At 42.3% G+C, this 72,089-nt stretch overlaps 1 long non-coding RNA gene and 1 pseudogene across 1 annotated transcript; both read right to left on the bottom strand.

Moving 5' to 3' along the window:
• Positions 1–493, bottom strand: part of LOC115194026 (Kv channel-interacting protein 2-like) — a 43,616-nt pseudogene extending 43,123 nt beyond the window's left edge.
• A 35,936-nt stretch (positions 494–36,429) lies between these two features.
• Positions 36,430–52,575, bottom strand: LOC115194027 (uncharacterized). Its single transcript, XR_003878271.1, has 3 exons — positions 52,440–52,575; positions 36,836–36,970; positions 36,430–36,741 (listed from the first exon to the last, which is right to left on the bottom strand). It is a non-coding gene; the product is annotated as an uncharacterized LOC115194027 (long non-coding RNA).
• Positions 52,576–72,089: the final 19,514 nt, after the last annotated feature.

Here is a 72,089-nt window from a genome sequence, read left to right on the forward strand (position 1 = left end):
CAGAACACTCAGCCACTCTCTCCATAGTGCTATTGATTAAGGGGTAAAAGCTCATATCAGCAGAGGAGGGGAGAGAGGGATGAGGGGAAAAGAGAATATTAGAGAGTCTCTCACACACAGTTATAGTTACATATGGCATGGTTTGTGTGTGCGTGCGTGCGTGTGTGTGTGTGACAGAGCCAACAGTTCCGTCAGTAACCCAACTCCTTAGCCAAAGAGGCCACCTCAGGACAGAAGCAATGCGGAGAACAGAGGCACACACACACACACACACACACACACCGTCCATTACCTTCCCATCTTACAACTTCAAAGAGTCCAAACTGCTCCAGAACTTTGACGAACAGTCCCATCAGCACCAGGACAGCTATCATCTCCAGCCCATCCAAACTCAACATCCTGGGGACACGATCTCATCAAACTAGGCCCAGGCCCAGCCAGACCCAGTCCTTATGCCGGAATAGACCTATATCTTGTGCCTCTTTCCCCAGACAGAGCAGTTCCTCAGAACCAAGCTGGGTCAACCAGATTCAACCACTTCCAATGTAACCCCCCCCCCCCCCCGAGATAAAGGCAGTGAGAGAGCGCGAGAGAGAGAGTGAGAGAATACTGGATCAGTCCTGGACTACAATTCGGAAAAGCCCCCCCCCCTGCCTCCTCCAACATTCCCTTCTTCCTTTCCTTTTTGCTCTCTTTCCTGTCCTCCAATCCCTGTTCGAGTAAAGGAATCCAGGGAAAAGTGCTGTCTCCTAATCCTTTGGCTGTGTGTGTGTGAAGGAGAGTTAGAGTGACAGAGTGAGGGAGATGCAGGAGACAGAGGGAGAAAGAGGGAAGGAAGGGAGAGATAGAGTAGGTGGGAGGCAGGAGAGTAAGAGAAAGAGAAAGAGAGAGGGAGAGGGAGAGAGAGCGAGAGGGAGAGAGAGAGACATATGCCCAGTGAATTTACCTTCATTGATTGTAACTGGCTGAGAATGTTTTGGAGAACCGAACTCCAGAACAGGCGTGGCAACAGAACTAAATCTGTCTTGTAAAAAATAGCTGTTTAACTGTTTTTATGAATGTATAATTAACAAGTTAATGTATTTAACTTATACGATAATTTGGGGGGAAAAAGCAGTACCGTACCGTATCTTTGGAGAGCCAAAACCTTTTAACCACTAGTGGGTGCATGCTGATTCTTATACTGTAAGTAATGCAAGATAGACTACAGCCTGTCATTTCCAATGGGAGCTAATTAATGATAGTGGGCAGAACAAGCAAGGAGTTGGGCAGGTCCAAGCATGCTCTAGCGATTTCCTATTGGCGTGTTCTAGCATGTATTTGCATATTTCCGATACGGAACGTTTGCTCTGTGAAGTGTGCGTGTGCAATAACTCAATTCACCTTGCAGTCCTAAACAACACCATTTTGAGAAACTTTGGCAAAGGGTTAAGTCAACCAAACACTGTTCGAAACAGATTGTAGTTTGGGGAACAGAAAACTGTATTGAGATCAAGTGTTTCATCAATGACAAAATGTGCAGAATGTCGGCTAAAATCCATCTCTTCATCTTCTCCCACTGCCGGCCACTGGCTTCCTCTCATCACATTATTTGGTGGTGAGTGGAAATGCCAACCGGATGCTTCAGAGTTATACATCAGGTGAAACATCTGGCTCATTGTTCTATCTGTGTTATTGTTGTTTCTGGCTTATCGACATATTTTGAAGCGTGCCTTGTAAGAGGCTATTTGTGTTGCACCCATGAGTGAAAATGCTTTACTGCTCTGTGGTTATAGTGCCCCATCAATTTAACATGTACTATATACATGTACTATATATGCTTTGATACCGTATTTACAGTATATTACAATTTTACTTCAGACTGAGCTAGCCTGTAAATTACAATGAAATTCACGGAAACCTATTTACAGTGTCTTCAGTAAACTTCTACCCACTTAATGAATGCAATATTTCATTAGGCTACGTACACACCAACACAGAATCCCTTCAGTAGTAGCTTTAGGAGAAACAGAAAGAGATGGATCTGAGCAGAGGATGGGCAGAGGAAACAATTAGATGGAGGAACACTGGTAAAAAACAAATGGCTTAGACTCTGATGTTTAACCAAAACAATGGATCACAAAGATGGACCCAATCACAGGGAGGTAGAGAAAGACCAAAACCCAGTTCATTTAAAAACAGAGTACTATTTCACTACATGACAGAGGGAGAGAGGAATGAAGGGAGACACTGCAGGATAACAAAGATTTGAACGAAAGAAAAGAAGAAGAGAGAACGAGAAATGAAAGGGTTAGTCCTCCCCACTTGTGAGTGTCACTCTAGTTTAACTATGTCTGTTGTCTCTCTCCTAGATAGACACGGCTGCTTTCTGTATTCACAAAGCATGGGGAAAGAGCTCTGTGTTCCACACTGATAATTTGGTACCATCCCTTTTCCCATGCTTTTCAACGCAAGGCTAACTGATACAATCGGTTTCCACTAGCAATGCTACGATGTCCAAAAAAAGCTATCCAGGAGATTCTGAACTTTGTTAAATATGATGTGTTGATGTGTTTGATACCATTCCATTTATTCCATTCCTACCATTATAATGAGCCCATCCTCCTATAGCTCCTCCCACCAGCCTCCTCTGACACACACACATAGACACGCACATTAAGCTTGGCTACCTCGCTCGGGCAATGAACAGACACTTAACCATTAGTAGGAGTGATGACTGGTCAGGGTCAGACTGCAACGCCATCGTTACCCTGATGAGATGTGGATGTAGTAGACATTACCACTGCAGTACCATTAATCTAATCTCCATTTCGACTTTGAATCATATCAGAATAAGCCAGGACTCCCTTACTCTTTTGATAAGTGCCATGGGATCTTCAGTGACCACAGAGAGTCAGCACCTCACCTTCATTTTGCGAAGAATGGTACCATCTACAGGGCAGTGTCCCAGTCAAAGCCCTGGGGTATTGAGGTGTACTTCAAACCAGAAGAAGATTTCCCCCTACTGGCCCTCCAACACCACTTACAGCAGCATCTGGTCTCCCATCGAAGGATCGACCAGGCCCTGCTTAACATGGAGTTGAGGGCCAGCAGTGGGAGGCAGGGTGGAAAGGCTCAAAGTCCTGTCCCAATGAAGATATCACATATCTCTGTACTACAGAAACAACAACACTCTTAAAGCATTCTCTCTCTCACTCACTCTCACTCTCACTCTCAATGCCTTTCTCCTTCCCTTTCAATCTGTTTATTAGTCATGTCTGTGCTGTTTGTTTACTAGAGTCTCTGCACTAGACATCTCATTACTGTTGCTGTCTCAGCAGTACACAACACCAGGGATCACCCTGGCATGGCATGTCATTATTCTCATAACCCCAGTTTAGCCTGTCCTTGGTTGACCCTACAGGGAGACACACACTATGACAGGGAACACAATCAGACATACTGTAACATGCTGATATTGACAACAAAACAAACACCATGCTGTAACCTGTTCCTCCAACGATGTTGACAGTAATGCATATGTCTGTATTGAGCACAGGCTATTTTCAGAAACATAGTACCCTCCTGTCAACACACACGCACAAATGCTAGAATTGTCATCGGCCTGAAAATTAGAGCCCGGTCCGACCTAGCCCGACCATAACCTAGCCCGACCATAACCTGAATCCGAAATTTGATCAGCCTGAAGAAAAGAAAAAAATACGGATTTCTCGAAAACGGTCGGGGCTTTACCCAGACCATGTTGCCATTGCGCATAACAGCATATTTCACCAGTGGGATATATTGACCGGTGAGAACAATGTGGCGGAGGCATCAGTGGAGTGAGGAGAAGAGCAATCATGTTTTCTAAGAAAAGTGAGTAGAGGAAAACTCACTTTAATTATGATCAACAACTGTTGAATGTGTCAGGCTTTGTAAAACATCCATATCTTCCGAAGTTAGACATCTGGCTGCTGTTGCCTGTTTTAGAGTGTTTGTTTAAAGGGATACTTTGTGATTTTGGCAATGAAGCCCTTTATCTAATTCCAGATGAACTCACAGATAAAAAAATGTATGTCTCTGCAACCAGTATGAAGGAACTTAGAGGTAGTTTCGGGAACTAATGCTGACTAGCGTTATCGCAATGACTGGAAGTCTATGGTATCTACTAGCATGCTAGCAGATACTAGCAGATTTCATTGCGCTAATGGCAGTTAGCAATTGCGCTAACGCTAGTCAGCAACTTACTTCAAATTGCACACAGAGACATAAAAATGGTATCCACGAGATCATCTGACTCTGAGAAAATAGGTAAATGGCTTCATTGCCAAAATCCTGAAGTATCCCTTTAAAACAGATTCCGTAATCCAATCCGCTACCAATTGCGCTCCAAGCCTCACGCAACTGCAACATGTTGGACAAAGCAATTTATTTTCATGAATGTTTTTAGTTTTTTTTGTCTCTGCTGTAACAAAGGCTTTACAGCTTGAAGTTGTTCGAAAAAAACTCTGTGATTTCTTAAAATGTGTTTACCTTTGTTTACATTGTTCCAAATGGTCAAAGAAATCAACGTTCTAATATAATACCTGTTTGGCACACAAAATATCACGCAGCGCTCGCTCCTCTTCCTCCTCCTTCTTCTTGATGTTGTTCTTTTTTTGTTGTTGCTGTTATTTGTATTATTATTATTAATTAGGCCTAGTAGGCTAGTAGCTGTGTATAATCTATCTATCCAACATCGAGCTGTGAGTGTGTCCTCTTATAGCTATCATTAACGTCACTTAGTCCATTTTATTTACACTGTGAAACTATGCAATACATAAACTAAAGCACAAAACAACAAACCGTGACGCAGAGGTGCCACATACACTACTCAAAAACATCTCCCACAAAATCTCCCACAAACCCTGGTAGAAAAAACACCTACTTAAGTATGATCTCCAATTAGAGACAACGAGGACCAGCTGCCTCTAATTGGAGATCATCCCAAACAAAACCAACATAGAAATACAAAACTAGAACATGACAACATAGAAAAACTAAACTAGAAAAAAAACCTGTCACGCCCTGACCTACTCTACCATAGAAAATAACAGCTTACTATGGTCAGGACGTGACATGAATGCATTTTTCATTCCGAAATAATCGTGTACATTGTCATCCATTTCATATGATGCAAAAAATAACAAATAAAAATAATATATATTTTTTCTGCAGTTCGTATGATACGTTATGACTTTTTCAATTAGCTAAATATGGAACGAATTTGTAAGTGCTTAAGATCCCGTTCAGTGAATATTGGAATCCTGGTGCCTCTAGTGGTTGCAGCTGCTGCTGAGAGAGAGAGAAAGCACTAGTAAAAGGTGCGCAGACACACACACACACACACACACACATTATTCTCTGTTGAAAATACACAGAGCACAGGAGGCATGTTTGTTAAAGATTATTCTTCTCATGGATGTATTGATGAGGTGTCATAATGTATATAGGGAAGGAGAAATAGAAAACAAGGGAAGGAACAACAGAGAATGCGAGAGAAATAGAGACAGATAAAGAGAAATGACCCATGTCGAGTGACTAAGGCCTGATGACATTGTGTCAGCGAGAGAACGACAGAACGAGAGGAGAGGAAAAACAATCCCTACTGTATTATCTCCAGCATCTCTTTTCTCCTGCAGTATTCTTCACCTCATTATAGCTGTCAGCAGGTAAATTGGCCTCGTAGATGTGTTATCTAGTTGTATTATCACCTCTCCTCCCTCCTCCTCCTCCTCCCTCTCTCCTCTCCTCTCTTCCTCACTCCTCTCCTTTGCTCCCCTCTACTCCTCTCTACTCCTCTGCTCTCCTCTCCTCCTCCCCTTCTCCTCTCCTCTCCACCCCTCCTCTTTAGCTCTCAATATACCTCCTCCCTAAACCCCCACGCACTCACACAGGCGCACACAAACACACACACCCACACACACACACACAGTTGATATTTAATTCTCCGTCCCGGCAAGTAAGACGAGGAGGAGAGACACATTAGTCTCAGTGCCCTCATAAAAATGACCTCAGAGAGATCATCTAACTAGTGCTAAACAACACACAGCTTTCATTTAGCCCTATCACGTACCCTCCATACAGTAATGCTGCTAACAAATACACTCACTAATCTGTCAGGATGAGGTCCGACTGCAGAGTGGAGTGGGAGGCAGAGAGAAGAGGACACACAGACACAACTAACACACACACGAAGACATCTTTGGGATATCTTAAACCAATGAGCTCCATTCCATACTCACTCCACTCCATATCCTTTTAGACATATTTCCAACCTCTTTCTCTCTTTCTCGCTCTCTCAGTGTCTCTCTCACACCCGCAGACGCACTCACACGCACGCACGCACTCAATGCCCTTCCTCCCTATCCATTCATTCTCGCGGTGACCATACATCTACATCATACATCTACTGAGTTATTCATCGAGCTGGTTGTTTATCATTTATCACGTTAAACAGGCCTCATTTCTTCTGTAGAGACAAAGACAGTCTCTATAGTCTTCATGATCTGTGCTGCAGATAAGGGCTAACTAAAAATGTAATCTTTCAGCTAAAATAGGACACCTAGTGGGTGGAGAGACTAACAACAACACCCAAAGACAATTGTTGAATATGGAATAGGACTATTCTTCAAAATAATATTTAGGGTATACTTGTGCGCGCACACACACATGGTGGAGCTAGACTCACCCTTTCCAAACAGCAGATAAGATAGAGGGAATAGAGATATGATGATTACAGCGTAGAGACCTCCCATCCCCTCCTCTGGGAGGCTTGGAAACTTTAATGACTTGACAAGCATAGCCAACATAGTATGTGTGTGAGAGAACAAGTGTGTGTTTGAATGTGTGTGTGAGGAGGTACATTCTGACCTACTGCCACACCCAAGTGTCCACTCCCTTCTAAACAAGAACACACAAACACAAACAGAAACACACCCATCCCTGTACCATCACCTGTGTTCATTATGTGTGACCTAATTTCAGTTATAGAAATGGTTTACCAGAACCTAGCCAGTGTTTACAGCTATACTGTAGGTGTGATGGATGCTATTGTCATGTACTGTATGTGTGGCAAGGGACATCAGGTGTGGACAAACACAGTCTCTCTCTCACTCCCTATGCTTGTTCTCTCTCTCTCTCTCTCTCTCTCTCTCTCTCTCTCTCTCTTTTTCTCTCTCCCCCCCCCGTGTGTGTCTGTGTTAATAACCCTAGTAGATATGATCAAACACACTTGCATACAGTGTGACACGGTCTGAAAATGTCCATTCCCAAATTTCCTAACACCCCCCCCCCCCACACACACACACACACCAACTCGAAAGCCAAATCTATACACGGTTGAGTAGAGAAGAAATTGCAGAAATGGGAGCTCTCTATAAAACTGCGAGTGAATGCATACACCTGGGAACCTGGAGTGAGACAGAATAAACATAATTGGGAAATAATGATAAAAGTAAAGAAAGACAGACAGTGAGAGAGAAATAAAAGAGCAGAGAGAGAAGAAATTGAAAGAGAAAGAGAGAGATAGAGGGTGAGAGAAAGAGAGAGAGAGAGAGAGAGAGAGAGAGAGGGAGAGAAACCGTTAATCTTACCGTTAATCTGGGCTCTGACCATTAATTAAAAAAATATATATATATAATGAAATTACAAAAAATGTCTGGAAAGGATGACACTATTTGGACACAGTTCAATAAGAAAACATAAAAAACTACACATATCTAGGACTAAATGTCAGCAACACAGGTAACTTTCGCTTGACTGTGAATGAGCTGAGAGACAAAGCAAGAAGAGCATTCTATGCCATTAAAAGGAACATTAAAATCGAAATTCCAATTAGAATCTGGCACAGAATTTTCCAATCAGTTATAGAACCAATTGCTCTATATGGATGCAAAGTATGGGGTCCGCTGTCTAATAATGAATTTACCAAATGGGACAAACATCCAATCGAAATACTGCATGCAGAGTTTTGCTAGACTGTATTGCAAGTGCAAAGAAAAACTCAAAATAACACATGTAGAGAAGAATTGGGCCAATACTCCCTCCTTATTCAAATAGAAAAAAGAGACATCACATTCTACAACCATCTAAAAACAAGTGACCCCAAAACATTGCATCATACAGCTCTACAATGTCAAGAGATGAAACAAGAGAAGAGTCCCCTCAGCCAGCTGGTTCTGAGGCTCAGTTCACTAACCCAAACCAACCCCATAGAGCCTCAAGACATCACTCAGAAAATCTGGCCCTACCAAATCATCACAAAGCAAAAAGAAAAATATATCACCTAGTGGAAAGACACCATAAAAATCTAAGTAAACTTCAATGCTATTTGGCTCTAAACAGACAGTACATGGTGGCAGACTATCTGACCACTGTGACTGATATAAAACTGAGGAAAACACTGACTAGCTATGAACTCAGTGAGCACAGTCTGGCTAAAGAGACCGGTCGTCACAGGCAAACCTGGCTGCCCAGAGAGGACAGGTTGTGCTCACTCTGCTCCAAGGGAGAGGTAGAGACAGAGCTGCATTTCCTATTACACTGTGACAGATACTCAGACCTAAGAGACTAATTATTTCCCCAAATTATCATCCAGTACAACGAATTTGAAACTATAAAAGATTAATAAAAAATCTAATATTTATTGGGTGAAAAGCCAAAATGTGCAGTTTTGGAAGCCAAATATGTGTCCTCCTGCCACAACCTGAGGGACAGCCAGCGAAAAGTGCAATGTAATGTCAATAATATGTCACATTTAGTTTTGTTTTGGCTTTCATACCATGTCATGTGTCTTCTCAGTCATGTTGAGACTGGTCTACTACTATTGCTTTAATGTATTGTTATTCTCATTAATATTGTTGTTGTAGTTGCTGTTAATGGTAATCCCATTTCCACTAATACTATTATTGTTATTGCTGTTGGTCCCACCCTTCTAGCTATATGTATACTTTGACAATGTAAGTCATTTAACTTGCCATGTCAATAGTCTATTGAATTGAATTGAATTGAGAGAGAGGGAGAGAGAGAAAGAAAGAACAAGAGAATGAGTTAGAGAGAGAGAGAGAGAATACTAGGGAATGCACAAAGATAGAGAGGGAAAGAGAAAAGCGAAAGATAATCTGAATGAAAGACAGAGGGAGAGAGCAGTAAATGAAAGCAATAGTCAGGGAATAGAGCAGAGACACCTCATATATTAGTGATGTTGGTACTCTCCTCAGCAAGAGGAAGACCTAGGTCACACACACACACACACACACACACACACACACACACACACACACACACACACACACACACACACACACACACACACACACACACACACACACACACACACACCACTCAAAACTGACTTTGTGAGCTGTTCCCTACTGGCTTGCAACTCGCTCACTATCTCACTGATCCCTCTTTCTGTCTTTCTCATTGACAGGTACTCATTAATATATGTACAAAAAGGTTTATTTCGTTTTAAAAAACGTGCAAACTCACATACTCCCTACCAGCACATCCTGGATGCATGTGCGTTCAATATACAAACACTAGCGGGCAGTGTAGTCGGTAGTAGAATAATATGCAGACACACTTGGGGGAGGGGGGCGTGCGTGTGTGCGTGCGTGCCTATGTTCCTGAGTGCGTGCATGTGTGTGTATGTGTGCGTAGACGGCAGTGCTGCATTTATATGTGTGATTGATGATACAGCGTTTTGTCTAAAAATAATCCTATAACATCAACAAGAGGACAAAACAACCTATCCACAAACGCCTGAATACACAATAGGGCTCTCAGTCTTTCAGATAAGATTGGATTAAATCAGAAAGTCAGAAAATTCAGAAAAGATGGAACAGTTCACACACGCAGGCACACATACAAACACACAAGCACGCACACACGTTAGTATTCCATAGGAGTGTTTCAAACAGCTCTCAGAAGACGTCAAGTGTATAATCACCAGAAAATTGTTCCTCCTCCCTCCTCCTGCCCCTCCTTCACCACTGAGGTACTCTGGGACTGGTTAAATGTAAACGTGTCAGTTTCTCAGTTTAGGATGAGAACAGATAAATAAGAACCCATAAGAACAAATTAAGTATTTCAATAATAAAATTTTTGTTGTTTTTCACGCACCCACATACATTGTGTAAACCGGCCTGTTTCCGAGTGATTTTCTGTTTTCTGTGCAACTAGAACCAAAAACTCTAGATCGCCCTTACTTCACACACAAAGGTGCATACAAAGCGCTCATTCGCCCTCCATTTGTCAAATCTGACCATAACTCTATCCTCCTGATTCCTTCTTACAAGTAAAAACTCAAACAGGAAGTACCAGTGGCACGCTCAACACGGAAGTGGTACGATGAAGCAGATGCTAAGCTACAGGACTGTTTGGCTAGCACAGACTGGAATATGTTCATCCGATGGCATTGAGGAGTTTAGCACATCAGTCACCGGCTTCATTTATAAGTGCATCAATGACGTCGTCCTCACAGTGACCGTACGTACATATCCCAACCAGTAGCCATGGATTACAGGCAACATCCACACTGAGCTAAAGGCTAGAGCTGCCGCTTTCAAGGAGCAGGACACTAATCCGAACGCTTACAAGAAATCCCGCTACGCCCTCCAATGAACCATCAAACAGGTAAAGCGTCAATACACCAGCTCTGATGCTCATCAGATGTGGCAGGGCTTGCAAACTATTGTGGATTACAAAGGGAATCCCAGCCGCGAGCTGCCCAGTGAGGCGAGCCTACCAGATGAACTAAATGCCTTTTATGCTCGCTTTGAGACTAGCAACACTGACCCATGCATGAGAGCACCAGCTCTTCCAAACAACTTTGTGATCACGCTCTCCGTAGCCGATGTGAGTTAACAGGTTAACATTCACAAGGCCGCAGGGCCAGACGGATTACCAGGACGTGTACTCAGAGCATGCGCTGACCAGCTGGCAAGTGTCTTCACTGCCATTTTCAACCCCTCCCTGACCCAGCCTGTAATACCTACATGTTTCAAGCAGACCACCATAGCCCCTGTGCCCAAGAACGCCAAGGTAACCTGTCTAAATGACTGTAGCCATGAAATGTTTTGAAAGGCTGGTCATGGCTCAAATCAACTCCATCATCCCAGATTCCCTGGACTCACTCCAATTTGCATACCGCCCCATTAGATCCACAAATGATGCAATCTCTATTGGACTCCACATTGCCCTTTCCCACCTGGACAAAAGGAACACCTACATGAGAATGCTGTTCATTGACTACAGTTCAGCATTCAACACCATAGTGCCCTCCAAGCTCATCACTAAGCTAAGGACCCTGTGACTGAACACCTCCCTCTGCAACTGAATCCTTAACTTCCTGACAGGCCACCCCCAGGTGGTTAACGTAGGAAACAACACATCCTCCATTCTGATCCTCAACACAGGGGCCCCTTAGGAGTGTGTGCTTTGTCCCCTCCTGTACTCCCTGTTCACCCACGACTGAGTGGCTGCACATGACTCCAACACCATCATTCAATTTGCTGATGAAACAACGGTGGTAGGTCTGATCACCGACGATAATGAGAGAGCCTATAGGGAGGAGGTCAGAGACCTGGCAGTGTGGTGCCAGGACAACAACCTCTCCCTCAACATCAGCAAGACAAAGCAGCTGATCGTGAACTACAGGAAATAGAGTGCTGTGCATGCCCCCATTCACATCGGCAGGGCTGTAGTGGAGTGGGTTTAGAGCTTCAAGTTTCTAGGTGTCCACATCACTAAGGATCTATCATGGTCCAAACATACCAATACAGTCGTGAAGAGGGCATGACAACGTCTCTTCCACCGCTGAAAAGATTTGGCATGGGCCCTCAGGCCCTCAGATCCTCAAAAAGTTATACTGAAAGCATCTTGACTGGCTGGATCACCACTTGGTATGGCAACTGCTTGGCATCCGAACCATAAGGCACTACAGAGGGTAGACGCTACAGAGGGTAATGCCATCCAGGACCTCTATACCAGGTGGTGTCAGAGGAAGGCCCTAAAAATTGTCAAAGTCTCCAGCCACCCAAGTCATAGACTGTTCTCTCTGCTACCACGTAGCAAGTGGTACCGGAGCACAAAGTCTGGGACCAAAAGGCTCCTGAACAGCTTCGACCCCAAGCCATAAGACTGCTGAACATTTATTCACATGGCTACCCTTAATATTTGCATTGACCCCCTTTTTATTTGCATTTATCTTGCACCGCCTCTATGCCCACTCCATGTCCACTCACTGGACTCTACCCATACACTCACACATACTACACTGATTTATTTCAGTTTTGTCAATGATCTACACAAAATACTCCACAATGTAAAAGTTGAAGAACAATTATAATATTTGTGAAAAATTAATGAAACATAAAACACTAATATCTTGATTAGATAAGTATTCAATCCACTAATCTCTCCATTAGATAAGTATTCAATACATGTTAGGATCACCTTTGATACAGAGGTGAGTCTTTCTGGGTAAGTCTCTAAGAGCTTTCCACACCTGGATTGTGCAACATTTGCCCATTATTCTTTTCAAAATTCTTCAAGCTCTGTCAAATCAGTTGTTGATCACTGCTAGACAACCATTTTCAGGTCTTGCCATACAATTGTCTTGCTGAAAGGTGAATTCATCTCACAGTGTCTGGTGGAAAGCAGACTGATCCACGTTTTCCTCTAGCATTTTGCCTCCATTCCGGGTTTTTTCTCCTGAAAAACAGCCTAGTCCTAAACAATTACAATCATACACATGATGTAGCCACCATTATGCTTGAAAATATGGAGAGTGGTACTCAGTAATGTGTTGTATTGGATTTGGCCCAAACATAACACTTTGTATTCAGGACAAAAAGTGAATTGCTTTGCCAATTATTTTGCAGCATTACTTAAAAGCCTCTTTGCAAACTGGATGCATGTTTTGGAATAGCTTCATTCTGTATAAGCTTCCTTCTTTTCACTCTGTCCATTATATTAGTATTGTGAAGTAACTACAATGTTGTTGATCAATCCTCAGTTTTCTCCTATCACAGCCAATAAACTCTGTAATTGTTTTAAAGTCACCACTGGCCTCATGGTGAAATCCCTAAATGGTTTCCTTCCTCTCCGGCAAATGAGTTAGGAAGGACGCCTGTATCTTTGTAGTAACTGGATGTATTGATACACCATCCAAAGTGTAACTTCACCATGCTTTACCCATCTACCAATAGGTGCCCTTCTTTGAGAGGAATTGGAAAACCTCCCTCGACTTGAGAACCTTAGAGATAATTGTATGTGCGGGGTACAGTTTTGCATGGACTCACTCTGTGTTTAGTCATGTTAAACACTATGCAACTTATTATGTGACTTGTTAAGCAAATTTGTGACCCGTTTCAGGAAACTAGGTGTATGTCATTGGTCACTACTTCACAGGAGAGCCATTTGAACATTAAAAAACAATTGGGATCAAATGCATTTTTTTGGCAGAAATGCCTTCTCAAACATGTGAACTTTCATGTGACTTAATAACAAACTTGTATGCCATCTGTAAATACAAATAAAACTGTTAAATTACCAGCCTAGTTGGTTTAGCCACATAAAAAGCGGGCAACCTTCCCGCTAGCCATTATTGGCTGAGATAATGAGTGGGCTGGACATGCTGAGAGATGCGTTGGGATTGGTGATATAGCACACTTCTGTCTACTGAAGCTGGTCAGTATGTGTAGATAATCCTGTCTAACGCGGCTTTAAATAAAATGTATTGTGTATTAAAACTGCATAAGTGTTGCTCTCCACTTTCTGGAGGACTGAGTTTTGAAATCACTGGAATTCGAGTATGGTAGCTAAGGAGATTGAGGAAACACCTGTCTCCAGATTACATCTTCAAACTAAGGGCAACCATGGCATCCGACAAGAGACACGTCCAACCATGAATGATGTATACGGGTAAGATAGTCTAGCTAGCTACATTTTCAGATATTACACATTTCTAATTTTGATAGAAAAAACATTTGCTTGGCTAGCTATAGCCTAATGTTAGCTAGCTAATATTGAACCTGGTTGGTTAGTCCACCTGCAGATTCATGCAGGGTAGTAACGTAATTAGTTGTGATTATGTTTCATTGTTTACCTAGTTAGCTAGCTACATGTCTTAACTCTCGTCTGAGGGTGCCAGAGATCACAGAATAACTGATGAATTTACAAACGCTAAACACCCGTTGAATATGGCCAGTGTCAGCAATTGTCGGCAAAAAAGTGGAATTAAATTGTTGCCAACAGCCCAGTTGCAGTCACCGACGCTCTGGATAACATAACAGCCTAACCCCCTCTGCTAGGGTGTGTAAATTGGTCAGAGTGAGGTGTTCTCTCATTATGTGTCTGGAAGTTGCTATCAAGCTAGCCAATGTTAAACAGTTAGCTTGGGTGCTTGACTGCTGTTGTTAGGGCAGAACGTTCGGATCAACCCTATTAATCGGCTAGAGCGTCAGGTGTGCGCTCTGAACACGAAACACTCTTAATTTATGAATGGACAATCTGACAGCACAGTTGCAGTCACCAACGCTCTGGATAACATAACAGCCTAACCAACTCTGCTAGGGCGAGTAAATTGGTTAGAGTGGGGTGTTCTCTCATTATGTATCTGGAAGTAGCTAGCAAGCTAGCCAATGTTAGCCAATTAGCTTGCATGCTTGACTGCCGTTGTGAGGTCAGAACGTTCAGATCAACCCTACTAATCGGCCAGAGACCGGCGGTGTGCACTCTGAACGCGAAATGCTCTGAATTTTCGAACGGACAATCTGGCAACACAGTTGCAGTCACCAACACTCTGGATAACATAACAGCCTAACCGGTTCTGCAAGGGTGAATAATGATCCGTGAGCTGTTCTCTCTCACTTAGATGTCTGGAAGTAGCTAGCAAGTTAGCTTGGGTGCTTGACTGCTGTTATTAGTGCATTCGGATCAACCCTTAAAGAGACGGGTGGGGCTAAAACTTAAGAGGGTGTGAACAATGCTGACCAGGAATAGACAAAGAAGGGCTCTCCAATAGTAGTACCAAAACATTCAAAGGCCATTTTCTCAAAAGTGAGTTTACAAGTTTATCAACTGTCAAAGCAGAATTACATTATAATTGTTCCTCAACTGTACTGTATGATATACCACATTGTAGCTCTGTGTCTCTACTTTTATCCAATGTAAAAAACGCAATTCAAATTTTGCAAAATAAGACCGATTTGAGCCGGTTGGTCACATTTTGTACTCCTGAACGTATTTAGGCTTGCCATAAAAAAGTGAGTTGAATACTTATTGACACAAGTTCAGCTTTTCATTTTTTATTTTAAAAAATGGGGTGTTGTGTGTAGGCCAGTGAAAAAAAATCTAAATGTAATCCATTTTAAATTCAGGATGTAACACAACAAAATGTGGAATACGTCAAGGGGTGTGAATACTTTCTTAAGGCACTGTAGTTGTGGAGGGTCACACAGGCCTTCACAATGGTCTCATCTTTCTCTGGGGCAACCACAAGGGCTCGTCCTAGGATCCTCCATCTCGCAGCAAGGATGCCAAAGCTGTTCTCTAAAATTCTTCTGCCTTTTGAGTGACAGTAATTGCAGATCTTTTTGGCATCATCAAGGCCAGAAGAACCTTTGAATAAAAGAAGAATGTCAGTGTTGAAAAGTAACATGAAGGCTATTAAATATGTACAGTAACTAGTGCTTGACTTGGGCAGGAGCTCACCGGAGCTGAATACCGGCACCTCACATCTACAACTGCTTGAGCTCCTGTTCCTCTTATTGAATATTAGCTCAAAAGCATTGTGGATTTCTTGCACCTAAATATAAACAGTACCCGCACCCAAAATGAGTACCAGAACCTATTTTAAGTCCAGCACTGACTGTAACAACTGTGTAGTCTATACTTTGGACTGCACTTTTATGTGAGGCATATCATTACAACATTACAAATCATTTTCACATAATTTACAATATCTTACCTGGTTATGGTTCACATCATGTTGACCTTTAGAGGGAATGCCTCGTCTCCGTGAAGACATATGGGCTCGGTGTTTGGCCTTGTAAGGGGCAGCTGGCCGGTAATGAGTTCGGAGCCGAACTTGCTTCGTAAGAAGATTCCCTTTATCTCCCTCCCGACCAAATGCGCCCACGTCGACCATGGCGAAGTGGTACTTTTCATCGCAGACTGCCATCAGAACCATTGAGAGATAGCCCTTGAGTTGTAGTAGTTGTAGTACTCGCTGCCCGGGTTTGCCGGAACTCAGATCCGAATACGTTTCCTCCCACAAAAAAACAGATATTTAGCCAAAAACCGAATGGTCACAGTCAACCTTTCATCAGCACTTACAGGCAAGATGTGATTTATCCTGTGTGAGACGTGAGGGGCAAGCCGCTGAAGCAAGTTGTCAAATCTTGCAGCCGACATCTGAAAGTATTGAAAATGTCTTTCCTTGTCAATGCATCGCATTGGTCGGACAAGAGACATATTCTCCGCTAGTCTTGCAGTGTTCAGTGGACGAACATGCCATTTTCTTCCTCGTTTGTTTTTATTTCTCACAAGCAGTAAGAGTTCTTCCAGTTTGGAGGCAGACATGTTTGCTTCTGCTTCTGAAGCTAGTTAAATACTTAGAGTAGAGTTGAAAGCATAGAACAGCAGACGAGTAGCTAGTTAGATAGTATTTTTAAACAGGCATATAACACTGGATCCGGAAGTTCAAATGACATTGCTAGCTAGAGTCAAAAAGAGTGCCTTGCTCGGAAAGCTACTCTGGCACCCCAAGACCCCTAGTGGATAGACACTAAACAACGCGGACTTCCTCTAGCTAAGTTAGCTAGTTAAATTGCTAATGTCACAGCCAATGACAATTTTGCCAATAACAACTAGCTACTTAGCGGACCTGTTATGTGGATTTCACATAAGTTGTAGTAGTAAGAAATTGCATCTTGCTGTTTTGACTAAAGCAAGCTAATGTTAGCTGGTAAGCAAAGGAGGACAAAAATTTAAGACGCACGAAAGGTGAGGACAAATTTCTATCAGACTTTATATCTGACAACATTGTTTATTTTGAAAAAATAAGGTTTGATTGATTTATGATTGTTATACATTCCCAAATATGTTGCATGACCGTTGTGTGAATATCACGCAAAAACTTAATTTAATAATTGAATGTCTCAGTAAGACCAGTCTGCAACACCCGTATACTGGAGAGTGGAGCAAAGCAGACTTTGAAGGTGGGTTAGTCTCAAAAAGACATGGACTGACAAACATAGTTCAACATCTTACAATTTTCTCAAGGATTTTGTATAGAATAGCCTTCCCTGTAGCTCAGTTGGTAGAGCATGGTGTCTGCAACACCAGGGTTGTGGGTTCGATTCCCACGGGGGGCCAGCACAGGAAAAAAAAAAAAATGTATGAAATGTATGCATTCACTACTGTAAGTCGCTCTGGATAAGAGCGTCTGCTAAATGACTAAAACGTAATGTAAATGTAGAACCATAGCTAATACACCACACTAACTCCTCTGACTCCACTGACTCATTCCTCCAAAATGCAGCTGCAAACCAATATTGGATGGAACGAGAGAAGCATCTATTGTCAGACAGGCCAGACAGAGCATCAGAGAGGGATGCAAAAAAGTGAAAGCGGTGTTGTTGGAGATGGGCTAGTTTATAAATGTGAACCAATCTGTTCACTCAACTTACAAAATAACACATTGGTTTCCTTACCCTGTAAGCAGTCTAGCGACATGGTATGACAACTCATGCTTTGGTTTAGTTTTCCTGGCACTGTTTCAACCAAAACATTTTTTTCGCGTATCATGACGTGTTTATTAGGATAACTTATTGTCTATTCTATTTCACAGGCCACAGTCGAATTAATGAACTCTCTGCTGAAGAAAGGCAGCGCTTTGAGGGGGCTACTGAAAACATGATGTCTGATGTGGAGACAGACCCAGAAGACCCCAACTTGTTTATCGTGAGATCCCCACCCTGGTGCCCTCTTGAGTTGAGGACTTAATCGCGTCTGTAGACCAGAGAAGGGCCAAATGAGGGGATCACTCTTAGAAAAAAAGGTGCTATTTGAAACTTGAAGAGAAACCTTGGAAGAACCCTTTTTGGTTGAAGGAAGAACTGATGTCGGGACAAACTTTACAGTGAGTGAGTGATGACCATGAAAACACACAAGACTGATGGCTGTAACAATGGTGAGGTGTGAGTGTCAAGAGAACAACCCTTATCACTATCTTTAGTGTCAGTACTTCTCAGCAAGTAGAGGGGATGTCTCAGACAGGAGACAGAAGTACTCAGGATCTGTAGTGCTCATTGAGTGGTTTTCACACTTTCTGTCACATCAGAAAGCGTATTTTGAGTGAGCACAGATACCAGTCTTTACAGTAACAGTCAAAAGTGTGGAGTGCCTCTCACTAAGCGCAAACCAGATGGGATGGCGTATTGCTGTGGAAGCCATGCTGGTTAAGTGTGCCTTGAATTCTAAATAAATCACTGAAAGTGTCACCAGCAAAGCACCCCCACACCATCACACCTCCTCCTTCATGCTTCACAGTGGGAATCACACATGCGGAGATCATCTGTTCACCTACTCTGCGTCTCACAAAGACATGGCAGTTGGAACCAAAAATCTCTCATTTGGACTCATCCGACCAAAGGACAGATTTCCACCGGTCTAATGCCCATTACTCTTTTTTCTTGGCCAAAGCAAGTCTCTTCTTCTTATTGGTGTCCTTTAGTAGTGATTTCTTTGCAGCAATTCGACCATGAAGGCCTGATTCACACAGTCTCCTCTAAACAGTTGATGTTGAGATGTGTCTGTTACTTGAACTCTGTGAAGCATTTATTTGGGCTGCAATTTATGAGGCTGGTAACTCTAATGAACTCTGGGTCTTTTGTTCCTGTGGCAGTCTTCATGAGAGCCAGTTTCATCATAGCGCTTATGGTTTTTGTGACTGCACTTGAAGAAACTTTGAAAGTTCTTGACATTTTCCGAATTGACTGACCTTCATGTCTTAAAGTGATGATGGACTGTTGTTGCTCTTTGCTTATTTGAGCTGTGTAACGGCTGTCATCGCAAGAAAACCAAGATGCTGCGGAGGTTGTGGATTCATTATGAATATTTAATCAAATTAACCACTATAAACAAAACATAAAACAGCAACGATAGCAAACAGTCCTGTCTGGTCAAAAACGAACGAGACAGAAAACAATCACCCACAAAACCCAAAGGAAAAATAGGCTACTTATGTGTGACTCCCAATCAGCAACAACGAACTTCAGCTGTGCCTGATTGGGAGCCACACACACGGCCCAAAACAAAGAAATACAAAAACATAGAAAAATTAACATAGAATGCCCACCCAATGTAACACCCTGGCCTAACCAAAAATAAAGAACAAAAACCCCTCTCTATGGCCAGGGCGTTACAAGCTGTTCTTGCCATAATATGGGACTTGGTCTTTTACCAAATAGGGCTATCTTCTGTATACCACCCCTACCTTGTCACAACACAACTGATTGGCTCAAACGCATTAAGAAGGAAAGAAATTACACAAATTCACTTTTAATAAGGCACACCTGTTAATTAAAATTAATTCCAGGTGACTACCTCATGAAGCTGGTTGAGAGAATGCCAAGAGTGTGCAAAGCTGTCATCAAGGCAAAGGGTGGCTACTTCGAAGAAGCTCAAATATAAAATATATTTTGATTTGTTTAACAAGTTTTTGGTTACTACATTATACTATACAGTATGTGGTATTTCATAGTTTTGATGTCTTCACTCTTATTCTACAATGTAGAAAATAGTAAAATAAAGAAAAACCCTTTTGAATGAGTAGCTGTGTCCAAACTTTTGACTGGTACTGTACATCTTCAGAGAGGTCAGGAAGTGATGAGACCCGCCCGCCCTAATAAACCATTGCCAACCGCCGATTCTATGTGATGAAGTAAAAATTTGAGGCCCGCACCTGACCTTAACACGCAAATACAGACAATGCATTTTGGTAGGCTATTTGTTAGTCAGCTTATCTATAATTAGATACATGCAGCTTCTCTTCTGTCATTACTTGTTGCCCTAGAAGACTAAATAAACCATTGCTCACCAGAATAATAATAATAAATGATAGAATGAACGCTTCAATCTTTTCTCTTTCGTATCTGCTTCCCTTGCGGAGCAAGGACATTTAGAGACCAGGCAGAAAATGCAATAGCAAAAAAAAAAAAAAACAGGAAAGATTTTCTGTTTGAATGGTTTAAAGGAAATTTAAAGATGTGAAAATGACTCAACGTGTTTCTGATAAGATTTCAGTTCAGCGTGGATGCATATTTTAGCTAATTGGTTGAAATACTATCAGCTTATATGATGCTAATAAAGATGGTCCCTACACAGACTGTCCCTATTGCACATTCACATTTTCTTAAGATGCTGAAAGAAAGAAATCCTATTTCTCCACTCCTGTCCCTGAGTAAAAATTTAAGTTTGGTGTATCATTTTACTGCACAAAATGCTTAATTCTGCAGGAGTTAACAGCCTGTTATATTACACAATGTGAGAGATTATAGACCTACATTCAGTGTCCAGATTTCAGTTCCTATTCCATTTAACCCATCTGAACAGTACAGTTCCCTTGACGTGCCATATGTAAAGTCCCCATCTTGTGAATGTCAAATTTGTATAGTGCCTCACAATCATCACACATAACATTCTGCTATCATCTTCTTTTACCACCGAATCTTTCCCAAATATTAGACTACTGTTCTGGCTCTATTTTGAATTCTCCATTTCCCAGCTTTTTTTCTTATTGAATTAAACTCCAACATTGTCCTTTTTGCCTCAATATGAACTTTTTCTGCCCAAGTTCTCAAAAGCATTTGGCAATTGGCTTGTAAACTCATCTCTCGGTATGTCTAGCCCACTCATTATCTCAGCCAATCATGGCTAGTGGGAAGGTTGCTGACTTTTTCTATGGTTAAACCAACTAGGCTCGTAATTTAACAATTTTATTCATATTTACAGATGGCATACAAGTTTGATATTAAGGCACATGAAAGTGCATGTTCGAGAAGGCATTTCTGCCAAAAAATGCATTTTTATTAAAAAAGAATAATAATTACATTCAAACAGCTCTCCTGTGAAGTGGTGACTTGCGACATATGCCTAGTTTCCTGAATCGGGTCACATTTGAGCAGTTCAGGTTGTCCCTCCCGGTTTCAGTATGTTTTCTTCCGTTTGGTGCCTACTTAACACAGCCCTGTTTATCTTAAAGCCTATCAGTGTCATATGAGCTTTGAGACTAAGTGAAAACCTCTTTACAAACAATAAGTCAGGTTGAGCTGTGTTAGTATGCCACTGACAACCCAACCTCTGAATGCAACCCCGCTCTCAGTGCTCATTAGCATTTAAACAACGTGAACGTTTTCAGAGAGATTTCAAATTTATTGAGTATTCAGATGGATGGTTGAGAGTGAAATGAAAAAGGCTTGAATTGATGTAGAAGTAGAGAAACATCCATCCCTCTTCCACACACATTCTGTCCATTTCTCTCTCTCGCTCTCTCTCTCTCACAATTTCAATTAAATGAAATTACATTTGCTTAATTACATATTGCTAAAGCTTACTTTGGAGATTTACAATATTAACATAATTAAAATAATAATAATCAATATTGTTAGTAACAACAATGATCAAGGATCAAAATAACCATACATTGAACAATAACAATAAGCATAGAGGACTTGTGCAGGTTGATTGGTCTGAGACACTGTTCCTCATCTTTATGCCAGGCAGCAATGTAGTGCTCTCGCTCTCTCCCCACAGCTCCCTCTCTCACCTCACTTTGTTTGTTTACGTCTATCTTTTTCCATTTCTCTATTCCCACCTTTTACATGGTCTTCTCATCCCTTGTCTCTTGCCCTCTCCAATACCTCTCCCTAACTTCAACTCCCCCCTCCTGCTTTCTCTCTGCAGTACTCAGTAGGAGTCATAGTGAGAGTGTTTCAAGGTCATCTCCCTCCAAGATCTCGTCTCGCTAGCTGACTGGAGTAGACAAGCAATTCCCACAAGCTAGTCACACACTTTTACTGGTCTACACACAAGCGCATACACACAGGCGAACACATGCACACACACACAAACAAGGGACGCAGGCAGGCACACACAAAAAGACTGTGTGTGTGTTTGAGTGTGACTCTGTGTCTGTGTGTTTGTGTGAGTCTGTGTTCTGAAGATCCTGCTTCTAGAGGTCAAATTTGGGCCACACACACGCACGGACAAACATGCACGCATATAGGTTAATCTTGGCTATGAACCCAAAGTTAATCCAAATTTAATGGAAGAGAGAGAGACAGGGAACGAGGTGAGTCTGTGTGTGTGTGTGTGTCTGTGAATGGAGAGATCCCTCAGGCGTTTAATAGCTATAGTTAGACTAGATTTATTCACCGCTGTGATAGCTATAGTTAGATTACATTTATCCACCTGCCATAGTAGGACGTCACACTCACACACACACACACACACACACACACACACACACACACACACACACACACACACACTAAAGAACACGTCAGAGGTTTAGCTGTTACTTTAAGCTTTCTAAGCTTCTAATGACTCAAGATCTGTGTGAAAAGACGCTGATTAGAAAATGTATTATTTATCAAAATACTACTAACAATGTCCATGAAATCATGAGCCAGTCATTATGTTGAAAAGTGTATTTTCTGACTGTGGATTACAGATGATGTGCAGATGTGTGTTTGCGTTGATGTGTGTGCATACATGCGTACTTGTGTGTTTAGATAGAAGGAAAGGAGGAGATGAAGGGAGGAGAGGAAGAGAATGTAGAAGTGAGAAGCGTTTCATAGAATGAGAAAGAGATTGAAGATTGTGAGGAGGAAAAGAGGAGATGATAAGGAGGACAGAAGTAGAAGAAGAGGAAGAACATGGTGAAGAAGAATACAGAGGTGAAGGGCGATGAACAGAATGAGAGAGTGATTGTTACGTACAGCCTCTGTCAGTCTCTAGGTGTAGTACACTGTATATACAGTAGAGACACAGTCTAATAGCTCCCAGAAAAGCCTGGTGATATATGCCTGTAATGATATAGCGGTAATTGGTCTTGATAAGAGATATAGGCTTGTGTTTCAACACCAAGAATGAGACTGGAGACAGAGAGGGAAAGACGGGAGAGCGCAAGGTATATATTTTTTTTTTATACTCACAACCAATGTGAGGTTGAGCAGAAAGGTCAGGAGAGAGGACAGCTACTTCACACATACTGATGACGGGACAAATGTGCGAAAGAGAGATAGAAATGGAGAGCTCTGCATATTACAGCACCACAGACCTGGATAGAGCTCTTTCGAGATAGTGCTCTCCTTGTTTCAGCACCAGAGACAGGGATAGAGCTGTTTAACAGTTCAGGGTTTAATTCTGATTGGTTAGGGATTAAGGTTTGGGACATAGTTAATTAAGTTAAGCCATTAATTCCAATTGATTAAGTTAAGGATTAAGCTTTGGGATAGGGATAAAACAGAAAAACAACTCCATGGTTAAGTTTAGACATGAATTAAGACTGACCTTGCTAACACATTTCGGATGGATGGCGCAGTGGTCTAAGCAGTGAGTTCCTGCTCCATAGACGGTGAATCCCAGATCTAGGCATTTGTTTTGAGTTTTTATTGTATTTTTTAGTGCGGTTTGACTGCGTCCCCTAATGTCCTGGGGACCTGCAAAACATTACATTCCATTTAGAATATGAAGTGATCTCCCTGGCACAGAAGGAGATGAATGGATAAGGGAGGACAGGGTGAGGAGGAGAGGAAATGACAAAAGAGAAAGAGGAGGAGAGAAGAGAATGGAGGAGTGTATTCTTTCATTCATGGTACTGGTGAGCTATAGGGTGTTCAGGCTTTATTGCCAGCCCTTCACTAACTACCTTATTACACTAATCACGGTCTGTATGATTATATTGGTGAATCAGGTGTTGCTTTAGGACCAAGGCTGAACCTAAAGTCTGCACACACTGTAGAGCTCTCTCTATCCCTCCCTCTCTCTAAATGTTTCCAAAATTCAGGTGTTGATGTACTAATGGTTTCCAGGGGGAATAGGGGGATTACAACTCTCAAATTGAATGTACGTGGTCTGTTTTTTGAGCGATAGTACCCTTGCCTCATTGATCATTATCTGTGTTTGTGTGTGTGTGTGTGCGTGCATGCATGCGTGCGTGAGAGCAGAGAAATGGTAAGAGAGAGAGTGATCATTTCAAGATGCTTAATGATCTGTCCCTGCCTTTTTATGTCTCTCCCATGGCTGTCGTAGGTATCTCTCTCTTTCTCCCCTCTCTCCTTCCTTTCCCTCCCCCTCTACTTCCCCTTTGAAAATGTATGAGCTTGGAAACACACACACACACACACACACGTGGTTGTGTGACTGAAACTCTCGAGGCATTTAGGAGAAAGAGTAGATGCCAGCCTCTTCAAGTATCACCAGCTGTTGGCCCTGTGTGAATGGGTGGTGCAGCACACACAAAGTGTGTGTGTGTGTGTGTGTGTGTGTGTGTGTGCTTTTAGTTTGTATGTTTTGTCTCTATCCCTGTCTTTGGTGCTGAAACAAAGAGAGCTCTGTTCTTAAACAGCTCTAGCCCTGTCTGTGATGCTGAAACAAGGAGTGCTCTAGGCCTAAATCAAATCAAATCAAATCAAACAGCTTTAGCCCTGTCCGTGGTGCTGAAATAAGAGGCTTTACTCTTAACCAATCAGAATTAATGTTTGAACTTAACTCTAGAGTTGTTTTTGTTTGAACCCTATCCAAAACCTTAACGCTTAACCCTGTAGAATGAATCCATTAACTTAACCATAGAGTTGTTTCTGTGAGCCTAAATTGTCTCGACCTCATGTGGGACCAATGTGTGACATTGGGGTAAACATTTCTAAATGGTTTGAAACTAAAATAAAAAAGGATGTTCATGCAGTTCCACATGTGTACTTAGAGGAATAAAAGTGAATATATGCAAATTGGCCCATAACTCCACCTATACAACAACGTAGGCCTAGGGGTGTCTGATCTGACAGTTGCTCCAGGCAGCTAGCCTAAGCATTCACGAGAGATAACCACTATGCCCCCCTCAAAAACGAAATTGGGTTTCCAGAAAAGGAAAAAAAGGAAACAGAGACAGATACTGCAAAATTCAGGAAAAATGTACTCACTACGAGGAGAAGGTTTTGAGTGGTAAGTCAGTGCAGACGGCCTGCCGAACTGAGTAGCCTAGCTAGCCAATATAGCTAGCTTGATAGCTTGCTAGCTACAGGTAGCTGCCTACCGTGGACTCACTCGGCTCGGGCAGAGCAGTAATTATTAACATGATGATGATGAGCCACCACTACCAGCTATGGCTAGCTAATTAGTTATTATTTAGCTATTATTATAACAGTATTCCCCAATATTTGCGTGATATTTGTTAGTTAGCTAGACTAAAATTAAAACCTAACATGTAGCCTGCCTATCCATACTGTAGATGCTACTACTACTACTGCTGTAGACAAAGATCCCGACGTGTGTCTACTACCTGAAGTTGAAACAGCGGACCTTGGAGGTGAGGCAGTTGTTTTGTAGCAGCAGCAGCATAGCAGCAGCATAACACTTAAACACATATTCTATTTGATATGTATACTATTAAACAGTGTTAGTATAGAGCAGCAGAAGCTTATAGTTAATAACACATATTGTTCAGTACGTTATTTAATCTGAAACATTCTGATTTCTATGTTAGGGGCCCGGTAGGTTTTTTTCATGGGGTGCCTAGGACTATACATCCTTTGGTTCATACAGACATTGGCAAGTCAAATTCAAGGACTTTCAAGGACTCTTTCAAGCACTTAATTGTAATTAAGGACATCAATGTTATACAATTGTATAATTTATATAATTGTACATATAGGGCATAATATAGAACCCCCCTCCCCCAAAAAGCATGCAAAAGTTAAACTAAATTTAAAGTAGTGTAAGGGCTGTCTGAAGAGAGAGTGGACCAAGGTGCAGCGGAGTTAGTGTTCATCATTTAATATTTAATTGAACAACTTGAACACTATACAAAAACAAGAAAAGAGGACTCTGGCCGTAAAACCTGACACTGAAGGTGAGGGTCTGAGTGGGCCTTCTTACGGCGGCGGCTCAGGTGCGGGACGTGGCCTCTGCCCCACCCTTGGCGTCGCCCTCTTAGGTGGCGCACCTGGCCGCGCCGAAGGTCTGGTGGACGACGATGGCTGTGCCCGGCTGGCGGGCGGCGATGGCAGATCCGGGCAGGCGGGCCACTCTGGCTGATCCGGGCAGGCGGGCCACTCTGGCTGATCCGGGCAGGCGGGCCACTCTGGCTGATCCGGGAAGACGGGCCACTCTGGCTGATCCGGGCAGACGGGCCACTCTGGCTGATCCGGGCAGACGGGCCACTCTGGCTGATCCGGGCAGACGGGCCACTCTGGCTGATCCGGGCAGACGGGCCACTCTGGCAGCTCCGGGCAGACGGGCCACTCTGGCAGCTCCGGGCAGACGGGCCACTCTGGCAGCTCCGGGCAGACGGGCCACTCTGGCAGCTCCGGACAGGCGAGCCACTCTGGCAGCTCCGGACAGGCGGGCCACTCTGGCAGCTCCGGACAGGCGGGCCACTCTGGCAGCTCCGGACAGGCGGGCCACTCTGGCAGCTCCGGACAGGCGGGCCACTCTGGCAGCTCCGGACAGAGTAGCGCAACACCCTTCAATTGAAGTGGCGGGAAACAAACGACAGTAGCCACATCTCTCACAAAAAAATGATACAAAAATTTGGTCACAGATAATTATGAGTCAGCAGGAGAACTTTTCAAGCACCAAATTGAGGAAATGTCAAATTTTCAAGGTAGGCCTATTCTAGTATATTTCTGAGCTCCAAATTCATGTTCAAGTAGGCTACTTCAAACCCCTTGTATTGTTTCCCTCTAGAGTTGATGTCCCGCCTCACGGAAATCCAATTAGCACCATACAAAAAATCTTCATCAAAATCTTTCTCTTTAAGCTACAGATATCTGTTTTTTTGTTGCATGGGCTGCATATCAACCCACCGCATCCGCCAATCGCGGCCTTCTGCATTTACGGTGGAAGGTGGCCGAGCTACAGCTGTTTGTCAGACCATGAGTCATCCCAAAAATTGGTCTTGTCACAAAAACAAAAACAGCCTACTAACTAATATGACCGCTCTATGGAGAGATGAGACTCTCACAAACACGATGGTGTTCTCTGTTTTGCTCTGCGACCCCCAAAAGGGGGGTGGAACCGTCTAATTTTTTATTTTATTTTATTTTATTAGGATCTATTTTAGTCCTCATTTGGACTAATCTTCCAAGAGTCCTTAAACATTAAAATACAATATATAATACAAATCACATTTTCACATATAACACACTGTTACAAACAAACATAATACACTGACATATTGACAAGATAAATACTCTAACAGTCTGAAAAGATAGATTGATTCCTTCATCTACCATAGTCCCGCACAACCTCCCAATTTATTATATTTAAATGGTTCTAAACTATTGTTCGAATTTTTATATTGAAAGGTTTCTGTTCTTTGTCTCTTTTCTGTCTGGATAACACATAGATGGTGGACAATCTATTCCTAGTATTTACTGAATGTCTCTCTCTTACCAACTGAATACTGTTGTGAATAGAGTTTGGCCATTTTAAATGGTGTACAATGTGAAATAAAATAAGCATGTTGTTTTCAATTATCTTGTTGATTGATGACCAACCAAGAGCATTGAGCATGACTACAACAGAAGAACCATATCTCCACCTTAAAACAATCCTTGCTGTCCAATCTGCAGCCTCCTAATTTAACTTGTTGATGCATTTCCCCAGAACACAGAACAGTAGTTCACCTGACTCCCAATTAATACTTGGGCTGTTTACTTAAGAATCTTTCCCAGTAAATATTTAGCTAGCTATCCTTCTGATCATGCACACATTGTGTTTTATACATATATTAGTTATTTGAGATGACCATGATAAGCAGTTGTCTAGTTGCACCCATAGTAGTTTGGTTTCTGCCAGTTCCTCAATTTGTACTTAATTTAATACTTAATTGTATCCCATGCTCTATTGGCCTTTTCCTGGTGGAACAGACCAACATAACCTTGGTTTTCTTGGTGTTCAAAACAAGTTTGTTCCAGGAAAACCTGCTCCCTGAAATTTCCCAGATCTACTTGTAGAGCTTGCTGTACCTGTTTAACCGATTGTCTTGCTGTATAAATTGTAGTATCATCTACAAATATAGTAGCTTGAGTTTCAGATAAGGCACAAGGAAGATTGTTGGTATATAGTAAGTAAAGAAGTGGCCCAAGGCAGCTGCCCTGTGGTATTCCGCAGTTTAAAGCACGAGGGGAAGAAAACGACCCATTGATATAGGTGGACTGTTTCCTGTAAGTTATATATGACTGTACCCAATTCAATGCTGCCTCCTTAAACCCATAATGCAATAATTTTGTGAAATTTATTTCATAATCCACTAAATCAAATGCACTAAAATCTAAAAATAGTACACCCACAAACCTGCCATTATCCATAGCATTGAGCCACTGGTCAATCATGTCAACCAATGCAGCGGTAGTGGAATGGTTTTTGTGATAAGCATGCTGATTGGCTGTAATCAGATCATTCTTTGCCATGTACTCCCACACTTGTCTACTCACAATATCCTCCAATATCTTACTGAGCGAAGGGAGTTCACTAATTGGTTGACTATTGGCAGGAGTAATAGGTTCTTTGCTGTCTTTCGGGATTGGACACAGTTTAGCATGCTTCCATACATTTGCAGATGTCCCCTATTCCAGTGACCAATTAAATATGTATTTTAGTGAAGCTGCAATCTGGGGAACAGCATAGCGAAGTAAAAAAATTGTCCATAAAATCTTAACCTGTATATTTACCATCGGGTAATAACTTCAATAGGTTTAATACCTCCTCTACTGACACCATTTGTAGACTAAAAGAGAAAGTTGTTTTTTGCTCATAATATGATCATCCTTCCATTGAACAATAGCTTGTTTGGAAGAATGGGTGTTTACATTAGTGCTCAGTAAATAAATGTTCTTTGTAAAAAAATCTGCAAAATGATTGGCAAAATCAGCTGGTTTTGCTATTGTTCTCCCGTCAACATCCACACTAGATGGGCATGATGAAATAGATGAACCAAATAAGTCCTTAACTGTATCCCATACCTTTTAAAAAGCATTTTTGTAAAATATTTTTTTTTTCTTTTGATTTAATTTAACTGCATGCCTCACCCAGTTCATCATCAATCCATGGAGATGTACGAGCCCCAACTGTATTCTTTCTTACTGGGGCATGATGGTCCATTACCTCAGTGAGCAAATCAATAAAACATTCTGTAGCGCGATTTAAATCATCCTCTAGATAAATCAGCTCCCAGGGTACAGCAGCCAAATCATTTTGAAATAGCTCATGATTAAATGTTTTACAATTTCTCTTGACCACAATCCTTGGGGGTTTCTTTGGAACCCTGGTGTTCATGGTTATGGTCACAATATTATGGTCTGTCCAGCCCACTGGCATTGATCTGGCTTTTAAGCATTGCAATGGTATATTACAGAAGATCAGATCAATGCACGTGTCCGAACGGTGACCTGACTTAGTTGATGATCTAGTAGTATCATTAACCATTTGTTTCAAACCACAGCTCTCGGCACATCTCAATAATTGAGTTCTATTTGAATTATCGTGATCCTACCAATTTATATTAAAATTACCCAAGATAAATACATCTCTGTTACTATCTGTGGCCTGGTCAAACCCAGTGCATAAGTCATCCAGATAGTACACCTTAGACCTAGGAGGTCTATACACACATTCTACCAATATGGGTGCCTGGTGAGGCAGATGTACTTGAGCCCATAGTGCCTCTATTTGACATACATTAAGGTCATCCATCCTCTTAAAAGGTATATGATTCTGAATGTACAATGCTACACCTTCACCATTCCTATTAATTTTCCCATCATTTACAGATGCATCCAAATGCATTTCGGTCAAAGCTAAAATATGAATATTATTTATGTTGACCAAGTTAAAAACCTCATGTATTTTGTTAGGAAGGCTACATACATTAACCTGAGCTATATGCAGCCCTTTCCTTGTCAAGTGAAGATCAAAAGAGCATGTATTCGTTATAGTTGAAGTTGTCATGATACACTACAACACACAAACTCCGATTTGAACATTGGATTAAAATAGCCAGGGAGTTACTCTAGAGTCCCGACACAGTTGCCCATTGATGTAAAGTTTATCCCTCACCAACAGGGTTGGGTAGGTTACTTTCTAAATGTAATCCCTTACAGTTACAAGTTACCTGTCCAAAATTGAAAATCAGTAACGTAACTTTTGGATTACCCAAACTCAGTAACATAATCTGATTACATTCCGTTACTTTTAGATTATTTTCCCCTTAAGAGGCATTAAAAGAAGACAAAAATGAATGTTACCAATTGAACGACATCTATGGCAGGATAAACCAATGTTAAAGTTTACATAGCTAGGCATATATGGATGTTACATGTTACTTTATGGGTTGGTTATGTAGGCTTCTTCTAACCCATCACCTTCTACTACATATAATAATACGATAAAATTGTATCTTTACATTAAAAACCAATGTATGTCAGAATTCCAGTCATTCCAATAAATGTTATACCCTTTGATCTTCAAGAATAGGACTTGGAAATATGGATGTATAGATTAGTCAAATTGTTTTACCTGAGCATGACCCCAAAACTAAGGACTTATTATCCAGCCCTACTCTGTTGTTTATGATTTTGTTGTCATGGAGGACTGATCGCGCTCATTGACTCGAGTTGAAAAATAAATGCGGCGCTCATGGAATGGCATGCTTTGCCAAGACTGTGAAAAGCTGTCATCAAGGCAAAGGGTGGCTACTTTGAAGAATCTAAAATCTTAAATATATTTTGATTTGTTTAACACTTTTTGTTTACTAAATGATTCCTCGTGTTATTTCATAGTTTTGATGTGTTCACTATTATTCTACAATGTAGGAAATAGTACAAATAAAGAAAACCCCTTTAATGAGTAGGTGTGTCCAAACCTTTGACTGGTACTGTATATATTATTTGTAAGTCCAAAAATAGATGTAGCAACTACAGATTGTCCCTTTAAGTCTATCAAAAGTGTGCAAGTTTGAGCATGTTTCCATTAGGCCTATGGATTTTTTTTTATTAGTATCAATTAGATTGAGCAATAAATGCCCTACTTTTAATTCATAGGCTGGGTTCCACACTATACAGCTGTTGCAAGAGCGGATTTTTCACTGGCTGTCCATTGGTTACAAAAACAATGATTGATAGGCAGCTGAAACTTCTTGAATTCGACCATTATTATACACATTTAGATTTGTGAACAGCCATCCACAACAACCAAGGCGCAAATTGCTAAATGAGAGAGCAGCAGTGTGATTCACATCAATGCGCTATGTACAGTAGATATCAATAATAAGTGATAGCCGTATCGCTGTAGACTACACCACTACTATCATCCTTACCTCCAAGCATTTATTCCAAGTGTTTATTTAATCATTGGAAGACATAGCTTGGACTATAGCCAACAAAATATTCCTGCTCTTTTCCCGTGATCCATCAAAAACATTTTGTGTGTCATCATAATGGTCTCTGACTTGTGGTCCGACTCGCTCAGGTGGGAAAACCTGAAACTTGAGGCTTTTTTTCAATCCTGATTTGAATGTCATTGAGAAAACAGAGAAGTGTCAAATATTTATTTTTTGCAAACATCCTTTCTGAATGTAACAGATTACAGTTACCGTTTTTCTGTAATCCCTTACATGTAACGGATTACATGTAATCCGTTCCTCCCCAACCCTAATCACCAAGGAGAGTAGTTGATTCAATGTTTTTCCTTCATGATGGGATACAGTTTTTTCTCCTTTCATTGATCTCCGTGGGGAAGTGATCATTAATTCCAAAATCAGTGTTTCCGAGTTCTCTGCCCCTGCTCTTCGCCATTTCCTTTTGCTTAAAATGTTCAAAACATGGAATAATAGCCCATGGCCTATTCCCAGAGGCATTACCCATTCTATGGACTCTATGATTTTATGAATGATGATTCTATGGACTCTGGAGAAAGTGACATTACGCACGACATCTGTGGGCAGTTTCAGCTGAGTTGACATAAAGTCTCGGACAGTGTCCTCATGGCTTCTGCTGTTGTCATTCTCCGGTATCCTTGAAAGATTGTCCCACATTGATCGACACTGTACATCAAGCAAGGTTTCTTCAAGTTGTTTGTTCTCCGTTTGCACCACCTCCACCTTGCCTTGAATAAAGCCTACAGTACCTTTCAGCACTGTGTTCTCTTTTCTTACAATTCTAGACTGGCACATAATGCATTGATGTCCTCTTGTAGTATATCCATGACATCAAGTTTGGCAAGCCTTTCATTCATGGATTTCAACAAGTCAACATCCATATCTGTAAACCTCTCCCCACTCTCCACGTGCTCCCTCTTGCTTGGGGATGATTTGATGCCATCGTTGACACCGCTTGTCCAACTTGGCTTTGGTTTGTTTTGTTGTTTGTGTTTGTCATCCTTAACAGTGCTTGAATCCTCCGAAACCATCAACATGTTTCTTTCGGCTTGTAAGTATCTCTCGTCAATGAATCTTTCAAGCTCTTCAATGGATTCTGAATCATCCAGCGTGTTTGCAGGCAGAGTTAAACAAAAATAACAAAACAATGGATGTATCTTTCTGGACCTGTACAGGCCGTCGGTAGATACACCCAATACATTTTTTTTTTAAAATGATTGTGTACTCACACTGTTATATTGAAACAACTAACCGAGACCTCCAAAAGGAGGGTGGAATCGTCTGAAGTCAGTATCACTGATCTGCCAACTTCTGTCTGAAGCGTCCAAACAGTTTGGGCTACACACTAATACAATTTGCTCTAAGAGGCCCACAAGCCTCACAAGCCTCACCTGAAGGTAGCCTGGTACCAGTTGAAAAAATGAATGAGAGTAGTTTAGTGCCTAGAAAAAGGGGTTAAGAATGTGTCCATTTTTTTATATGAAGTTTCCTGATCTTTGTAATATCGCTCAGATATAGGACAGACACTTCAAAACAGACTAGTCTATCCTACACAATTGTAGACTCGGTGTCCAATCCGAGGCACAGAAACATGACAATGTAGGCGTGGCCCTAATTTATGTGCTCTCTGACACCTGGGGTTGGAAGACAGAGAACAATGCCAAAGGACAAGTCAGCCTTTCCCCCTTCCGAGGGGCCAAAATGTTCCTACAGTATTCAGAGGACTGACTGTTGAATGTGATAGAATAATCCTATAGTATCAATGTTTGGTATCTATCTGAAACTTGTTCAATGAGGATAATTCTGATGCTATCTACAGTATATGGATGTATTATCACTGTGGTAACTTGTATCTGTACAGGGTGAACTCTAAATTACTCTCAAAAATATTCTATGGTCCTCTCATTTACATTGGTCTCATCCCCCACATATGCATTTAAATGCTGTGACACCCTGTGGAGATTGGGCCTTGGTGGTCAGGTTACACTGTGAACTTGGTATCGCTTGATTGGTCAATGGTGGTTGGTCTTGGGTTGAAAGGTTACACCTTCAGATGTTATAACTGGAATGAAATGCCTTTGTTCTCTCTCATCATGTATCCCGTCCATGGAGGAAGGTTGCATGATCAGTTCTGATTTCCTAGGCTTCTAGGCCTCTGGCCTAGTAAGAATATCTTTGTTCATGCTTTGTCCTGAAAGTTAACCTTAGGATCTGTATGCTTGGAACAATGTCTTGTAATGCTTGTTAATGCCTTGTAACTTCAGCTTTATGCCTTGTATTTTAATCCATTCATTGTACAATGTTAATTAAATGTATGCCTTTGATATAGACCATTCTCAGACCAATTACTGCGAGTCTACGTCAACTTATTGCCTAATGCTTGAGTGTATATTTGAATTATCCTTATGGGATTATGCCGGTTCATTATTTAGCTAGTTAGCTACTTAGCTAGCTACATGTCTAAACATGTCTAAACAAAAGACTCCATCTCGGCCGGATTATTACATGACCCATCAAATTACCCAGGTGTATCTGGGGTGATTACGGTCATCTATTGTATTTCATGAAATGTGTACATCTAGACAATAGTGACCCATCCACTTAGCTAGATGTGGCTGGGGGGTGGTTATATAATTTCCTTCACATGACCCATCAATTTAGACAAGTGTGTCAGGTAAGCGTCAACTAATAATGATAAAATATTGATAAAATATTTTTATCTGGACACTTTCTGTTTTTGATATTCCTACTATGCAAGTAACCACTTCACTGTACCATTTACACCTTCTGTATCCTGTGCATGTGACAAATAAACTTAGATTTTATTTGACATAGCGTGTGTTTACCACACGGCATCAGATATGAATCCTTAAAGAGATGGGTAGGGGTATGGCTTAAAATGGTGTGAATGATGCTGAATGGGTGTAGACAAAGAAGAGCTCTCCAGTAGATGAACCAAAACATTCAATGACCATTTTCTAAAAGTGGAGTTACAAGTTTATACATTTTCAAACCAGAACTACTTTCCCATTGTTCCTCAACTGGAGTGTTCCTCAACTTTTATCCAATGTAAAAAACACAATTTCAAATTTTGCTACATAAGACTGAATTGAAGCGGTCAGTCACATATCTTAATTAATGTAACGAAATGAAAAAAAATTGCCATATTATTATCAATGACTTCTCAACAGCTGTAATAACTTGTCCAGTGTAGGAAATCCTCACTGGTACCCTAGTTTATAAAAAGACCCAATACAGGACCTTGGGACATGAAGTCAGTTTACTAGTCAAAAATAGACGTTTACTATAGGACGTCAATAAATTACACGAGACTGTGATATATTGTTGTCTGTGCATGCTTCATCGCTGCTCTGTCTGCTTTCTCCTATCCTCCCCTTTCCCTCTTTTTCTGTACTTTTCATCATGTCATCTCTTTCTCTCTTATCCTATCCCCCTTCTCCGCTCACTCCTTATTTCTCCTCTCCTTCCCTAACCTTTCTCCTCTTCTTTCGGACATGTACACTCTGTCTCTTCTATCTGTTCTCCTCTCTTCCCCCTCTCCCCTCCTCCCAGGCAGACTGCTGTTAATTGGAATTCATTTTTAGTGTGTGTGAGGTGTGTGTGAGAGTGCGTATTTTCGGTGGGTGTGTGAGAGGTGTGTGTGTGTCGATGATGGATGAAGGTGATGTTTCACAGCTTTCTCGTAAGGGAGGAGGGGAACAAGGGAGGGGAAGGGGAAGGGGGCGAAAGGTGGGAAGGGAGACGAAGGGATAGAGAGTGGTAGACAAGGACACACGCTGTGAGACCTTCTACTTCTGATGGCCCAAAAGAACAGAGTGGAGAGTCAGTGTGTGTGTGTGTGTGATAGAGAATACACATTCGCAATGTAACCTCTAAGACAAATGGAGACATTTGTCGTAACTGTAGGCAACAGAGATTACGGAATGTGCTGGCCTTTTAATGATGTTTTTCCATCTGTTAGCTGTAAGCCAAACTGCGCAAAAGTGAAATCAAAACTAACCTTGATGTTAAGTTAAGGCATTAATTCCGTGCTCTTTGTTAAATTTAGGCATTGGATTAAATGTATGCAATGCAATAATTCTGATTGGTTAGGGTTAAACGGGAACTGCACCCACTGATTTAGCCTTGCTTTTTGGCTTGCTCCTCAAGAAATGCTGGCGGCCATGACAGAAGCCATACGTGAGTTGGCTTGGGGGTGTGGTTTGATGTGGGTGCTTCTTGGGTGTGCCATTGTCACCACCAGGACACGCCCATCTGTCAGAACCTTGCCCGCAGATATTTCCCAACACTCAATCACAACAAACAAACCTGACAAAGGTTGAATTCAATAACTACAGGCAGATGTATTTTGTGTGATACCGGAGGAAGCTTTGAATAGGTCAGTAGCCTACAGAGTAATATGAGAATGCAATTGGTGAATTCATGTAGATATTCTAAACTAAGTGTTTTGATAACTTTCAATTGTAGTAACAGGTCCAACTATTTACATAATTACCATAGAAGCAGTGTTCTGCTAATACAACAATGTGCACCTCTTAACGTTCATTGTCATTCCCAGGCGATACAGATACTATGCCTATCAACATTTTGCCTGGTGGTAATGGGGCTATCTTGGCAAACTGTTCCCTGTTCCTGGTGAATAATACACAGGGTTTCTCCCTCCCCATATTGACTGATACCACTCAAATCAATAATAAAAAAGACAATACAAGTCAAAGTTATTTCTAGTAAAATTGTAATGCAGAGTGCCAGGTCTCTCTCCACTCAGAGACAACATTATCAAGCCTGTTTGTCAGTCTGGACTTCATCGCATCTTGCAAGTCTCCATGTGCTGGCTCAATACATGTTTCTGTTAACACATAAACACATTGTCACTGTTCCATTACCAATGGCAGTTAGGATATGTAATATCTGACACACAAACAGCTAGTATGATAAAGTTTGAACAGGTCAGATAATAGCTACTTAATTATAGACTCCCCATCAAACAACCGAGGCTGTCGTCTGGCAAAAGCATCTACAGTTCTCTCCATCTGTATAAACAGGCAGAGTACATCAGTTACACATGGAATGAAAGGGTGATGCAAATATTGGACATTTCTGCTGCACTGTATTATTTCTAGTCACCTTCAGTCCCACATTGTGGATGTGTTGAGTGCCAGGTCTCTCTCCATTCAGAGACGTCAGTATCAAGCCTCTCTGTCGGTCAGAACTACATCACGTCATCTTGCAAGTCTCCAAGTGCTGGCTCCATAGATGCATCTGTGAACACATACACACAGTCACTGTTCTATTACCAATGGCAGGATAAGTGATATAGGACAAACAAACATATACTATGTTGAAGTTTGAACAGGTCAAACTAAACCTAACTAATCCTGGTCTCCCCGGTGACGACCGTTGGTGAACAGGCAAGAGGTGAAGCTGGAGGTGAGGTCTTTGCCAGCGCCACATTGACGGGCATGGCAGCGTAGATCAGCTTCTGGCCCCTCATCAAACATACTGGTCGGTCACACACAAACACACACACACACACACACACAGAGCACTGATTACATTATCAATGGTGGTTATGATTAGCGTGGTGGAACCAACCTGATTGCTGCATTCACCTTTCTATTTCACTTCAGATATCAAGACGTGAAGTGAAAAAGAATGGAAAACGCAGCGATCAGGCTGATTGCACCAGGCTAAGTTACAAAGGTGAATTGGGACAGAACTAGAAACTGTTTTGACCTTTAACCAGGTCAAATGTCACCAACCTGATTCAAGTGTCCTCCCTGCTCCATTTATAGCTCACAGTGAGGGCATGCCTGCGTGATGTTGAGGGTCCCCTTGCTGGTCTTCTGTATGTTACATGTGCGGCTGCAAACTGGAGAATGGAGCTGGAGAACGAAGGGGGAGACACCGACCCATTCCCTGGAGAACGGAGCTGTCATCGACCCAACCAGCCATGGAGATACGTCACTCGCCGTGGAAGTCGAAGAAAGCGTCCTCTGGCAACGAGGGTCTGCTTGGAGATGTTGAGCCCGGACCTGACACAGACCAGAAACGTATTTGACGCCCCGGATCCAGAGGTTCCTGCGTATTCGTCCTCTGTTCTGTCTCCCTCTCTGGTGGCTTCTACCTCGGGTTCAGATCCTCGGAGCTCCCACCCTCATCAGACCATGAGGCTGTCTGAGAGACTGGCCCATTTAACATCGCCAGCTGTCATCATAGGCAGCTCTATGGTGAGAAACATCTCGGATCCCAAGGCAAAAACCCTGTGCTACCCAGGAGCATGAGTACAGGACATTACAAGGCTGCTTCCGACTGTTCTACGACAGATGCCGGGAGCTGACACTGTCGTAGTCTATGTGGGGTCAAATGACATCAGGAGGGCTAGCTCAGAACATCTGAAAATGTATTTTAAAGAACTGATTTTAGCATTAAAAGATCCCGAAAAACGGGCAATCATTTCAGGTCCAGTACCATCGTTGGGCCACGGGTACGGAAACATTTTTTTTAATGAAATGTATGCATTCACTACTGTAAGTCGCTCTGGATAAGAGCATCTGCTAAATGACTAAAAATGTTACAAAAAAATTAAAGATGTGTGAAAGATTCAGCAGACTGCTGGCATTACACATCTGGCTAAAAGATTATTGTAGCTCTGTTGGAGTCACTTTTATAGAAAACTTTGACACTACAGGAATGACGGACTCCATACAAATAATCTTCGCTCCTGGACTCTGTCCACGCATTTCAAGGCTGCGTTGAAACAATTACTTATCAATGACCCAAGACCAGCTCAGTTAATCCCTACCATTGTGACAATGAGTCGTCATAATGCTGCATGAAATGTACATTATGCTAGGGGCGTTGGCAGAAACAATGTAAGTAACTTAATTTATGCCCCCCTAATTCCCCTGAATACCTCTGTCGATCCTACAGCTATTGTAGGCAGTAATCATGAGCCTTTGAACCAGAGTTACACTGTTAGCACTGAGGCGGTGTGCCCTAGTAGGAAGACCACTTTGCGCAGCTCACCCTGCACCCTGCACCCAGCTCCAATATAAATAACATGAGCAAGTCTACTTCTGCTTCCCAGTAAAACATTAAAAACAATCAAGGTAGTGGAGTATGGACCTGAGGGCACACACGTAGTGTGTTGTGAATTCTCTAATGAATGTATTGTAATGATTTTAAAATTGTATAACTGCGTTAATTTTGCCAGACTACCAGGAAGAGTAGCTGCTGCCTTGGCAGAAGCTAATGGGGATCCATAATTAATGCAAATACAATACAAATACATCTCTCAAACTGCAGCAGGAAATCCTCATAAACAATGTATATCCTCATCTTATGACGTGGTGTTGAATGGAAGGGCCTGTGATAAGGTCATACAATAGACAGCCAAGTGGTAAATTGCATTTTGTTTTAAAGAAAGGACACAGCTTTTTGATAATGCACTTCACAAACAAAATGACTCTACAACTTGCATCTGCTTGGCTGGGTATTTAACCTACTAGTTCATCAAACTGAGTATTTTTTAATATAACTTTCAAGCAAATTTTATGACTGTAACTCCAGAATGGATTAGATTCAGGCCGGTGACATCGTTACGGTTTGTTGCTCCTAGTTCACTGTATCAGTCAGATTCAGACATGAGTTAATTACCAACACAGCTGCATCCATTATTTAGTTTTGCCCTAAACAATACAGAATACACTTGTATGAGCAATGAACTAACTTGCAAATCCAACTTGTAGGCTAACTAACGTTAGCTAGCCTGTAGCTAGCTAGCTAGCTAGCCTGCCTCTCAAGCATTATCAAATGATAATGTTACATAACCAGCAGCATCTCGACAATACACAAACTCGTATGTGCTACGGCCTAACTAAGTGGTATTGAGGTAGTTAACAAGCTAGTTATCGAGCTAGTTATCTAGCTAGTTATGCTAACATTAGCTAAAATGCTAGCTAGCCTGCCTCTAGCTAACTATATAACCAGCAATAACGTTATCTAATGTCGTTAGCTAAGATGGAATTTTATTGAAGTAAGCTAGTGTTACTGGTAGAGACTTGGGGACCAATGATCTCCAACCACCTATTCTGCACGATAGGGTCCTTCAGCAAGGCATGTAAACCATAGTTGGCTGTGCATCCTGCTGGAAGCATGCGTTGTCGAACTGGAGCCGGCTTGATCAATCCATATAGGGCTTTCCAGTCTCAAAAGGCTGTGATCCTTTGAACGTGTTTGGGTCCATGAAACAACGGAGCCCCATTCAATGAAGGGAAGCTAAGTGGGTGGAGGGGCGATTTGCACTTGGAGTTTGGCAAAAGGTGGCATGAATTGTTAAAATGATTGAAATCAAAACCCAACCTCCATTTACTTGTTGTGACGCACTCAGGTTCCAAACTACATTTTAGACGAGACTGACTTGAGGACCAAAATTGTCCTATTTACACTTTGTAGTCAATTTTGACACTGGAATAAATGTTTCTGACTTATATCGATTCCACATAGGCCTGGACACCTCCAGGACAGCTCAGCACTCAATGTAACAGGAAGGCCAAAAAGATCATCAAGGACTTCTACCACCCGAGCCACTGCCTGTTCACCCCGTTATCATCCAGAAGGTAAGGTCAGTACAGGTGCATCAAAGCTGTGACCGAGAGACTGAAAAAACAGCTTCTATCTTAAGGCGTTCAGACTGTTAAATAGCCATCACTAGCCGGCTTCCACCCAGTTACGCAACCCTGCACCTTAGAGGCTGCTGCCATATACTGTACATAGACTTGGAATCACTGGCCACTTTAATAATGGAACACTAGTCACTTTAATAACGTTTATATAATGTTTACTTACTGCTTTACTCATTTCATATGCACATACTGTATTCTATTCTACTGTATTTTAGTCAATGCCACTCCGACATTGCTCGATATAATATGTATACATTTCTTAATTCCATTATTTTACTTTTAGATTTGTGTGTATTGTTGTGAATCATTTTTAGATACTACTGCAGTGTTGGAGCTAGGAACACGAGCCTTTCGCTACACCCACAATAACATCTGCTAAATATGTGTATGGGACCAATAAAATTTGATTTGATTTTGATTTGATTTTCAAATGGATTCGTTTATTTTTCGGGGCAGTCGCTGTTTAAGGATTGGGTTAGGGTTAAAAAGAGAAAAACAAAAATTTCAAAAGGAGTGCTTAGCACCGGGATTGGACCCGAGATGTTTGGAGCTATAGCCCACGGTTTAAGCCGGTCCTCACCCCCATCCACAACGCCCTTGCTTGAGCCTACAAGATGGTAACAGGCACTCACATTGCCCCTAGAGGACGGTTGAAATTTGCCATGGAATTAATATGTCAAACCATGCCGTAACATCACCATTCTAAAAACGCCTGGACTGTACGTAATCCACTGGAGTATGTGTTCGAAGTTCCCTATAGCATTACTGGAGACTAGTGAGTGTTGCTCTGTCAACACAGAAATGAGGGAGAGGAGTGAAACAACAGAAACAGCGGGGTATTTGAGGTCTGGATTTAGAGCATAAAATGAGGAAAGGCGAGACGAGGAGAGCAGATCATGGCAGTCAAGCTGCTGTGGAATACCTCAGCTGTAACCGAGACAAGAGCGAGATGAGAGCTTGACACAAGTGAGCATGCAGCAGGCGGGCAGTTAGTCAGTAGGGCAGAGATGAGGGAGAAGAGATGACATGCACAAAAGTTTTTCTGAAATCAGATTACATTACAAGTATTCCCAGTATCCTCATTCTTTCCAACAATAACAGAAGTGAATTACAGACCATGGCCATTTAGGCTCTAAGAATCTCTGCAAATAGTTTTCTATTTGTTACATTGTCACTTATCTGTCACTTCTCTGGTAAAATTTCAAGCAGAAATTTGCATACTGTAGCACAAACTCTAAAAAGTTCTGGGACACTGTAAAGTCCATGGAGAATAAGAGCACCTCCTCCCAGCTACCCACTGCACTGAGGCTAGGAAGCACTGTCACCACCGATAAATCCACTATAATTGAGAATTTCAATAAGCATTTTTCTACAGCTGGCCATGCTTTCCACATGGCTACCCCTAACCCGATCAACAACCCTCCAGTGTGTCAAATCGGAGGGCCTGTTGTCCGGATCTCTGGCAGTCTTTATGGGGGTGCCACAGGGTTCAATTCTCGGGCCGACTCTCTTCTCTGTGTACATCAATGATGTCGCTCTTGCTGCTGGTGATTCTCTGATCCACCTCTACGCAGACGACACCATTCTGTATACCTCTGACCCTTCTTTGGACACTGTGTTAACTAACCTCCAGGCGAGCTTCAATGGCATTCAACTCTCCTTCCGTGGCCTCCAACTGCACTTAAATGCAAGTAAAACTAAATGCATGCTCTTCAACCAATCGCTGCCCGCACCTGCCCGCCCGAATAGCATCACTACTCTGGACGGTTCTGACTTAGAATATGTGGACAACTACAAATTTCTAGGTGTCTGGTTAGACTGTAAACTCTCCTTCCAGACTCACATTAAGCATCTCCAATCGAAAATTAAATCTAGAATCAGCTTCCTATTTCGCAACAAAGCATCCTTCACTCATGCTGCCAAACATACCCTCGTAAAACTGACCATCCTACCGATCCTCGACTTCGGCGATGTCATTTACAAAATATTCTCCAACACTCTACTCAACAAATTGGATGCAGTCTACCACAGTGCCATCCGTTTTGTCACCAAAGCCCCATATGCTACCCACCACTGTGACCTTTACGCTCTCGTTGGCTGGCCCTCACTTCATACTCGTTGTCAAACCCACTGGCTCCAGGTCATCTACAAGTCTCTGTTAAGTAAAGCCCCGCCTTATCTCAGCTCACTGGTCACCATAGCAGCACCCACCCATAGCACGCGCTCCAGCAGGTATATCTCACTGGTCACCCCCAAAGCCAATTCTTAATTTGGCCGCCTTTCCTTCCAGTTCTCTGCTGCCAATGACTGGAACGAACTGCAAAAATCACTGAAGCTGGAGACTCATATCTCCCTCACTAGCTTGAAGCACCAGCTGTCAGAGCAGCTCACAGATCACTGCACCTGTACATAGCCCATCTGTAAATAGCCCATCCAACTACCTCATCCCCATACTGTATTTATTTATTTATCATGCTCCTTTGCACCCCAGTATCTCTACTTGCACATTCATGTTCTGCACATCTACCATTCCAGTGTTTAATTGCTATATTGTAATTTCTTCACCACCATTGCCTATTTATTGCCTTGCCCCCTTATCCTACCTCATTTGCGTACTGTATATAGACTTTTTGTACTGTATTATTGACTGTATGTTTGTTTATTCCATGTTTAACTCTGTGTTGTTGTATGTGTCGAACTGCTTTGCTTTATCTTGGCCAGGTCGCAGTTGTAAATGAGAACTTGTTCTCAACTTGCCTACCTGGTTAAATAAAGGTGAAATAAAATAAATTTAAAAAAATGACCTATTCTTATGTGCAAGTGTGCGTGTGAGGTGAGAGCGGGAGGTGTCAGTGAGAGACAGAGAGGCTACAGATTTAGAAAGGGAATAAATTAAATTATGGGTGAGAAAATGAGTGAGAATCTTCACAAATCTACGCCTGGAGGGAGAAAAAGTGTGTCCTTATAATTGGATGTGATCTTTCAGTAGTGTTGAAGGTCCAATGCAGCCATTTTTATCTCAATATCAAAATATTTCTGTGTAGCAATTAAAGCCACCACTCAGTAAGTGCAAAATAAAATAATGCATTTTACATTTTGGTTTATATCTTTACATTTTGCAGCTGATTTCTCAGCCAGGCGACGTGATGACCTAGGGTTCGAGTGTAGCCATGATGAAATCTCCAGGCCCACATTCTACTTGACTGGCCTGTGCAGTCCCCAGACCTCAACTCAATAGAGAACATTTTGGATGAGATAGAACGGGCTGTTCACAGCATGAATGTACCGCCGTCCAATCTGCAGAAACTGCGTGATCCCAACGCGTCAGACCAGCATCCCTGTGGAACGTTTCCGACACCTTGTAGAATGCCCTGAAGAATTCTGGCTGTTCTGAAGGCAAAGGGGAGTCCAACCCGGTACTAGATGGGTGTACCTAATAAACTGTCCAGTGAGTGTAAGCCATTGACTTGCTACTATAACTATAGGTGTACTTAAATGATCAACTGGAAATAAAACACTAGTCCTCATTGAACAATATCCTATTTTAAAAATAACACTATACAACAATGATAAAATTATATAAGACTTGTGGAAATATTGGAAAGTAATAAGCAAAATGGTAGTAACCACCTCTGATAAGCAATGTTGGAACTTCAGTCATATTGACTAGCCTACCAATCTAATCCTCTCGGATCTATACAAGTGGAAAGAGGGGTTTGTTTCTGGACCGGTCCCTAGATCCATCTCTATCCAACCCCCAAGCCACACTCTGGCCATCACAAACCTGTCACCATGGCTGGGATCCATCTCTAACCAACCCACAGTCCTCACTCTGGCCTCCATCCTCGTCTCTATCCAACCCCCAGGCTTTGTTCCGGCCTCCTGCTGGGTCCTGATATTGCCTATTATACAGTCATATCAGAGTGTTACACACATGCACACACACACACAGCGACACAACACACAGCTGAGTGTCTCCTCTATTCTCTCTGAAGAAATAGAGAGATGCACAGGGAGTCCCACTATGAAGACATGAGGTTTGTTTTGAGTGATCTCTCCTTATTTTTTTTCTCTCCTTATGGAAGTAAACATTTCCTCTCCTGTGGAGACTATTAACACATGCTGGGATAAAATGCTACAGTCCGTTAGTCGTTTCACACAAACAACTCTTCAGTGCTTGTCATGTAACCCAGCGTATGGTTTATTCATGGTCTATTATATGTTGACAGTTTGTATCCATTTAATAAAGAAGAGAAACTTGACGGGGAGACAGAAGCGGGTGAGATGGGCAGGAAGAGAAAGAGAGCGGCGCAGAAGGTGACATCATCAATATTATACTATTATAATATAGGCTTATTACTGCATTAAAAGTCAGATAAGGATATCTTTAGCATCACTAGGGATGTAAACCCTTGTAAAAGTGCATCAAGGTTGAAAAAGGAATGACTGAAATAGGTCTAACATAGGTCTCTTTTTGTTTCCATTCGCATCTCTGTGGAGCCTTCAGTAACTGGATCATCTATTCACAATGCACCTAAACTAGGTACATTTAGAACTGGTAGACAGAGAGAAGTGCTGTGCGTGTGTGCGTGTAGATAAGTATAGCACCATATGGGCTGTGTAGTCAGAGGTCATTAATAAGGAGTGTGTGTATTAATGTTCCCAGGAGACTGAAGAATGAACCCTCGGTTTACCTTTAGCATCGTGTCGCTCTCTGACTAATAGCTGCTACTGGTCGACTCCCTGTGTTGCTGTGTGTTGCCCGCCTCTCCACCACGGTTTGTGCTTCTTCTCCTCCTCTCTTCCTCCCCTCCCTTCCCCTCCCTATCCTATATTCCTTCCATCCCCACAGTGAGGGGCTTTGTGTGTTTGTGTCTGTGTGTGTGTCTGTACAGCATGTGTGTTTGTGTCTGCGTATGTTGTGTGTGTGTGTGTGCGCGCGCGTGCGTGCGTGCGTGCTTTGCCGTGCACGAGTACAAGACTTTGTCTTCAGTAAATTAGTTTGCTATCAGTCAGCCCTGTTCTCTATTGTCCTGATTCCGACCCGAGCTTAGCGTGCGTAAATTGAACATTATTCCCTTTTTATGAACTTTTCTTTCTATGCATTACTCTGACCTGGAATTTAAGCATGAGAATAGCGTGCTATTCACCTGCTATTCGTTTTGGGGGGAGATTGAATACATTAAGGAGGTGTGTCTACAGATATGCCATAATCTGACCTTGACTTAATTCACTAATAATTCCACCAACTTGAAAACCATTAATAAGGTGTAGCGAACCTACCGTTTCCGAACCTACCGAACCTACCGTTTCCAAGTGGACATTTTTTCCTTTAGAAATAGCACCATTCTCCATGCTCTGTCATTGAGAACTTGATAGGAGCTAGTGATAAGATCTAGGTAAATTAGTCATCCTTTTGGATAAGGGTATTGTAAATCTAAATTAAACTTGTTTTAGATATATTTGACCTCATAATTGCTGGTGACAAATGTGAAACTAGTCATATGGCAGAAATCTGAAGCATATCGACATATCAACTTTCCCACAGTAAAGTTTAAGAAATGCTATGCCATTATACAGAATTTAAATGATATGTACAACCTTTTAACTTGAAGGGATGGGCACTCTCGAATGTCTTCATTGTAGGCTACTCCGACTTTCTTGGTTTCCTATTTCTATCGTGTTAAATACCACTATCAGTATCGGCCGTCAGTAGGCCTAATAACGACACTTATTCAACTGCCAATTTACTGTTAGTTCCCTTCAGTTGGTAAAGCCTACATTATCATTCTATTTAATTACATTGTTTCGTTTAACTTAATTTGTTTCTTCTGTAAATGCCGTCATGGCCATGTGGTTTTTGAGGATCATTAGAAACAGTTGATAATATATATATTTTTAAACGTATAGGCTACTTAAATCATTATGGAGCAGAGCAGAGACCAAGCCATAACAGCTTGAACCCAACACATGGCACAATACTTGGCTCTGTTATCACACAGTTCCATGGTTAGCACAGGCAATAGACAATTGTATAGCCTACTATTGTACACTATTCTCCTATCATAATTCTATATACTTCCTACATTATTCACGTCCTGACCAGTAAAAGAGGTTATTTGTTATTGTAGTTTGGTCAGGACGTGGCAGGGGTGTGTTTGTTTTGTGTTGTCGGGGTTTTTGGGTTGTGTTCTATGTTTTGTATTTCTATGTTCTATTTTCTAGTTTTTCTATTTCTATGTCTAGTTTATTGTTTTGACCTTCAATTGGAGGCAGCTGTTCCTCGTTGCCTCTAATTGAAGGTCCTATTTAGTAGGGGTGTTTTTTCTATGGGATTTGTGGGTAGTTGTTTCCTGTTTAGTGTTTGTTGCACCTGACAAGACTGTTTTCGTCGGTCTTTTTGTTCAGTGTTCATTTTATTTAATAAAAGAAGATAATGAGCATTCACATTCCCACTGCGTTTTGGTCCAATTCATACGACACCCGCTGGGGTGTACCGGCGCCCTAAAGAGGAGCTGGAGGCAGCCAAGGTGGACCGGCGCTATTATGAGGCATTATACGCACCGAGAGGCAAGTGCGAGAGGCAGCCCCAGTATTTTTTTTGGGGGGGGCACACGGGTAGTTTGGCTGGGCCAAGGGTGAGCCCTAAGCCAACTCCCCGTGCTTATTATGGGGAGCGTGTGGAGAGGAGAGCGCCGGTGTATGCGGAAGTGCGCACGATCTCGCCCATGCGCACGCACAGTCCGGTGCGAGCGATCCCAGCCCCTCGCAAGTGCCGTGCTAGAGTGGGCATCCAGCCTGGTAGGAGGATGCCTGCGCAGCACATCTGGCCACCAGTGCGCCTCCTAGGCCCAGGCTACCCTACGCCTGCTCTACGCACGGCAGCCATCAGGCCTCTGCACAGCCCAGTTCGCCCTGTGCAAGCACTCTGCTCGTGCAGGGCTACTATTACCATCCAGCCAGGACGGGTTGTGAATGAGGTGCGCTCCAGACCTCCAGTGCCTACTCATGGCCCGGGTATCCAGTTCCTGCTGCTCGCACTAGCCTTGGGGTGCGTGTCTCCAGTCTGGTACCTCCAGTACCAGCCCCACGCACCAGGGCTCCAGTGCATCAGCCCAGTCCAGCTCGTCCTGCTCCTCGCACTAGCCCTGTGGTGCGTGTCCCTAGTCTGGCGCCTCCTAAGCCAGCCCCACGCATCAGGCCTTCAGTGCGCAGTCCAGAGTGTCCGGCAACAGTGCCCCGTCCAGAGTGTCCGGCAACAGTGCCCCGTCCAGAGTGTCCGGCAACAGTGCCCTGTCCAGAGTGTCCGGCGATAGTGCCCCGTCTAGAGATGGCCCACAGTCCAGAGCCAGCAGAGACGGCCCACAGTCCGGAGCGAACAGAGATGGCCCACAGTCCGGAGCCGACAGAGACGGCCCACAGTCCGGAACCGACAGAGACGGCCCACAGTCCGGAACCGACAGAGACGGCCCACAGTCCGGAACCGACAGAGACGGCCCACAGTCCGGAACCGACAGAAATCCCCTCCTGTCCGGAGCTCCGAGAGTCGTCCTCCAGTCCGGAGCTCGCAGAGTCGCCCTTCAGCCCGAGGTCTCCAGCGATGCGCATCAGCCCGAGGTCTCCAGCGATGTGCATCAGCCCGAGGTCTTCAGCGATGCGCCAGAGACTTCGGGAGGGGTAAAATATAATAAGCATTTAGCGAGGGTGGTTGGGAAGTAAGGCCGGAGCCTGAGCCACCTCCATAGTAAGAGGTTGGGGAGGGGGGGGGGGTGTAGCACAAGAACCGTTGGTGACGGTGGCCACCCTCCCTTCCCTCCCTTTAGTTAGGTTTATTTTTTGTCTTGGGGTGAATTTTTTTCTTTTTGTGTGAGATGATTCCGGGGTCTGCACCTTTGGGGGGGGAGGGGGGGTACTGTCATGTCCTGACCAGTAAAAGAGGTTTTATTTGTTATTGTAGTTTGGTCAGGACGTGGCAGGGGTGTGTTTGTTTTGTGTTGTCTGGGTTTTTGGGTTGTGTTCTATGTTTTGTATTTCTATGCTCTATTTTCTAGTTTTTCTATGTCTAGTTTATTGTTTTGACCTTCAATTGGAGGCAGCTGTTCCTCGTTGCATCTAATTGAAGGTCCTGTTTAGTAGGGGTGTTTTTTCTATGGGATTTGTGGGTAGTTGTATCCTGTTTAGTGTTTGTTGCACCTGACAAGACTGTTTTCATCGTTCTTTTTGTTCAGTGTTCATTTTATTTAATAAAAGAAGATAATGAGCATTCACATTCCCGCTGCATTTTGGTCCAATTCATACGTCGCCCGTGACAACATTACCATCAGTGGGGGCTGCTGATGGGAGGACGGCTCATAATAATGGCTGGAATAGAGTTAATGGAATTGGAGTTGATACCATTCCACCAGTTCCACTCCAGCCATTACCATGAGCCCGTTTTCCTCAATTAAGGTGACACCAAACTCTTGTGATTATTAAACAACTGAATGTGGCAATGTTCATAATAAATCAAACCACAGTATTTTTGATTCATAAATATATTTGGTGTGTAAAGGCTCTCCAAACCTGTTTTTGCATGATTCATGCATACTTCCCCAACCCTAAACTTTGCCTAAATAATATTTTTTGATGTACCAGTTGGTGCTGAAACAGAGACGAACAAGCACATATTTAGATGGCTTTCTTTCATTGATCCCTATTTTCAGGCACTGTTCTCTCAATGTATTCTAGTCTGTTGACAAAATTCTAATTAAAGGTACATCGTATTTAAGAGGATGGCTTAAGATAAATGTACTGAAAACCCTATTGAATGAAAACTCCACAAGAATCTGTTGAACAAATAATGGGTGAATAGCATTTCAAGTTCAAGGTGAGAATATGCATAGAGAAAAAAGTGCATAAAATGACACATGCTTAACTCCGGTCGGAATCGTTCCCTATCTGAAGCTTATGAGAGAGACAAAACACAACAAAAGACAAAGCTCATACCTTTCAATCAGAGAATAGCAGATTAGCCGTCTGGCAAAACAAGAAGACAATAGCATATGTGCTCCTGTTACTTACTCTACTGGCATTGATTATAGCTATTTCAGAGGTGGTTCATTGAACTGGTAATGAGTAACCTCGCTTGAGACCTGAAAGACTTGTGTCAGCTCTCTGAGCTAATGCCTAGGCTTTAGCTCAGCTGGTTAACATGTAATGATCAGATATATGCCGAGGATTGCCTGAACATTTGGTCTCTTACCATTGAGAGAATGACACAATCCAATGAATATCTTATCAGACAGACAACACAAAACAACAGAGAGAGAGAGCGAGAGAGCGAGAGAGCGAGACAGACAGACAGACAGACAGACAGAGATTTGCCGAATAGTGTTTCATTCCTGTTAGTCTAAATAGAGATTGTTACACAACAATATAACGGAGCCCTAGGGCAGAGAGGAGAACACACACACACACCTCAGAAATCAGGTCTATGCTGCGCAAGCCAGTTTAATTATAGCTTTACCAGACAGACTTAATTATCACAGTTAGAGTTCTCTCCCTCCCTTCATCCTTCTCTCTCTCCCTCAGAAATGGCAGAAAAACTACATTTGCTTCACTCTATTAATCATTTCATGTGGGATCCCTATGGCTTGCTCAAACTGTGTGGCATTAAAAGTGGTTCCCTACAACGAACGTTCACAAAAGGCATTGTTTTGAACTCATTTGTATTGAATTGTTGGCCTACAGGTTTTCATCCTTCCCTTCTAATCAGGGACTGGAGGTCTAAAAATGGTGTATCCATCTAGTAAATAGTATATATTGACTGTCTATTAGCTGGGCCCCTTGACATTAGCATGTCCTGAAATGCCATGATAACGAAATACAAACGATGATGGACTTTGATGAAATCATGGCAAAGGCCTACTATTAGCTAGCTCCTATACACAGAGGACCACATTCACCTCTCTCTCTCTCTCTCTCTCTATTTTCTACATCCTCCTCTCCATCTCCACACCCCTCTCTCTTTGTCACCCTCCTCTTCCTGGAACAGACACGCAGGAACCGGTTGTCATGGAAACCTTGCTCTCTGGGTAAACTTACGGAAATACATATGAACGCACGCACGCACGCACACACACACACACAGACACTGTATTTAATAAATACTTCATGGATCTGATGATTATAAGACCACTGACTTACTGACTGGACACTATAGTATTTCTTTATGCATAGTATTTCTGATAGCAGCTCTGCTGCGTTTGTATGTGTGTGTGTACGCACGCACTTGCTTTCTGAATACGAACATGTTCCTCTGCAGATGTCAAAGTCTAATGAGAGAAACAATACTGAGAGAAAGAAAGAGTGAGTGATGACGGAGGATGCACTAAGTACCTTGTCAAGTAGAGCAATAAAATAAGCTTATCACAGTAACCCACTGAACAGGTCAACTATACTGGTATCCCATCATTGCTCAGCAGTTTGTAGGGGATGATTGTCTCTTCATTCGGCTGAGGAAAGAGAGTGATTCAGATAGAAAAGCTAAAATATCGAGAGAGGTAGTGAAAACATTAGGGAGAGAGGGAGAGTGATTCACGAAGAAGAAAAAAAGTTGACTCAGTCTGGCCTTCCTTTCATTCTATACTAAACAAATATATAAAACGCAACATCTAAAAATGTCTACGATTGAACTGAGTTCCAATTCATATGAAGAAATCAGTCAATTGAAATAAACGAATTAGGCCCTAATCTATGGATTTCACATGTCTTGGTCACAGAACCCATAAAAAAAATTGGGCCTCACAATCGGCCTCTCATCACGGTATTTCTGTGCATTCAAATCGCCATCAATAAAATGCAATTGTGTTCATTGACCATAGCTTATGCCTCCCCATACTGTACCATAACACCACCGCCACCATGGGGCACTCTGTCCACAAATTTGACATCAGCAAACCGCTCACCCGCATGATGCCATTAATGTGGTCTGCGGTTGTGTGGCCGGTTGGACGTAATTCTCTAAAACGACGTTGGAGCTGGCATATGGTAGAGAAATTAACATTAAATGATCTGGCAACAGCTCTGGTGGACATTCTTGCAGTCAGCATGCCAATTGCATGCTCCCTCAAAACTTGAGACATCTGTGGCATTGTATTGTGTGACAAAACTGCACATTTTAGGAGTGGCCTTTCATTGTCCCCAGCACAATGTGCAGCTGTGTAATGATCTTGCTGTTTAATCAGCTTCTTGTTATTCCACACCTGTCGTGTGGGTGGATTATTTTGGAAAAGGGGAAACGCTCACTAACAGGGATGTAAACAAATGTGTATGTGCATATGTAAAAATGTTGGGATCTTTGATTTCAGCTCATGAAACATGGGACCAACACTTTACATGTTGTGTTTAGATTTTTGTTTGGTGTACAGTACATCCACAGCTCAATTAATTTAATAATTACCATGTAATCTCCATGCACAGAGAGTATATAATGTCTGTCTGTCTCTCTCTCTCTCTCTCACACACACACACACACGCACACGCACAGTGGCCGTGACCCCATTATCCAGAGGGTGTCTCAGATTATTAAAAAAAAACATTTCCAATTCAGACATTCGTATAATACACACTTGTACATGTGTGAATTAGGACAAATATAAGCACCCACGCACATACATTTACCGTATCCACACACACACACACACACACACACACACACACACACACACACTACAAGGCGTATATAGAAAACCACAGAGAACCAATAGAGATATAATATCAGATACCAACAGTACCACACAGCTAGAACACTTCAGCTCTTAGACATAGAATGACAAAGCTGGAACAACAGAGATAAAACCATAGATCTACAACACCCCGGCTCCTAAGACCAAGCACTCCTGTATTGAAGCAAGAACCAGGAGCAGCTCCAGACCCAGACCCAGATCTCTGCTCTCACCTTACCTGTGGAGGTGAGCCAGCTGTGGGGGTCTGGGTTAGGAGTAGGGGGGTTAGGACCAGGAGGGGAGGGAGGGGGGGGGGGTTACAGTGGAGAGACTGCCTACCTTTCTCGAGTGTCCCTGTGAGGAAGCGGTAGAAAAAGCGAAACACTTTGGTCAGCTGTCTCTTGCATCTCTTCCTGCAATGGCTCATCTTGACTCTGTAGTGGCTAATGATAGTCACAAGGTGGGGGTAATGGCGAGTGTTGGGGGATTCGACAAGGCAGAAAAACAGTGAAAAGAGAGAAAGAAGGAAGAAAGGAAAAGGTGTGTAAAGTGTAGCTGCTTGCTGCTCTTCTCTCTCACACTCTCTCCACCTTCTCTATCTCCTTTCGTTCGTGGCTCCACCTCTAGGCCTCCTGCTGTCAATCAACAACAGTGTTCTGTCTCCTCCCCCTTACCCTGTGAGAATCCCCTCACTTGATCTGATTGGCTGGGAGAGTGGCGGAAAATTCTGGTCCAAGTGATGTCTCCTATACAACTACTGTACTCTGAGTGACAGGTTTTTCTCCACTCATATTTTTTCCTCTTTTTATTTTCTTCTCTTCTTCCTCCAGTGACTATTTATTTTCTCCGTCTCGTCTGTCTCCTGTTGTTTTTCTCTACTTGCTACTTTCAAAGAAACAAACCCTGCCTGGGAGATTTGTTTTGGTGTGAACCAGCGGGAGAGTAAGTGTGCATGTGTGTGTGTGTGTGTGTGTGTGTGTGTGTGTGTGTGTGTGTGTGTGTGTGAGTGTGTGTGTGTGTGCGTTTTTGTGTTCCAGCGGGAGAGTAAGTAATGCGACGGGGAGAAACAAAGCAAACACGGCAATTAGCGTCACTCGCCGCTCTCCTCTCCTCACTCACTCTCTCTTTTTTTCTCTCTCTCTCTCTCCCTCTCTCTCTCTCTTGCTATCTTTTCCGTCTCCTCTCTTCTCTTCTCCCATTCTATGCTAAGCTCTCGTATGGACCAGAGGGAAGAGAGAGAGGGAGTGTGGAGTAGGAGAATCTGGTCAATTAATCTGGTCTTAATTTGTTCTTCTCTCTGAAGAAATAGTTGCATGAAATGTCCAAAGCCCAGTAGAGCCAGAGGAGGAAAGGCGTGAGCTCTCCCTCTTTGTATAGTACAGGAGCAGAAACCCCCAGTAGGAGAGGGGGAATCAGTTGTTTTTCCAATTGTAGTAGAAATCCCAGCTGATGGATACAGTGGTATCAGTCTGTCGAAGGAGAGAAGGGTTCTAATCCTCTAAAGAAGAGAGTAGGGCTCTCTCACCCTCTTGCTCTCTCTGTCACACATGTCTTCTCTTCTCCTTTCTCTCTCTCTCATTTGCTCCTGTCCTCTCTCAGTCCCTGACCTGTCACTCAGTCAGTAGAGTGGAAAAAACACAACACACACTTGCAGCAGTGGAGGCTGCTGAGGGGAGAACGGCTCATAATAATGGCTGGAACGGAGCGTGTGTTTGATGTAAAGTATTTGATACCATTCCAGTAATTCCACTCCAGTCATTACCATGTGCCTGTCCTCCCCAATTAAAGTGCCACCAACCTCCTGTGACTTGCTGTCACATTCACTTTCTTGCAATATTCAGAGTACAGCTGAGAGTGGTCCCAGCACAAGTGTGTGTTCTGAAGAACAGCTCAGCATTCTGCCAGACTAAGATTAGAACCAAGACATAACCTATACATACAGAACTAGAGTACAACACACACAGACCCCCCCCCCCCCCCGCCCCTTGCCAACGTTAGCTGGAAGATGCACTCGCTCATTCCATCATACTTTGTTCAACTATAATACAAACAAACATGCAAACACATGTACGCAAGCGTACACACACACACGTATGATGTGATGATAGTGTACAGTACGTAGTTCATTTTTGATGGAGGCAAATCCAGGAGAGAGAGAGGACTGCCCAGCATTCATCTCTCTCTCTCAGAGAGTTCAGAACTAGTGACAGCGACAGAATGTGTTGAAGTAACAATGTTTATTACAGAAACAAGGGCAGGCAAACAACAGGTCAAGGCAGGCAGGGGTCGATAATTCAGAGTAGTGGGGCAAAGGTACAGGACGGCAGGCAAGCTCAGGGTCAGGTCAGGCAGAGGTCGGTAATCCAGAGTAGTGTGTCAAAGGTACAGGACGTCAGGCAGGCACAGGGTCAGGGTTAGGACGGACCGAAAAGGTCAAAACCTGGAAAAACAGAAACAATCAGGAACAGAGGGAAAAGCGCTGGTAGGCTTGACGAAAAACAAAACGAACTGGGAATAGACAAACAGAGAACACAGGTATAAGTACCCAGGGAATAATGGGGAAGATGGGCGACACCTGTAGGGGGGTGGAGACAAGCACAAGAAAAGGTGAAACAGATCAGGGCGTGACAGGGAGAGTGGTTGTTCCAAGTGAAGCTGTAAATGATGCTAGACTGTTAAGCCATATTGATTTCAAAATAGCCTAAACCTTTAGATACATCAGCTTTTTAATTAATTAATAAGCACCAGTACAGACACCTAACCACAGAGACACAAACACCGACAAAGGTCTGACAGAAGGTCGGCAGGAAGGTAGGAGTGAGAACCAACATGGGATGTGTGTGGGGGGCTGAGAGGTGTTGTTCCTCTAACAGTGTGAGACATGTACACACAGCAATCAGCTGTTCAAATTTAATTTGATCTCTGCGAAATGAAGCAAATTGATTACCCACTTTATATGTACATACTGTATTCTCGGGAGGGGGGGGGGGGGGGCTAGAAACATAATTGAGCTGCACCTTACTTTAACATATGCTAATCTTTGTATATGACAAATAAACGTTGATTTGATTTGGATTTACAAACCAACCTGTTTCATTGTGACGTCATCCTTCCCTTGAGTCCCATTCTTAAATCTGGCCTGCAGAAGTTTTCCCTAACCACAGATCTAGGATCAGATTATGCAAATCCATAAATCCTCACCTTCGGGGAGGTGAGACCTGTGAGTGAGTGATGATATCATCTTTTCCAGCCATGGTCTGTCTCTATAGCATACAGACAGTCACAAACGCACGCAAACAATCTGTCCTTCTGATGCCCTTTTGTGCTGCTTTGAACAGTTTATTCATTCCTTTACTCATCACAGGGATTGATTACTCCCAGAGGGCGGAGAAAACACATAGAGGAGGGGGTGAGAGGGTAAGTGTCAGAGAGTAAGAAACAGAGTGACTGACATAGAAGAAAACCGAGTGGGAGGGAACTGAATTGAATATAGAGAAAGGTGGAGGGGGCACAAAGAGGAAGCAGAAAGTAGAGTGACAAAGAGATTTAGAGAGTGAGATGTACAACCTTGTGTATGCGATACGGAGCCAGTGATCATCTGTGATATGACACACACTCACACACAACCTCTTCCTGGGGCAGGCAAAAGCAACAGCTGGTATGACAGACTCAACACTCGATTCAATGTGAACATGACGGCGGGATAGAGAGAGAGAGAGAGAGAGAGAGAGAGAATGAAAGAGGGCGCCACCAGGTGGAAGTGCTTGTGTCAAAAGACTGCTGACTAATGTTGGACAATACTATGAGGTCACCAGTGCACACACGCATATGTGCATGCACACACGCACACACACACACGCACACGAACACACACACCCACAAATGTATATGTCTTACGTCTTATATATGTCCATCCCCTCTCCCCTCCACTCTCCGTGTCTACCCATGTAGAACAAAAAGGGAAACACTGTGATAAACAGAAGGAAAAGTTTATCCTTAGTGAGGTAGAAAGACAGAAAGAGAGAGAGAGATGACGGTGATGTTGTAATGGAGTCTAAAGGAGCCCATTAGACGAAACTAATGATGCATGTCTCCTCCACAGAGAGAGAAATAGAACCAGTGTTGATGATTTGTAATGAATATTCATTAGCAACTGTTTGGCCCCGTTTGCAGAAGAGAAGTGTGTGTGTGTGTGTGTTTACGTGTGCATGTGTTTGTCCTTGCTCCTGTCAGGTCTGTGGTAGCTTCTGCTGAGTGAGTGATCTCATCTGTTGGCAGTTGAGCGCAGAACTACTTATAGCATACTATGGAGGAAGACAAGGTCAAACATTCGGACGTGTTATGGCCTTGAGTCCCTGGCAACAGCTTCGGTCCCGCCCATTAAGGGTATCGAAAAGGGAATATCTAATTGAAATCCATTTCATTTTAGTGCTGCATTAAATGGTTTAGAATAATATTTTCACAATCATGTACTCTGTCTATAACCAAGTTGATGCCTAACATGTGATATGCAAGTTACCAAGTCAAATGTCAAGATAAATCACTTTTATCACTTATTTCAATCTATGACGCCAAGGTGGTGAAATGCTAATTCAATACAGCATCTGCATGCTTACGGGTATCCCGTGCCTCTGTAAAAACATACACGTTTGGTGGTTTGTATCTAGTATAAGTGGGAACATGACCACAGGTGTTTTTGCTTTGGTTCTTCTCCACTGCAGTTAAGGCAAGGACTATAAATAACTTGTGCACATTAGCTGGTAAAATAGCCAGCCAGGCATGAAATTGGTTGCTAAGTACTACTTGTAAAGTAGCTAGTATCGGCGAGGCAAAAATCATTAGCATCACTGTAATTTATTTGAGATAAACTAAAAAGAGGAACTTTCATGAAGTGTTGTGCATGTCATGTCTATGTAGCAATAGCTATATTGAGGCAAGGCAGAAGCATTGGCATTCTTCATCAGCAGAAATCAGACATACTGTTGAGAAAACAACATCACCACTTTGTGTTCAATTCAAAGACCTGAGCCAGCTAGCTGTCATCGATAGCAGATCAGATTTACGGTCGGGACGCACTGCACGGCCAAAAATTTGTGACTCAAGCTACATGACAACTTTCAAGAGAAATATAGCAAGCCATCTAGCTAGCTAACTATTTTTGAATCAAGATAGGCTATCAAATGAATATCTAAGGTTGCTAGCTAGATATAATATAGCCTGCATAATACTTTTTGCTATTGGGAGTTGGGACTTTGAGGTTTCTGCATTATAATGCATTTACATGACACTACAAAATGATATTGCAGCCATGTTAGCACCCCATAACCATTACATGGAGAATACTTAAACAATGCAAGTATTATAAAATAATTTATAGTTTGAATGTGGAACCCTTACACACACGGGCAGCAGGTAGTCTCGTGGTTAAGAGCTCTGTGCCAGTAACCGAAAGGTCCATGCTTTGAATCCCTGAACCGGCAAGGTGGAAAAATCGGCCCTTGAGCAAGGCAGTTAACCCCCAACAACAATTGCTCCCTGGGAGCTGATGACATGGAAGTTGATTAAGGAAGCCCCCCCCCCGCACCTCTCTGATTCACAGGGGTTGGGTTAAACGCAGAAGGCACATCCCTGTACATCACTGAAATGTAAACTGTGATCATAAGCAGCAGTGTGAACCAAATATATTATGTGAGGCTGCACTTGTGAGCATCCACACAGAGCATCTGCGCTTGTACACAGGAGTTTGCTTCACTTTCCTGCAATGTGGTTGCTGCATAACAACTGCTGAGGAAATGAGCCCGTTTGTTTCTCTCTGCTAATGCTAATGTATACGCTAACTGCTAAATAGACTCTAGGGTAGGGGTGGGAAACTTTGATGGGGGGCAGGGGCCACTTGTGACAGCGAAGAGAAACAATTTACGTGAATTTCCTGCAATTCTGCAAGTTTTGCTATGGGCGTAGAGAAAATAATGCAATTTTCTACTCATTTTAAGCAATTCTACTCATTTTGCCATGGGGCAGAGAGAAATATGTTCAGTTATACAGCTAATTTCCTGCAATTCTACACATTTTGCAATAGGATAGAGGCAAATGTTTGCAGTTTTATTATGATAACTGATAATCAATGGGACCCACCCCGGTCGGTAATTCGACCATGCTTACTACAAGTTTAGATAGCTAGCCGCTAGACTCATTTACAAATCAATTTTCTTTTTTTGCTGACATGGGCTAATTAAGTGACTGCTGATGCACAACCAAATATCTAAATTGCACCTTGTGTATTCTATTATTCTAACTGTCAACAGTAACTTGAGACCCCGACTGAGTTTCATTTGAATTTTTTAATGTTTTCATTGGTCCGCGGGCCTACAAAAGGGGGGCAGCCAGTTGCCCATCCCTGCTCTAGGGGGTCACCGAACACATAGTCCCTAGATGCTCTCAATTGCCCAATTTATAGGCATGCTCAATTTAGGGATCTTTTTAAACAACAAGATATTGCGCTCCAAAGGGATTACTTGAATTTATGACTCATATCGCTGGTCTTTTAAGGCCTGACACAGACAAGAAAACAGGTTGGAATCTGTAGATTATAATCCAGACTACAGCAGGATTAGGAAAGTAATCTGTTCCTCTGCATTAAACAGGAGTACAGGAAAATGACAGTATGTTAGAAGTTAGCAAAAAAGGAAGGAGAACAGGAGAGCGGGAGGAAGTGAGAGGAGTGGAGACGGGTAGTGAAAGGAACTATTTGAAAAAAAGATGATGCTGCCAAAAATAACAATGCACTAACACAGAGGTGGCAACCCTGGTCCCAGATAGCTACAGGGTGTGCTGGCTTCTGTTCCAGCCCTACACTAACACACTTGATGCAACTCATCACAGTCCTGATGAGCAGCTGGTTGGTGTAATCCGGTGTGTTAGTGCAGGACTGGAACAACATGTAGTTGACGTGTAGGACTCTGATCACACTAAACTAAGTCTCTGGTCACATCTAGTGGTTCAGATGCTGTATTACAGCTGAGACACACTAACATATCCTCAGTTCAATTCTACCATTCAGTTGGTTCCATCTGAATAAAGTAAGGCAGATTTTAAGGCAGATGTTTCCCAAATTATGTGTATGGGTCAGGTGTTAAGTGCATGGGGCAAGGAATGCCAAAGTAATGGGTTCAATTTTCGCAGGGATCACGTACACATGCAAAAAATATATGCACTTGCTCCTGTACTGTAAATTGCTTAGCTTTTGTTACGTGTCTGCCAAGTGGGCATTCCTGTAGATCTGATGATTGAATAGAAATAAACAATATGGTAATATCATAATATTGCCTTCTGATTGGCAGGGCAAAAAAGTTGCCATGTTGTACGCACCTATCCAATCCATCTACAGGAATGGCTAGGAATAGGGGTCTGCTCCCCAGGCTCCGATGACATGGATGTCAATTAAGGCAGCCCACTGCACCTCTCGGATTCAGAGGGGTTGGGTTAAATGCGGAATACACATTTTGGTTGAATGCATTCGGTTGTGCAACTGACAAGGTATCCCCACTTTCCCTTTCCCTTTCCTTTTTAGGCCAGGGTTTGATCTGGAATTCAGCACTGGGGGCGTGCGTATTCATTACGCTGATTCTGTTGCAAAACATTTCTTAAACGGAAGCAAACAGGGAGGGACCTATCTGAATTTATCCAATAGAAACTGCTTTTTTGTTGCAAAACACAACTGTTTGCAACTGTTTGGACCAATTTGTACAACCCTGGTGAATTTCATGTACTGACCCATTGGTACCAACAGAGGGCAGCCTAACCAAGGTAGAGCCAGGTGAAGTTACCTCTAATACCCACTAAAAGGTAGCGTTGGACCACAAAGAAAAAGTGCATCCATAAACTCAACTCTAGTGTTGTAAAGTACCTAAGTAAAAATAACTTAAAGTCGGATTTTTTGGTATCTGTACGTTACTATTTCTATTTTTGACAACTTTTTACTTTTACTCCACTACATTCCTAAAGAAAATAATGTACTTTTTACTCCTTACATTTTCCCTGACACCCAATTTTCAATGCTTAGCAGGACAGGAAAATTGTCTAATTCACACACTTATCAAGAGAACATCCCTGGTCATCCCTACTGCCTCTGATCTGGCAGACTCGCCTAAACACAAATGCGTTGTTTGTAAATTAGTCTTACTGGCATTGTGTAAATTAAAAAACAAGAAAATTGTGTCGTCTGGGTTGCTTAATATAAGGAATTTGAAATGATTTATACTTTTACTTTTACTTGTGATACTTAAGTATATTTTAGCGATTACATTTACTTTTGATACATAAGTATATTTAATACCAAATACTTTTAGACTTTTACTCAAGTAGTATTTTACTGGATGAATTTCACTTTTACTTGAGTCATTTTCTTTTAAGGTATATTTACTTTTACTCAAGTATAACTATTGGGTACTTTTTCCACCACTGCTCAACTCATTACATGGCCCGTGTTCACAAAGCATCTCAGAAAAGGTCCTAGGAATACTGTTAAACCTGTTTTAAGACCAAAAAAAGTTGGTTTTAGGATGATGTTAAGATACTGTCTCGACAAACTCTGAGCCATGAGTAAAATCAAGTCATAAAAGTTTATCTCAGCTGGTAATCACAACAATTTGAGGTATTGCAAAGGAAAGATAGTGGGGTTAGGTTAAATGCAGAATACACATTATTACCCATCATTGACATTGTTGCAAATGGTGGGTAATAACCAATTGCGATGAGGCATCACCAGCCGTGAACTCTATAGCACGCTTCAGACAACCACTGTAAATGTGACTGTACATGAAATGTTGCAATGGTAAAACATTTGATATAATTTTTGCTTGACAAGATCACTTTGCTTAAATCTTAATTCTTGCCTAGTATGTATTTTGGCATGCATAACCCTTTTTTTTTTTTTTTTTTTTTTTTACAATTTCTGATATTTTGAATAAAGTTTTTTATTATATTTCTGTTATATCAACACACTCGTCACTCCCGTTCAACAACTCTAAATTGCTTTTGGCAGAGAAGGCAGCAAGTTACTGTCACGCCCTGACCTGAGAGAGACGTTTTGTTTCTCTATTTTGGTTAGGTCAGGGTGAAATTTGGGTGGGCATTCGAGATTTGTAGTTCTTTGTTCTATTCTATGTTTTCTTTTTCTATGTTGTCAGGTTCTAGTTTTGTATTTCTATGTTGGGATTTGTTTGGGATGATCTCCAATTAGAGGCAGCTGGTCCTCGTTGTCTCTAATTGGAGATCATAATTAAGTAGGGTTTTTTTTCCACCTGGGTTTTTTCCAACTCTGCGTCACGGTTTGTTGGTTTTGTTTGTTTAGTTTATTGTCTATGTATTTCATAGTTTCACAGTTCAATAAAAATGTGGAACGATAATCACGCTGCACTTTGGTCTGCTCCTTCCGAAGACAACCGTGACAGTTACTTGCCGATAATGTTGCATAAAAAGTTTGAAAGGTCACTCATTGAGGGCCCAGCGCTGGGTTTCAACTAAGATAACATATGGAATTGTTTTTTAATAGTCATACCAAGGATAATTGTTCTATTATTTGATTTTGAATTGTAGGACCCCTGTAGGGATCAAAAATATATCCCCAAATTATTTGATGAAACATTGAATTTGGCCTTACTGCTATTGGCTCATAGAAAAGCATTAAATAACAACCCACTTGGCCGGAACTGGTTGAATCACGTTGTTTCCATGTCATTTTAACCCCAAAATTCAATATGATGACATTGAATCAACGTGGAAAACTGATTGGATAAAAAAAAAAATCAACGAAAGGGTATTTCATCTATTTCTCACCCAACTTTTTACAAAAATCCAAAGACATGGTGAATTTTTGAGGGGATTTCATGTTGAATTCACATTAGTTGACCACCCATATGTAAAATGTATGCATGCTTGACTGTGAGTCGCTATGGATAAAAGCATCTGCTAAATGGCATATATTATACTCTGGACTCTGAAGCAGTGGAAACGCGTTCCCTGGAGTGATGAATCACGCTTCATCATCTGGCAGTCTGACGAACGACTCTGGGTTTAGCGGATGCCAGGAGAACGCTTCCTGCCCGAATGCATAATGCCAACTGTAAAGTTCGGTGGAGGAGGAATAATGGTCTGGGGCTGTTTTCATGGTTCGGGCTAAGCCCTTTAGTTCCAGTGAAGGGAAATCTTAATGCTACAGCATACAGTACAATGACATTCCAGATGATTCTGTGCTTCCAACTTTGTGGCAACAGTTTGGGGAAGGCCCTTTCATGTTTCAGCATGACAATGCCCCTGTGCACAAAGCAAGGTCAATACAGAAATGGTTTGTCAAGATCGGTGTGGAAGAACTTGACTGGTCTGACCTCAACCCAATCGAACACCTTTGGGATGAATTAGAACGCTGACTGCGAGCCAGGCCTAATCCTCCAACATCAGTGCCCGACCTCACTAATGATCTTGTGGCTGAATGGAAGCAAGTCCCTGCAGCAATGTTCCAACATCTAGCGGAAAGCCTTACCAGAAGATTGGAGGCTGTTATAGCAGAGAAGGGGGGACCAACTCCATATTAATGCCCATGATTTTTGATTGAGATGTTCGACGAGCAGGTGTCCACATACTTTTGGTCATGTAGTGTGTCTGTCGTTTAGCTGGTACTCTTTTGACTAAAGAGGATTCATGTATAGCTTTTACAGGCTCTGGGCCAGTATCCACAAAGCATCTCAGAAAAGGCCCTAGGAAAGCCTTTGACAATGATTTCACGAGGCCATGATATGCCTAAATACTTTGAACCACTAGGCTAATAAATAAACCTGTTTTTCTTTAGATTATTTAACCTTTTGACGCGTAAATTAAAATGATTAATAATGGCCCATACAGCGTGAGTTCCTTTTGCATGCGGTACCAGAATTCTATGCTGTTCTAGAATTTGATTGTTGCATTTTGCCGCTATTCTCTGCACCCCTCACTGCATCAAGACCACATTTTTGCTTCATATTAGGCTTTACAAAGCTGTATTTTTTAACCACTCAATCTCTTATCCTTTCTGTCACACCCTGATCTGTTTCACCTGTCTTTGTGCTTGTCTCCACCCCCCTCAAGGTGTTGCCCATATTCCCCATTATCCCCAGTGTATTTATACATGTGTTCTCTGTTTGTCTGTTGTCAGTTCGTTTTGTTCGTCAAGTCTACCAGTGGTTTCCCCTTGCACCTGTCTTTTTCTAGTTCCTGTGTTTTAGTTTTCCCGGTTTTTATCATTCTGCCTGCCCCGAACCTGCCTGCTGTTCTGTAACTTGTCACACCACCCTGAATTATTGACCTCTGCCTGCCGTGACCTCGAGACTGCCTGGCGTTCTGTACTTTATGGACTCTGATCTGGATTACTGACCTTTGCCTGCTCTTGACCTGTCATTTTGCCTGCCCCCTGTTCTACTAATACACTTTTGTTACTTCAACACTGTCTGTATCTGGGTCTTCTCCTGAAATGTGAAACTTTCTGCCTATAGTAGTAGCAGCGAGTATCTATAGTATTATTGATAATGATATAAATATGATTACTTTCATCATCTATATTACATGTATTATTATCTCAACAAAGCTTTGGTAATAGCCTGTCTGAGGTGCTGCGAGTGTGAGACAGGGTGGGAAACTTGAGGTGCGATAGTGGCTAACAGACAAAGTGAGAGCGGGGTATGAGCATATATTACATATGTCGACCATGGTTAAGAAAAATGCAGGCGTCCAAAATACTTTTAGTATTTTTTTAAAAATTAATTTCATTTATTCTCCCCTGAAAAAACTAGGCTACAGCATTGCCTACATTTTATCATCATGTAAACGTATTATCACCATTGGACATGTACAGTGCCTTGCAAAAGTATTCACCCCCTTGGCTTTTTTCCTATTTTATTGCATTACAACCTGTAATTTAAATATATTTTTATTTGGATTTCATGTAATGGACATACGCAAAATAGTCCAAATTGGTGAAGTGAAATTAAATAAATAACTTTAAAAAAATTAAAAACGGAAAAGTGGTGCGTGCATATGTATTCCCCCCTTTGCTACGAAGCCCCAAAATAAGATCTGGTGCAACCAATTACCTTCAGAAGTCACATAATTAATTAAATAAAGTCCACCTGTGGGCAATCTAAGTGTCACATGATCTGTCACATGATCTAAGTATATATACACCTGTTCTGAAAGGCCCCAGTGTCACGTCCTGACCAGTAAAGGGGTCATTTTGTTATTGTAGTTGGTCAGGACGTGGCAGAGGTGTGTTTGTTGTGTGTGTTTCAGGGTTTTTGGGGTTATGTTCTATGTTAATATATTTCTATGTTTGTTCTAGTTCTTCTATTTCTATGTTTAGTTTATTGGGTTGACCTTCAATTGGAGGCAGCTGTTCCTCGTTGCCTCTAATTGAAGGTCCTATTTAGTAGGGGTGTTTTTCCATGGGTTTTGTGAGTAGTTATTCCATGTATAGCTGTGCAGCCTTACAGGACTGTTTTTTGTCATCGTTGTTTGTTATTTTTTGTTAAGTGTTCACAAACCCAACACCTCTCATCACCCCTAGGGCACCATCCCCACAGTGAAGCATGGTGGTGACAGCATCATGCTGTGGGGATGTTTTTCATCAGTAGGGACTATGAAACTGGTCAGAATTGAAGGAATGATGGATGGCGCTAAATAAAGGGAAATTATTGAGGGAAACCTGTTTCAGTCTTCCAGAGATTTGAAACTGGGATGTCCTTCCAGCAGGACAATGACCCTAATCATACTGCTAAAGCAACACTCGAGTCGTTTAAGGGGAAACATTTAAATGACTTGGAAAGGCCTAGTGAAAGCCCAGACCTCAATCCAATTGAGAATCTGTGGTATGACTTAAAGATTGCTGTACACAAGCGGAACCCATCCAACTTGAAGAAGCTGGAGCAATTTTGCCTTGAAGAATGGGCAAAAATCCCAGTGGATAGATGTGCCAAGCTTATAGAAACATATCCCAAGAGACTTGCAGCTGTAATTTCTGCAAAAGGTGGCTCTACAAAGTATTGACTTTGGGGGGGTGAATAGTTATGCACGCTCAAGTTAAATTTTTTTTGCCTTTTTATTTCTTGTTTGTTTCACAAGAAAAAATATTTTGCATCTTCAAAGTGGTAGGCATGTTGTGTAAATCAAATGATTTAACCCCCCCAAAATATCTATTAATTCCAGGTTGTAAGGCATCAAAATGCCAAGGTGGGTGAATACTTTCGCATGGCACTGTAGCCTACAGATGCCTGCCTTGTCGTCAAGCGAGGAAGATATTTTGCAATCATCAAAGGCTTGGATAGGTTTTATCCTGGTCGGGGCAGAGGAGAGTGAGAATAGGGTGGATCAATTCATGTAAGCAACAAAGTGAGGTTGTTTGTGCGGATGATCAGATTGAATGGTGCGTGTGTGTAATAAGCTATATTGTGTGCAGAGACTGTGTGCAGAGACCATGGCATGAGTGAAGCGAGGTTGTAGATATAAGGGTAATCGTAAACAACGGAGCTAGACAGGATTACCTAGGTTTATGCTTTGGCATCATCGATGGGCTGAATGTTACGTGGGTGGACCAGTTTTCAATCTCCTTCCAAAGCGTGGTTACATTTGTATAAACTTCCAAGTATTACTGACTACAAACCCCCCTAAAATGGTTTCACCCAAATCTGTCAACCCAGTTTATGGCTAGGCTAGACATTAGGCTTGTATTTGAGGTGATACTCTGAAGTTAACATTTTATTTGTTTTGTGATTTGTCAAAAACTGTAAATGACTTGTCAAGTTATGTGCTCCGGTTCTTGCATACACTGTAACAAGCACATCGAAGATTTGTAATAATCTGAAAAGTGGACAAACTAAGTTGATCTTATTATCATCTTTGACTTTGTTTTTGTGCGTTTTATAGTGAATGTCATTCTGGGATTAGGGTGTTTTGTCAAACATCAACAAACATGGCTGCCATAATAAATCATTTTTCCTCTGTGAGTTTAGCTGACACGTATCTATTTTCTAAACAATATTACATTTCTCCCTTGTGATCACCAAAGATGTGGTACATTGTAAACAAGTCTAGTTGTTAGGTCGCTAACTTATGTTTTATTTTTTGTCAGCGATTTATGGAATGATTTGGCTGTGGAACTGTTCCTTGGGATGCTTGGATAATGAAGTTCACATTTATCTTCTACAATAAAAGGTGAAATTGTTTAGATGTTTTTCAGACAACAATGCTGTTTAGATGCATTTGTTGCATTAGTACAGTACATTCTATTTGCGATGGTGATCCCTTGTGATCACCAAAGATGTGGTACATTGTAAACAAGTCTAGTTGTTAGGTCGCTAACTTATGTTTTATTTTTTGTCAGCGATTTATGGAATGATTTGGCTGTGGAACTGTTCCTTGGGATGCTTGGATAATGAAGTTCACATTTATCTTCTACAATAAAAGGTGAAATTGTTTAGATGTTTTTCAGACAACAATGCTGTTTAGATGCATTTGTTGCATTAGTACAGTACATTCTATTTGCGATGGTACACTGCAGGGACCACTCAACAAAGATTTTTTTTAAACAATTTTTATTTCACCTTTATTTAACCAGGTAGGCCAATTGAGAACAAGTTCTCATTTACAACTGCAACCTGGCCAAGATAAAGCAAAGCAGTGCGACACAAACAACACAGAGTTACACGTGGGATAAACAAAGTACAGTCATTAACACAATAGGAAAATATTTTTACAGTGTGTGCAAATGGAGTAAGGAGGTAAGGCAATAAATAGGCCATAGTAGCGAAGTAATTACAATTTAGCAAATTAACACTGGAGTAGACGTGCAGATGATGATCCCAACAATGTGATCGTACACGTCAAAAGGTTAACTACCTACATTATGTTATTTCAATTTATCCCTTTGGAACGCAATATCAAGTTCTTTAAAAATATTCCTAAATTGGGCTTGAGTATAAATTGGGTTGATTTTACTCATTGCCTGAGCAGTGTCTTATAATCATTCTAAAACCTACTCTGAGCTGAGAGTTATTTTTTTCTTAAAACAGGGTTTAAAAGGATTCCTAGGACCTTTCTGAGATGATTTTTGGATACAGGCCCTGGTGTCCTTTTCACACAACAAGAGTAAAAACATACTTTTTTGTTTGACCTTTTGTTCAAAATTTTTGCTCAGTATAGATGCAGGCAAGAGTGTGCAAGGCGGTATTGAATGTGTCAATGTTTGTCACCTTGATGACTCAAATTTCTCTTGAACTTTGCACATACAGTACATTGTAAACTTTCATTCATAGGCTAGGTTGTAGCAACTTCATGATGGTTATTGGTAAAAATTGAGTATCATGTAGTAGCCTAAATGTATCGATATTACATTGAGCTGGGTGAACGGAATACGAATGACAGTCATCCAAAATGCTTTAAAAAAATAAGGCTGTGCTCATAAAAAATACAACCATCCTCCCTCATCTTAAACGACACCGACCACCACTGAAGTGCTATGTTATAATGTATATCAAGCAAATGTTACAGGGTAGCAGGCCAGCATTTAAAAGGGAAACAGCAAATCCTCCACACACACGTGCACGAAGGCAGCAGCAGCAAGCAGTGGTAATACCAGACTAAAGATTACTAGTGTCAACAAGATTAGGATAGAACTGCTGCTCTCTCTCTCTCTCTCGGCTTTGCTTTCAGTATCTTTTTTGCTGTGTCTTTTTCCATCTCCCCTTCTACTTCCCTCCCTTCCGTCCATGCTGTCTATCCTTTTAATCAATAATCTCATTCATTAGAGATTGTTATTCTGGTCCTAATCTAGGTTAACCCAGAACTAAAGTCTCACGTAAATGGTCAGCTACTCGACTAAGTTCTGGGTCTATACGTGTTAAGAGAAGAGACGAAGAGATGCTAGAATGATGAGCGGGACCAGAACGAGGAGTTCCACCCTCTCTCTTTGCAAGTAACGGGCTGAATGTCCCCTCTCCTTCCGAAAATTGAAAGACTAACACCAGATAACCACTGTCCAAATAACAACTAACGAAAAGACCCAAACACCAGAACTACTGATGCTGGCTATCCTAACACATCCCATTAGTTCCCGATAGATTCTATGGTACCAGTTATGTTTACGTAGGTCTGTCCACGAGAGATTATTCTCGTCCAAAATATGAGCCAGTGACCTAATTCATGTGGTGTGTGTGTGTGTGTGTGTGTGTGTGTGTGTGTGTGTTTGCGTGCATGTGTGTGAATGTGCATGTGCATGTGAACCCACACCAGAGCTTACACAAACCAGATACAGCTAGTGTGCAGGTAAGTAGAAGGGGTTTGGGGCATTAGGGCTCCGGAGGAGAAAGGGATGAGAGGCACAGAAAGAGGGGGGGGGGGGATCAGGGTACAGACTGAGTTGGCTCAGAGGGCTTTGATGTCTTGGGACTGACTCTGATTACCTCACTGGGGAACCAGTGGTATTCACACCGCTCTGAAATATTGATGACACACACACATTCTCCAATAGTCTCTCTCTCCATCTCTCCCTCTTTAAATCCAGATAGATTTTTTTTAAAGGTTTTCTGTTAGGCTCTTCCACAGATGAGCCATTGACCACAGTCACTCTGTGGACCTCCGTGCATAGCTTACGACACCCGTCTTTTACTTCCTACCTTCCACATATGAGAGACAGAGAAAGACGTGTGTGTGTGTGAGTGAGTGCGTGTGAATGTCAGAGACGGAACTTTCCCAGTGTGTGTGTGTGTACCACCCCTTGGTCACATAGTTTGAACACAAGTGTGTGTGTGTGTGTGTGTGTGTGTGTGTGTGTGTGTGTGTGTGTGTGTGTGTGTGTGAGTATTTACGTTAGTAATGTGCGGGTTGACTCCAGTGTCGGTCGTTTGGCATGCTGACTGCAGGAATGTCCACCAGAGCTGTTGCCAGAGAATTTATTGTTCATTTCTCCATCATAAGCTGCCTCCAACATAATTTTAGAGAATTTGCCAGTATGTCCAACCGGTCCCAGACAGCTAATGAAACTGTGGGTATGCACAAACAAAGAATTTCTGCAAAAACTGTCAGAAACCATCTCAGGGAAGCTCATCTGCGTGGTCGTCGTCCTCACCAGGGTCTTGACCTGACTGCATTTTTGCGTTGTAACTGACTTCAGTTGGCAAATGCTCACCTTCGATGGCCACTGGCACGCTGGAGAAGTGTGCTCTTCCCGGGTGAATCCCAGTTTGTACCAGCAGATTTGTACCAGCAGATGGCAGACAGCGTGTACAGTATGTGCGAGTGGTCTGATGTCAACGTTGTGAACAGAGTGCCCCATGGTATCATTGGTGTTATGGTATGGGCAGGCATAAGCTACAATCAATAAACACAATTGCATTTTATCGACGGCAATTTGAATGCACATACGTACATACCGTGACGAGATCCTAGGCCCATTGTTGTGCCATTCATCCACTGCCATCACCTCATGTTTCAGCATGATAATGCACAGCCCCATGTCACAAGATCTGTACACAATTCCTGAAAGTTGAAAATGGCCCAGTTTTCCATGGCCTGCATACTCACCAGACATGTCACCTATTGAGCATTTTTGGGATGCTCTGGATCGATGTTTTCGAGTTCCCGCCAATATCCAGCAACTTCGCACAGGCACTGAAGAGGAGTGGGACAATATTCCACAGGCCTGATCAACTCTATGCGAAGGAGATGTGTCTCGCTTCATGAGGCAAACGGTGGTCAATAGTGATGCGCGACTTGACTCATAACCAACCGTCCCCGCGGTTATATCCGCAGGGCAGATGGTTTAGGGTCATTAAATATTGTGTGGCTGAAGGCCTGGTGGGTGGCAGGCTGGTTGAATAAAGAGAAAACAAATACCTTGAAAAATCAATAGATGTGTAATTCTTGTGCAATTTATATCTATAGGCTACATTGAGGTTTTTATTTCATTATTTTAGGCTATCTGGTATTAGTGTATAAACCTAATCTTTAGGGATTAAGTGTATGCACTCCTAATAGCCTACACAGCCTATCACCAAGTTTTGGGAATTGGCAGAAAAAATTAACGCCAATTCACGAAGGCAAAAAGGACGTTGTTGAAGTTTAATTCAATAAGACAAAAGCTGCGAAAGGAGAGTTGAAAATAAAGAGAAGGGAGGGCCAGAAAAGTAATGTTAGGAAAATATTTGGTAAAGTGGTAAAAGAGGATGATAGCAGTGCTGCCTACGCTATGTGTGATGATTGTAAGGCACTATACAAATTTGACAGTCACAAGAAGGGACTTCAAATAGGCCTATGGCATGTCAAGGGAACTGCAGCCTACTGTTAAGATGGGTTGAATGGAAACTAAAACCTGGACAATGACTGTAGATCTACAGTGCATTCGGAAAGTATTCAGACTCCTTGACATTTTCCACATTTTGTTATGTTACAGCCTTATTCAAAAATTGATTAAATTGTTTTTTTCAATCTACACACAATACCCCATAATGACAAAGCAAGAACACGGTTTTAGAAATGTTTGCAAATGTACACTACTGTTCAAAAGTTTGGGGTCACTTAGAAATGTCCTTGTTTTTGAAATAACATTTTTTGGAGGATTAAAATAACATCAAATTGATCAGAAATACAGTGTAGACATTGTTAATGTTGTAAATGACTATTGTAGCGGGAAACGGCTGATTTTGTATGGAATATCTACATAGGCGCACAGAGGCCCATTATCAGCAACCATCACTCCTGTTTTCCAATGGCACGTTGTGTTAGCTAATCCAACTTTATCATTTTAAAAGGCTAATTGATCATTGGAAAACCCTTTTGCAATTATGTTAGCACAGCTGAAAACTGTTGTGCTGATTTAAGATGCAATAAACCTGGCCTTCTTTAGACTAGTTGAGTATCTGGAGCATCAGCATTTCTGCGTTCGATTACAGGCTCAAAATGGCCAGAAACAAATAATTTTCTTCTGAAACTCGTCAGTCTATTCTTGTTCTGAGAAATGAAGGCTATTCCATGCGAGAAATTGCCAAGAAACTGAAGATCTCGTACAACGCTGTGTACATTTACATTTACGTAATTTAGCAGACGCTCTTATCCAGAGCGACTTACAAATTGGTGCATTCACCTTATGATATCCAGTGGAACAACCACTTCACAATAGTACATCTATATATTTTTTTGGGAGGGGGGGTTAGAAGGATTACTTTATCCTATCCCAGGTATTCCTTAAAGAGGTGGGGTTTCAGGTGTCTCCGGAAGGTGGTGATTGACTCCGCTGTCCTGGCGTCGTGAGGGAGCTTGTTCCACCATTGAGGTGCCAGAGCAGCGAACAGTTTTGACTGGGCTGAGCGGGAACTGTGCTTCCGCAGAGGTAGGGAGGCGAGCAGGCCAGAGGTGGATGAACGCAGTGCCCTTCTTTGGGTGTAGGGACTGATCAGAGCCTGAAGGTACGGAGGTGCCGTTCCCCTCACAGCTCCATAGGCAAGCACCATGGAGTGTGCGGAGGAGGAGCGGGGTGACGTGAGAGAACTTGGGAAGGTTGAACACCAGACGGGCTGCGGCGTTCTGGAGGAGTTGTAAGGGTTTAATGGCACAGGCAGGGAGCCCCTCCAGCAGCGAGTTGCTGTAATCCAGACGGGAGATGACAAGTGCCTGGATTAGGACCTCCGCCGCTTCCTGTGTAAGGCAGGGTCGTACTCTACGAATGTTGTAGAGCATGAACCTACAGGATCGGGTCACCGCCTTGATGTTAGCGGAGAACGACAGGGTGTTGTCCAGGGTCACGCCAAGGCTCTTAGCAATCTGGGAGGAGGACACAATGGAGTTGTCAACCGTGATGGCGAGATCATGGAACGGGCAGTCCTTCCCCGGGAGGAAGAGCAGCTCCGTCTTGCCAAGGTTCAGCTTGGTGTGTGAATTAGACAATTTTCCCGTCCTGCTAAGTACTGGCAGCTT

The sequence above is a fragment of the Salmo trutta genome, chromosome 5 (assembly GCF_901001165.1).
Source record: "Salmo trutta chromosome 5, fSalTru1.1, whole genome shotgun sequence".
NCBI classification, from domain to species: Eukaryota; Metazoa; Chordata; class Actinopteri; order Salmoniformes; family Salmonidae; genus Salmo; species Salmo trutta.